Here is a 72,089-nt window from a genome sequence, read left to right on the forward strand (position 1 = left end):
TGAGAGACTGGAATGTGGCTGGTGCATTGGTCAGCCCAAATGGCATGACCAGGAACTCATAGTGGCCACAGTGAGTTTGAAAAGCAGTTTTATGGGTATCCTTAGGTTTGACCCTGATCTGGTGATAGCCAGAAGTGAGGTCCAGTTTGGATTTGTACCTTGAACCTGCCAGCTCGTTGATCAGCTCATCTACATTTGGGATGGGATACCTATCCTTAATGGTCATTTCATTCAGACGTCTGTAGTCTACATAGAAGCGCCAAGTTCCTTCCTTTTTCTTCACCAGTAACACTGGAGAAGCAAAAGGACTGTTGCTGTGTATAATTATCCCATGCTGCAGCATTTCTCTCACTTGCTTCTCAATTTCCCCTTTTTGAGAATGAGGATAACGATATGGTTTCATTTTGAAGGCTTGTGCTCCCTGTTTCAGTGGAATCTCATGGTCTATCTCTCTGGGAGGGGGCAACTCAACAGGAGTCTGAAAGACATCATGAAAATTTCCAAGGACCTCCTGAACCTCAGCAGGCACTTCAGACTCTTCTGACAGTTTGTCTTGACACATCCTTAGGGCCAAACACATCTTTTTTTTATATTCAATGAAGTTCCTCAGGTCACCTCCTCTGATAAGGTCCAAATCACAGTCTTCAGCCTGTTCTCTTAGCTGTATCGTTTCACCCTGACTATGCAGGGATATGGTTAACTGGTGGAAATCAAAAGTGATGGGGCTATAGTGAGTCATCCAGTCCACTCCCAAAATCATGTCCCAACCACTTAAATCCATTACTTTGAGATCAAAACAGAATTGGTGCTGGTTCATTCCCCATGTGACCTTGGGACAAATGGCTTTGCTAGTCACACATGCTCCATTCCCCACAATCACAGAGAACGGTTCCACTAGCTTATAAGGAATATCAAATGCAATCACCTTCTCACTGCTAATATAGCTATCTGAACTCCCTGTGTCAACAAGTATGAGCATCTCCTCCCCATCCCACTTTCCTACCAGTGTTATTGTTTTTCTTTTCATGGCATCTGATAATGCATGTAAGGACATCTCCATGACTTGTCCTGGATTTCCAGTGGACTCATCTTGCTCTCCTACCGCATCCTCAAACTCATTTTCCTTCTCTTCCTCAGTAACCAGAAGATTCAGGTGGCCAGGCTTGCACTGATGGCCTTGGCCAAACTTCTCTCCACACTTAAAACAAAGTCCATTGTTCCTCCTGTATTGTAATTCTTCTGGTGAAAGTCTCCTAGTTTCAGATCCTGCCGTGGATACAGGTTTGCCTCTGAATGGGGTGTTTCTAAAGGTGCTGGTGGAAGGCACCCTATATTGAGAGCTGTGGACCTGGTGTGGGGATGAATTTCTGGAAATTCCCAACCTATCCTCAAGGACAGTTTTACCCCCCTCCTTGAAGGTTCTGGTTTGAAGCCTCAGAGCCTCTTCCTGTAGTGCAGCTAGTTCAAATGCTTCTGATAGATTCGTAGGCTTCAACATTCTGATCATAGTTTTGATTTCATCCTTAAGTCCACTGATAAAACTGGATACAAAGTACTCCTCATCTAGATATGGATTCCTAATCATTATCATGGTCTTTAGCTCCTCAAACTTTTCCTGGTAATCTTCCACCTTGCCTGACTGCCTAAGTTTATTAAATTCCTCTACCACATCCCGGCCATTTCTATTATCAAACCTTCTATATAACAGTTCTTCAAACATTCTCCAAGTCAGATCTGGTTTTTCCAGCCTAATCCCCTGGAACCAGTTATCAGCCCTGCCTTCCAGATACATTTCTATCACTTCTACTTTTTGATTTTCAGGAATCTGGTAATTTAAACAGTATTTATTGCATTTCCTAATCCATTCTCTCGGATTCTCACCACTGAACATAGGCAAATCAATTCTGGGAGGGTTGGGTACCAGAATCTTACTTGTTTCTCTCCTCGCAGTTCTACTGTTGTCTGTCCCCAGCTGGAGTCTCTGATTTGGAGGTGGAGTTGGTAACAGAGGTGCTTGATCCATCCTCGGCCGCTCCTCATCAGAGATAGCTCTTTCCTTGCCTATTACAGCTCTCATGAAGCCGCTAAGTTCCTGCTTCATCTCAGCTACCAGATTCTCCATCCTTTTACTGTTATCTTCCAATCCAGAGCGAAATTCCATCTGCATTTGCTGTTGTTGAGCTTGCGATGCCTGCAGACCTTCAATTACTTCTTGAAGTCTGATTTCCTGCTTCTTGATTTGATCTTCCAAGGTTTTGAACCTAGTGCTCTCTGCCATGGATCCTGATTCGTTCCAAGGATTCAGCCTGCTCTGATACCACTTGTCAGGCCTCAGAATCCATATGTGACTGAAATTGAAGTTAATTCCTGAATTTGTGTAGAATTAAGGGGAGAAAGAAGAGATTTGAGACGGAATTGCACAGGAGAACAGAGAGAATTGAGAGAGGGAGAGAGTTAGAGAGAGAAAGTAACAAAAAGAAGGAAATTCTGTTATAAAATCTGATAACCTCCTCACCAATCATCGCATTACAAATAAGCAGAAGCAACCGAATAAGAATTCTGTTAACTAATTCTGTTATAAGCTAAACGACGTCGTCCTACTTATTACTAATTCTACTGGCTATTAAATGGAACGACAACGTTTGCTCCCTGGGGCAAAATCCCTCGATCAATTGGAACAATCAATTGCTGAATTTGGGAACCAATTGCTGAGTTCTGACAGGTAATCTGGGATGGAACAGGGAATAGGAGCTCTCCCACCCGGTGCAAATTGAGTTTGGTTCAATGAGAATTCATTTCGATTTGATTCGACAATTAGTTAATTATAGACAAGATTTAGTTATTTTTTCCTCAAGCAGCAGTATTTAATTATCCATAATCTAAGAGAGGGAAGGAGAGTCCAACGAGATTATATTAGAGATTAAAGGAAAAAGACTCGTATATATGAAAGATGTATACCTTAATGTACGAAGTTGATAATGTAGGATGACTCATCTTCTAATTTGGGATAAGTAACTTTTAAAGTAGTGTTTGGATAGTAAAATTATTTCAAAAAATATTTTGCTTGTATTATAAACATATTTTTGAACCCACTTTTTTATATTTTTAATTAATTTTTTATCTCACATATATCACATCACAAAAATGCTACAGTAATTATTCCAAATAATACTCTATCCAAACTATCGAATAAAATTTGTTCGTCTTTCAGCCTGTTTACTACTCATCAGTGCACAAGGCAGGCGTGGCAGATCTGACGCACAGAATTCCACGCCTTCTCAATTCGTCCCTAATTAAATGAAATAAATGTAAAAAGGAAAGAAAGTTCTAGTCATCGCTCGCTCATTCAGCTGAGCACAAAGCCCACAAAAACACACACACAAGAATAAACAAAAATACACACATAGAAACACACGGTAGGAGATCGGAGACAAGATGACGGAGGCGGTGGTGAGGGGCAAACCCGGAATGGCAAGCGTGAAGGATATGCCGCTTGTCCAGGACGGCCCACCACCGGGTGGGTTTGCCCCGGTTAGATACGCTCGACGGATCCCCAATTCAGGGCCCAGCGCCATGGCCATTTTCCTAGCCGCTTTTGGTGTTTTTTCCTATGGCATGTACCAAGTCGGTAAAGGCAACAAGATCCGTCGGTAAGGCTAATAATGTTCTTAAATAAAGTTTTGGTCTTTAATTGATTTGGGTTCTTCTTGTCTTCTAATATTCAGAGGCTTTGTTATGATTTTTCTTTAATAGATGAATAATTGTGGTATTTTGGACTGTAAGAGAGTAGAAATGTGGAAATTACGTGTGTGTCTTTTGCATGATTCAGAATTTGTTATCAAGTTTAGGGCTTCAATTAGTTTGGGTGTCAGTTCTTTCTCTCTATTGCCCATTATTTGTTGGTTCTAGTATGAATTCTTGGATATATAGGATTATATTATTGGAGTTTTGGGCAGAAATAAAGTAGAAATTTGCAACTTTTTTTTGGGAGTGTATGGAGACTGAATTTTGTGATCATGGACTCAATAAGCCTGGAAATGTTGGAAATGACCTGTAGGCTGCTGGTAACATTATAAGCGTTATTGGTTCTACTCATCCTTATTTTACACGTGTCTTATGTTGATGATATGCATAAGTATTAAATGTGTTTCATAACTTTTGTTAGTTAATATTAGTGAGCTGGTGATTGAAATTTTGCTTAAATTGGACTGGCTACAGAATGTAAATCTTATTGCAAATTCAACGCTTTCTGGTTTGACGTGCATTCATATGCATAGATACTGAATAGGTTATCCTACTTGAAGTATTTGTAAAATTCGCCGTGGTGCGATTCACTACCAAGGTAATGGGAAAGGTCCTAAGCCCATCAAAAGAAGTTTAGGTGCATAAGAATCCTGCCACACATGATTGCCCTCTTGATTACTAGAAGAAGAACCTACTAACACCCATCTTCTTCTTCTTTCTTTTTCTTCTTCTTCTTTTTTTAATTTTTAACAAGGAGTTAGGATGTCGATCTTTTCTTATCAGTTGAAGCTGGATGCTGTAAAAGAGAAGTGTGTTTCTAAGATTTGTGCTGGAGGAGGAAGTTGGTTTTTGAGTCTATCTACTGTTGTACATAGTATTTCCTTCCACAAGGTATACGTAATTAATAGTTGTTGTTGCTGTAAAGTGAGAACAGTAAAAAACTTTGATGATTCCACACATGCTTATTAGTGGAGAATATTTCTAATTCACATCCCTTATCAGAAGACATCAAACACAACAGAAATCAATGTCGTTTTTGTGTAGTTATTTTAGATATTTAACATTTCCCGCATTTGCTGCACTTAGAATAGGGAATACATGATCTCCAGTTGTACCCAGGCTTTATCTGCAAACTACTGAACAGTTAATGTTTCTGATGCTTGAAGTTATTAATGTAAAAGCTCTGGTGATGGTGGTTCTCTTTGTAGGGCTTCTGGGAAATGGCTGGGCTTTGTTGTGTAGGTCTTAGGGTTAGTCTACTCAGAGCCAAATATTGTAATTTTTATTCTGGCTTGCTTTTCCTTAACAAGCTTGAAATCATGTTAGGGTTCAGCTTGATTGTTATTCATGCCAAGCTCAGTTCAAGCTTAACTAGCTTAGTTTACTTTCATGTAAATTTCAAGTTTTATGCTTGAGCTGATTCAAGCCGAGCTTATAGAGTCAGCAAACAGTAAAACCTGCTTAAGCTTGCTTTGACTGGTAGATGAGCAATGTCAAACAAGCTCTTATTGAACCAAACTGCATTTAGTATCTTTCAATCCAAGTAAATGAGCTAAAGAGGGTTGGGGAGGGGGGGTGGACCCATTTTTTAAGAATGCAAAAGGTTTAGAAGAAAAAGAAGTGGAAGAGAGAAGAAGAGGAAATTTTGAGAATTGTGGTGCAGTGGGATCAATGCTCCAATTTAGGTCGCTTTAACCACGATACAGTTCAACACATCGGTAGAAACTTTATTGAGACTGTAGCTACTTCTACAATATTTTATCCAATACTTGAAGCTTAGAGTTGTTTGGTTCGAAGAATGTGGTCCACAATTTCATCCTTCATATGATGTGGTCTATATGATGTGCAGACGATGTTGGACTATTGCTAAGAGCAACTTATTGTTTGTGAATGTTTATGTAGAAGATCTGTTACTTTGGGAATATAAAGTGCAATAGTCTCAGTTGTACTCCAAGCATTATATACCTGTTTATGTTTAGCAAGAGATGCTGGCAATATTCTCCTCATTCCTGGTGATTTAAAACATTGGGTCCGCTTTGGGGTGTTTTAATAAAAGTTTTTGAAGTGATGTTTTAGGAGTTTTTTAATGTGTTTTTGGGGTTTGGTTTTTAGTATGATAGGAAATTTATTTTTATGCCCCTCTACCCACCACCTTCCCCTCTTTCCCTTCCCTCCTCGTCCTTCCACTGCCATCTCCCTCCATCCACCACCTCCTCCCTTCTCCCTCTGCCTCTCCCTCTCCCTTTCTGCCAGCTACCCTCCCCCATCTCCCTTGTCCTCTCTCGTTCCCACACTCCCCTCTTCCCCCACCCCAACCACCCTCCAAATCAGGTTTGAAATAGATCCGAAGGGGGATGGGGATGATTGGAGGGAGTGGGAAGGAGGAGGGAAGAAGGATAGAGGGGAAAATAAGGGGGAAGAGAGATGAGGGAGGGTCAGGGTGGTGTGCAGGGAGGAGGGGTGGCAGGGGTTTGCGGAGGGATGGTGGTCAGGGGAGGGTTGGGGGGAGGGGTGTTGTAGATGTTCTTTTTCTTTTTCTTTTTGTTTTTTGGTGTTTTTTGAGTGTTTCAGGGAGGATCACTGTAGATGTGTGTTTTGGCAAAATTTTATTTTGCTAAAACAGGCCATCCAAACAGGGCCAACAATTCAAAAGTGTGTATAACTGGCTAGACAGCCTAGAATGTTTGGAATGAAAAATGAAAGAATTATGTTAGCTTGATCTATATTGATATCTGCTGGCTACTTGCCTTACCTATATCCTTGTAACAAATTTAGAATTGAATGGAATAGGATCTCAAGACATATCTTTGCATAAATGTTCTCTCTGACCAGTAAAATAAAAAATCTAAATCTCTCAGACTCAATAGATAGCCAACTAGAAGTAGATGAGAGAGAGAAAATTTCTTGAACTCAATAGATAGTCTTGGAAAGCAGTAAAGAAATGTGGTCAACTGCCATATCAGGCTGTTTTACAATAGACTTGTAGAGATGTATGTAGAACTTCCTGGAAGAATAAAGGAACGTTTGAGCTGTGTTGCTGATACTACCAATAAATTGACACGAGATAGATAGCAGAGGTGGTTTTGGATGTTTGTCTATAGTAATGTTTTGGTTGACTTCTTTTTAAAGACTGAAAGCAGAAGTTGATTTCTGTATCACCATTTTGTAGCTGGTTTTCTTCCCAAATTTTCACTGCTGTTGCTACTTTTTGGGTATATTTGGATTTAAGGAATCAATAGTAGAAGAAAGGAGAAGACTAGGAGATTTAAGATCTTGTGTTGGAATCTGTTTGAAAGAACCAAATGAAATGCAAAGAAAGGGAGGCATAGTTTAATCCTTTACATCTTAAGTTGTGTTTTTGTCAGAAATGGCATATCACTCATACAAGTATTTGATGAATATTTTATCGAGTACATTCCTGATTCCTTTTTTTGTCCTTCCATTTTATTCTTTCCTTTCTGTTTCCTAAAGTCATGCAAACTAGTTTGTAGAAACCACTCTTCTTCCTTTTACTTTCAATCTTTTTCCCTGTTGAGCGGGATGGTATCATTTACTTTAGCACTAGTCTTTAGCGTTGGAGTTTTACTCGTAAGCGAATTTATTTTTCATCCATGTAAATAATCAGTAGTAAAACTCATGATTTTTACCTTCTCTGCCCACAAAAAAGGAGTTACAGATGAATGTTGATTTTGAGAACCAAAGCTGGTTTTACTGAATTCCGCTTGAAGTAATACAAAACACATTAATGTTATGTGCATTATGTGCTGACAGTTCTTGCACTATGTAGGGCACTGAAGGAAGAAAAGTATGCTGCACGCAGTGCTATCTTACCTCTGCTGCAAGCTGAAGAAGATGAAAGGTGAGTAACTTCTGTTGAGGTTTTCTCCCAGAACACACTGAATGTGCCCCTCTTGAAGTTATTGCATTTAACTTGATGACTTCCCCATTAATTAATTTATGTACTTGCTTCTCTTATCAGATTTGTCGAAGAATGGAAGAAATATCTTGAGGAAGAGGCTAGAATAATGAAGGATGTTCCTGGATGGAAAGTAGGTGAGAATGTCTACAACTCAGGGAGATGGATGCCTCCAGCTACTGGCGAGCTCCGGCCTGATGTCTGGTGAGATTGCGGCCTACCAAGGCATTTAACAGCTAGAGCAGTGTTCCATTTCATGGGAACTTTACATTCCAGTTGCCTGTCTTGTCAAAAATAAAGATGCATCTGGGAATCGTTGTTTACATGTATTCACATTCACGAGACAGTCCTGTTGTCAAAATGTTTTGATACTCTTTCCATACAATTGAATGAATGCGTTGTGCACAATCATGGCCAGTTTTTGTTTTTGTGCAAAGGGTTTGATATAGTAATTCCTACAGTCGAAGTACCTAGTTTTGCATGTTGTTGCAGAATGCACTAGAACGTTGGTTGTCAACTGATTCAATGCATTATGCTGACCCTTGGATGACTTGAGATTCATGCTACAAGTATGCCATAGATGTCAAGTGCATTAAGTATTAAAAAATCGATTCACTGAGAAGGAAAGAATAATTTTCCAGAAAGTTGTAACTTATTCAAAAGCTCATACAATAGCCTATGTCCAGTATGAACCCACGTTATTCTTCTCCAAAACCTTTTTTGAGTAATTTGGATATGGTGACTGACCAAAATTTAAGCTTACATATGCATATATCAAATTATCAATAGTAGAAATATGCAGATGGGTAAGCGTTATAAAAAAAACTATACATCTCTTATTTTGCAGTGTCCGCGTGGTTTTTCTTCCAATAATAACACATTGCAAAATTGATTCATCCTGCTAATTCGCCTGTACCATGCATTGTCTATATCGTATTGACTCTGCCTCTCTACTTTTTTTTTTTTTTTTTTTTTTTTTTTTGCCATGAGCAGATGCAATTATCGACAAAATTGAGTGAAAGTGGAGAAAATTTCGTTAATTGTTTTGTTTAAACTTTCTTGTATTTCAAACTTCATTAATATCAACTTGCCTTAAAGTAAATTATTTGATATTGTGTTACAGTAGTTGATGTGCTTTCCTATAAACTAGTTAACGATTCTGATCTAAGTACGTCAAGTTTTATGGAGCATTTTCAAGTTCTCTTATTAAATGAGTTCAGTCTATGATTTTAAGTGTCCAAAGTTTTAAGAAGCTTTTTTTTTTTTTTTAATATCGTGGGCATTAGGTTGTTTGTGTTGTTGCTTATATGCCCAATACTATGTATTTCTGTTTGTTTCTCTGATTAAAGAGTTTTTGAGTTTATCACCTTTTGCAGATTAATTTCTGAAACAGGCATATATATATCTCACTTGTTAAAAGCACCTATTAACCTTAAAAAGACTCCTCTAGGGCTGCAAACGAATCGAGCCGCTCGCGAGCGGCTCGAGTCAAGCTCGAGCTCGAGCTCAGAATATTAAGCTCGGCTCGCGAGTTTAGGTATATATATATATTTTTTTTATTTTTATTTAATAATAAAATTAAGTATATTATATATTTATTTTTTATTTTTTATTTTCATAGTAAAATTACGTATATATCCTTAATATTTTATTATTTATTAAGAAAAAAATATTATTTTATTTATTTTTTTTAAAATAAATATTTATTTTTTATTTTTTTTCGAGCTCGAGCTCGGCTCGACTTGATTCGAGTCGAGCTCGAGCTCGAAATTTGCCAACCCGTCGAGCTCGAACTTGGTAAAATTTAGTCTCAACTCGGCTCAATTAGTTCAAAGCTCGACTCGACTCGACTCGTTTGCAGCCCTAGAGTTCTCCAGGAAAAACAACAACAGTTTTGATTTCAAGATAATCTGTTTTTCGATTCAATGAAGACACCAGGATAACCTAGTTTGTGCAATGGATCTTCTGTCTTATTTCTTATATTACTCTCTTTCTACTTTTTATTATATTGCTGTTTCTCCTTCATAAATAACATTTTTTAATTTTTTTTAATTTTCTTAATGTCCAATAACTATTAATTGAGCAATACACAAAATTCAACAAACTCAAAAAATCAAAATGCATAGTAAATGAGATTTTTTTTTATGAATTTCTATTGTATTTTTAATTTTCTATTATATATTAATTTTTTGACACTATGGTATTTATTTTTTATTCAATTAATAGTTATTGGATGTAAAAGAAATAAAAAGGAACTAAAATATGATATTTATGAAGAAGAAACAGCAATATAATAAAAAGTGAAATAGAAAATGAGATAGGAGATCGCCGGGTAGTTCATCACATGTTAGTTGCTAAAGCCCACATGGCTTTTTAGATATTAAATGGCCGCAAGGTATCTAGAAACGTTAGGGACCATATTTAGTTTTATTGAAGTTTTGGGGATCACATTGGTCAAAATGGTAAACATGGGAGCCTTGAGTTATTCCCATTTAAATTTCAAAAATCATTTTGATACACTACTAAATTTTAGTCATGTATTTAGTCGAGAACATTTTGATCTAGTAGTCGAGTCTGATCAATTTTCCCCGGTACTAAACATTTGTTTCAAAACAGACATCCCTCCTTATTTCTTAAAATCCGAACCAAGCTCCCAATCTTCTCTTACAGAAAAAAAAAAATAAAACAAAAAAGAAATTTTTAGAAAATATATGTTTTGAAAAAATATCTAACATGCTTTTCAAACATTGTATTATCTTACACTGCATTCTTTTTTCTTTTTTTTTTTTTAATAAAGTGATATACTATTATAGCACAGCTTTACTGTGCTTTTCCAAAAAAATATCAACGATGAAAATCTTTCTTAGATGAACATGTGAAAATTAAATACAAGTATGAAACCAATACTCAACCAGTTAACCTTAAAAACAACAAAAAGTCTCATATTCCCCAGCTCGATCTGCAAATCTGCACAAACACAAATGCCAGAGCTGCAGACTTGCAAACTGTGGAAGATGGAATCCCATATTTTCCTTTCCCAAGTAACCCTTTCAAGAATGACCAAAAACATAAGACCACCCATATGCTGCATACCAATTCTCCTATTCCCCACTCTATTTTACCTCCATTCCCTTGCATGAAATCCAAGAATCCAATACCCAAAGCAGTCAAATTCACCATCAAAATGGTTGTGCCAGGCACAAAAACTGGTGAATTATCAAATGTGAACCTTCCTAGCTTCTCTTCACTCTCGTCAGTGCTGGAACTTTGTTCCTTCTTTGTAACTTCAAATACTGTCACAGACAACCTCAAGATCTTGAATATGGCACTAAGGAACCCACATAACCATGCAGTCATGGCAATTATTCTAGCCATTCTGTGGTTATTCCACCATGATTTTATTGATTGATTTGTTTGAATGTATTCTGACACACAATACGTGTTAAAGACCACAAAAATGGAGATTGGTATTAGTATGGCTGGTTCGTTCACCTGCATGTTCAAAAAATTACAAATAGGTTATTAATCAAGAATTTGGGTCCCAAAAAAAAATGGCAAATAGGCCTAACAATTGCATAGCATCTATTTTTAGTCCCTCATATGAAAATGATGCATTAAGATCCCTACACATTGAAAGCTTAAAAATTTGTCCCGAATCACTTTTCCAGCCACATTTGTCCATAAAAGTGTCATGTTCATACCACATGCTAATGAATTGATGGGTAAAAGTCGAAGTAGACAACTTTTATCAAGAAAAATGCCACTTCATACCATATAGCTCTTTCTATCATATATATTAGTTAGGAATCAAATACAACTAAATAGTTGAAAGGCTTGAATATAAAAGAAATGAAAGACTTGAGGGGCTTATTTCCACATTTTAAAATCAGAGTTAAGAACTCCATGCTTTATTATCCCTTTCCTTCCATCCTTTTGAGTATATCTTGTTAGAAACTTAAAAAGAAATGTGTTTATGTTGGTTATATAAAGTTACAATTTGCTAATAAGTATACTTACATAGATAATGGCTATTGAATGAACTCGTCATCCACCCTTGTGCATATCTTGGGGAAAAAAAGACAAATATATATATATATATATATATATGTATATATATATATTTCGGTTACCAAAGATTGAACCTTACAAAGGAGAACGAGAAAAAGGAAAATAAATAGAAAGAATATTTTGCAAAACAAACATGGGCCTTTACCTTTGGTAGGAAATTTGTGTTGGTGAAAATGCAACAAGCAGGCAGAGCAGCATAACATATTTCGAAAATGGACCTTGGGCCCCAAAGAAGGAAAAAGAGATAGTTCAAACATTGCCTAAACTCCAACTTTCCGAAGAGAGTTCCAAAGAATGGGCTTTTAGGAGCGAATAGTACTTCAAGAAGTCCAGTAGACCATCTCTTTTGCTGGATCAGTGTATTAGGCCCACATGATGGAGCACTCCCAAGAAAGCCATTTGGGTTGGTCCTCAACCACATTGTTCTCCAACCTCTCCAATGGATATTAAGCCCAGTAAGTACATCTTCTGTTGTAGATCCATATATCCAACCAATCTGAAAATGTATAGAAGAGGACAACGGTTCATCCATTTGGGATTTGTATCAAATTTGACTGTAATTTATTATAAAATTTGAAGAAAATTTGTGTATTTAGGGTTTGGAAAAAATAAAAAAATTCTTTTTTCTTTTTCTTTCTTTTTTTTCCTCTTTCTTCTCCATCTCCACACCAAATCTGCTCTTCCTTCTCTCTCATTTTCGGTGCCATCATCGTCAGTTGCCACTTTTCTCCATCTCTCTCCCCTTCCCTCTTTCCTCTCCTCCTCCCTCCTTCTTTTCTCCCTCTCTTTTTCTCTCATCTCTTCTCCCCCATTCTCCTTCTTTCCATCTTCCCCTGCAACCCCTTCTCCTGTCCTCTTTCTCACCCGGGCGCAAGGGTGGGTGAGGAGGAGGGCAAGGTAGGGGTGAGCAAAAAAACCCGTCAATCCGAATATCCGAGTGATCAAATCTAACCAGCACCAAAATTTAGGATATTCGATCCGATTTCTATCAACAAAGTAGATGAGGGTCGAATATCCATAATATTCAGATACGGATACGGATACAAGTCATAAAAATAAAAACCCGCGAGTACCCAAACCGGGGTATATTATATAAATATTAAAAAATAGAGGGGCAATTTTATAATTTTCTTAAGTTATTAACCCTAAAGCCTAAATGAATCCAACGATTTCACTTTGCTAAACTGGGAATGATGTCGCTGAAGTTTTTCTACGTCATGTCGAGATAAACCAGTTTGGTGAGACTAGCCAAGTTGTCACCTGGAATTCTACCTTGTATATGATTGGAAGAGACGTCGAGCAACATCAAGGTAGTCAAGTGAAAGAGGGGAGTGAGGACAGCGGAGAGAACCACAACCGGCTGATCAGTAGATAGCATAGGGACAAGGGAATCGAGAAGCAATGCAACCACCATGGGTGCTGCTGAGAAGGAGGAGGACGAGGAACTGGATTTACAGGTGACTCTGTCCTAGAGGCAACAATCAGACGTTGAATTCCGTGATTCGAAGCCAAATGTGAAAGCAAAGGTGGATGAGGAGTTATTGGCTCTGTTTTCAAACTCGGACCGGACCGGCCGGTCGAACCGGGAACCGGCCAGGTAGCCGGTCCGAGTCAACTTAGAAAACCGGAAATTTTAAAACTCGGTCAAAGCCGGTCAAAATCCGGTTTGACCGGGTTTGACCGGAAAAAACCGGTTTTTCCGGTTCAACAGTAATTTTTTTTTAAAAAAATTCAAACTTTATAATATTATGTTTTGGCCCCCTAAATTGTTAAAACTTATTCGTATACCTCAAATATTTGATACTTTATAAATATTGTCCTACAATTTGATGTTATTTTTCAATTAAATTCATAATTTTAATTCTAAACTTGTTAATATTTATTAAATAATATAAATTGCTACTTGATTGTTCTAATTTCTTTGTATTTTCTTGTTAAATATATTTGAAACATCAAATATATATGAATATACCTTTATTAATATCAATATATTATTAGATATGATATATATAATATTTTAATTTTTAAATAATTTTTATTTATGACGTCATCCGGTTCGACCCCTATCGACCCCCGATCGAACCCATTGACCCCTGACCCCTGACCTTGGCCGAGTCGCTATCCGGTCCGGTTCTGAAAACATAGGTTATTGGTGGTGTGAGTGATGTTGAGCAAGGAGAAGGGATTGCTTTTGATGATCAGGACGAGCGGAGGATGACAAAATGAAGAGGCTCAAGAATCCCAGTAGCAACCATAGCGTGGCCATTGCAGTCTCTCTCCGAATGGAATCAGAATTTGGTGCATTCCAAGTTTCCCCCACCACAGAAAATAGGGGTGGGTACCCTATGACTCACCTTTTTTTTGGGGGTACTCGGAGACAAGCGTAACACATTAGGGTCAAAAAAATAGTGATCCGATTAGTTACGATCGAGTCAACCACTTGTCGTTTGGGATAGGAACTCGACTCCTGCCCACTCCTAGAGCAAGGAGGCTTGGTGAAGAGTGAGGCGAGAGAAGGGATGGTAGGGGAAGAAGAGAAAGAGGAAGATGGGGGAGAGCAGAGGATGAGGAGAGAGGGAGAAAGGAGAAACGGAAGGAGGGAGGAGGAAATGGAGGGAGAGAAAAAAATTGGCAAGGAAAGATGTGGTGGTGGCAGAGGTGCCGGCTGGTGGAAGTGCCAATAGAGGATGGTGGGCTTAGAGGAGGGAGGGAAGGAGGGAGAGAAAAAGAAAAAAGGAAAAATTATAAGTGTTTTGAGATATTCTGAATGTGTATTAAAAAATTTGGAGTGTTTTAAGAGGTTTCTTATAGACAAAGTTATTAACAATAAGGTTCTTCCATCTAGTGCTAGATAACAATAATAAGTTTCTTCCATTCGGTGGACACAAAGCGAGTTATTTGCCAGTAGAGTATGACTATTTTTGGAATAGTGCTTGTAATTCAAGATTAGGTGATAATTTCAGAGTTCGAATGGTGGGTATATATATATATATATATATATATATATATATATATATATATATATATATATATATATATATATATATATATATTTTTTTTTTTTCCTCGCACGTGTGCGCACTTATCTTGTATCCTTAATGTTCCAAATTTCAAAAACCTAAAGAATATTGTTGTTTCATTCCTTTATGAACTTTGGATTAAGTATGGCCTCAAAGGTTAATTTTTTTGGAAAGGTAAAATTAAACCAGAAAACTTTCTAAATGTAAGGAGAACTAAAAAATGTAAATGTGCATGTTATGGACGTATGTGTGTATGAATAGTCAAAAATAAAAATAAAAACCCATTAAGTTTTACCATCTTAATATTTCGTTTATAGGGTGAAAATGAATGAAAAGGATGAACTACAAATTGTAAATTTTGTTTATAGAGTAAAAGCAAATGAAAAGGATGAAAGTGCAAATTGTAGGTAAAATGTTCTCACCTCTTTGCCCCATGCAGTACCGTATTCATAACCACAGCTAGCAACTTGGCATGCCTCATCAATGGATTTGGAGATAGATTCAGGACATTCTGCAGTTCTGCTTGATGAAGATAAAGCCTGAGCTACAAATTTGTTGAATTTTGTGGATTTTCCAAAAGCTTTCTCTAAATCTCCAGTGTTCATCTTTCCTGAGAATAATAGTGCAATGGAATGTCAGAAGTCCTTTGTGTGTCATATTCGATAAAGTGACAAAATGTCTGGAAAAAAGTGTCAGATTCGATGAAGTGACACCGAATAAAGTGACAAAGTGTCTGGAAAAAAGTGTCATATTCGATAAAGTGACAAAGTGTCTGGAAAAAAAAAAAAGACAAAGTGACTTTTTGCGTGTAATAAAGGATTTTCAAGCAGGAGCGTGGGGCTTACAAATTAAATTCTATTCAGTTCAAATTGATTCATATAATTCTTATTATATTTGAAATAAATTCATATAATTTTGATGTAATCGTCTGTATGAGTTGACAAATTCAAATTTATACTAAAATTATACAAATTTATATATATATATATATAAGTTTTACAAATTACATGAACTGGTTTGAATTAAACAGAACTCAACTTGTGATCCCGTAATCCTTTCAAGTGACTCTCAAAAATTGAATATTACTACTCTGTTCAGCACAATAAGGTCATGGCTTTCTGTGAGGTAATTAAAAGTTCTATTCATGGTTTGAGACGAAAGAAGGAAGTAGTAATTCCTTTTCCAACATTGGCCTTCTCAGATGAATTTTTTGTTATTGTTTCTATGTTTCTTTAACACTCCTGAGACGTATATAGATATTTTTCTGTGCATGTAGGAGTATTTATTGTACAAAATAATCAACAAAAATGCTTTCCAAGGTGAAATAGATTATCCTTCCAATTGATGATAGCTTTCATACCATGGCCTGATTTGTCCTCTGGTGACGAACCATATATGACTTTTCTTCTATGAAAGCATCCTGTCCCTCCGTATAAGGGGCCTTGATGCCCGGCCAATCCTCTCCCCAAGTACTGATCAAACAACATCAAACAAAATGGAGTAATTTTCAAATGGCATGTCGCAGACAAAGTGAAGCAAATTACAAAGGGCATTTGTCAAACTCATTTCCTGATATTTTCTTGTAGACTAAAGCATTGCAACCAAAAAAAAAAAAATTGCTCTCAACTCCCTTGAAGTTTGTCAACTTTGTAACGATTTCTCTTTGTCATTTGAAACGCTTTTGCTTTGCGAGTTTGTAAAACATCACTGATCATTTGTAATTCTAAATCTACATATAGGAATTAAAAGGTAGAACCAATATGTCTTCAAATTTTTATTATAAGCAGAAGAGGGAATAAGACACTTAAATCAAATTAACCTGCCTTATAGCAATTTATATTGTTAACAATTCACCCCTGTATATGTATTTTTTTGTAGGGAGCTAGCTTTTCACTTTCATTTTCTACGACATTTGTAGGAGTGAAACTTCATAAGAACAAATAAGTTATTCTTTTGTTATCAAATTCATTTTTCTAAAATTCAACATTGGAGAAGATTTATAACATCATAATACTTGAGGGCAAAAAATGTTTAAGTATGATTTCAAAAAAACCAAAAGGAAGAAGTATTAAAACTTTGCTGGTGGAAGGAATGATGAGATTTACTTACTTTAATCATCACAACCATTTGGTTTCCGAAAGGGTCATCCTTCAATCCATCATAGAACTGTTGGGGAAACTGCACAAATCCGCAGTCCGTTTCATCCTTGACACCAAGAAGAAGACACATTGCATGCAGGACAACTTGGGGATTATTGGCAAACATGTCACAGTCTACATTCAGCATGAAAGGAGCATTTGTCATCACACCGGAGACTCTTGCCTATTGAAAATTTCCAAAGTAATTTATCAATATTTATGCACATTAATTTTGGTAAAAATAAAATAAAATAGAAAATTGATTACTACTCTAGTAAAATTTTGGTTTTACCAGAACATTCATTGCTCCTGCTTTGAAATGGTGAGCATGATTTGGGCGCTTTTCTCTGGAGATGTAGACAATAGGAGGCAGCCCATCTGGAAGACCTTCCTTGTTCTCCGATATTACCTACATTGCATATTGGATAATTTCGATGATTTAGAGTAATACATATCACATCTATTGTACAAGTAAACTTATTTTCACTTGAAAGTTTCCTAGTGCACCATATAGTTACTAGGTTGGCCACTAAATTTCATCTTAAATGCCTTTTGAGCCCCTAAAGTTTACAATTAACACGAATTCTTCAAATCTTTTTGGAATGGAACTTCCGGTCTAAAACCTTGTTCAACTATAGGCAAAGTAGAAATTGGAAGGATACAAGCTGCAATTGTCTATTGTCTGATAAAGTTTTGGGCTAAAGTTCTATTGGAATGAAGTTTCCACAGGTGTAACACTTTAAGAAAATCAAAATACTAGAATGACACCTGGTGATACAGCTAAGCTAAGAGACTAAATCAGTAAATCTCAAAGTCCCTATTCATTCAAATAGGATACCAAATTGGTATTTAACTTGGCAACTTGGCATAGGTTAAATTCCATTCACAAACTTTAGTTACAAATATATGCTTGAAATTTACATTCACGTGTGAATTGTTTTTGCAAGGGTTTAGGACGCCAGGAAAATAATATAGGAGATAATATGTACAGAAAAGCAACCTTGATGATGGTTGGATGGCTTCTCCTGTCAATGTCGACAAAAGCTGCAAAATCTCCGGTAAGTTCACATGGCACAGATTTCTGAGCAGCTTCCTCAATCTTTTGGCAGAGCCGTCTGTATTCGTCCTACATGGTAGAGTCAAAGAAGTAAGTTGTCTTTACTCCATAATTTATGTGATTCATCAACCCTTTCTTTAAGAGATTGTTTCCCTTTTTGCCATTTTTTCCGTTCTTTTTTTTTTTTTTTTTGGCATCTTGCATTTTGTGCCTTTCTTAATTTTAGTTATACTTTCTTCGTTTGCACGATGGAAATGTTACTTTTACTTATAATTGTCAAAATCGCGATGCGAATTGTAGGATCGTACGATCTTACGATCCAAATAATCAAAATCGATCCGAATCGTATATAGAGTCGCAAATCATATTAATCTATGCAAGATCGCGTAGGATCGTAGTAGAATCGGTAGGATTGTATAGGATCGTAGGATCGTACGATCCTATAATTTTTTATAATTTTGTGAAATACAAGGCTCCATTTTACAAGTAAATGAAAATATGATCCTACCAAAAGCTCCTAATTACAATTAAAGACTGCAATTCTTTGATAAATTACAAATATACCACAAATTTCTACGATCCGATTCTGTAAAATTAAAATCGATCCTCCGTAGGATCGTGATTTTACAAACCTTGCTTTTACTATCGGACAAATTTACACAGCCACATCTTTTGACTTTTCTGTACTTTTTTTCTCTTCTAAAATTCCCGCAAAGTGGAAGACATTTAACCCTTTTTTGTTCTTCTCTTTAGTCTTACTCTCCTCCATCAACATAATTTATCTCTTAAATTCACCAACTAGGCCTAGTGTTTTGCATTGAAAACTAACATATGGTACAAAAAGTGAATTTGCCTTATATCTTTTACTCAGAATTTAATCGGTAAAATATTCAGGAAATGATTCGGATTAAACTATATATTGAGAAACTATAAATCTCACGCTCTCTCGTGATCAAGACACGCTAGAAATTACTCAACTCTAAAAGCTTATGAAAGGAAAACACTCAAGCTTCAGCGAGAAAGAAATAGGGACATTTTGTGACTTGACTTCAAGTTCTTAACTGCCATTTTCAAAAGCCAAGAAGGACCAGCTAATTTTCCTGATGTTTTTTTTTTTTCCTGAACTTATCTAGGAGCAATGGTCTAGAATGACTAACCATTTCACCCAATCTAATTAAAAAGGATACCAACTTAAAAGTACCTTCATTATGTTCCAATCTTCTTGGAATTCTGATGAACTATTTCCGGTGAACAAACTCTGGTCGGAGAAATACCGAAAAGGAGCTCTAACAGGAACATTATACTTCTTACAAAATGGAATCCAAAGCTTAGCAAACTCGGATGCTTCCACAAGACAAAAGTAAGTAAGAGGTGAAGCTGCATCATCAGACAAATAACATGCTAATTTGTTGGCTGGATAATCCACAGATAAGAGTGATATTACTGTGTTAACAGTAATAATCGGTGGCTCCAAAACAGGATCTGCTGTTGTTACAAACATGTCCAACGGGGGCAGCTCCAAATTCCTGTTATCCCACCAAAAACATAGAAAAAAACACATATAAGCAAAAGAAAACGAATCACAAATCGAGAAATACTATGCATATATGTATTTGAGGGCTTAGCTAGGCACCGTTGCAGAAGGCGTTCGGGGTAGGTTTTGATGGCAATAGGGTTCCATTTGATGTTGACGACAACAATCCAAATAAAAGTGAACCATGATTCACACAAAAGAGCTACAAGCCATATGAATCCATGGTTTTTCAGATGGAGAAGGCGATAGCCAAGAAGGGAAAAGCAAAGAAAAAGAATTGTAAGTTCAATTAATCTTGGAATGATCTTTGTTAGATGTTTTCGTTCATAGAGAGGAAGAGCTTCTGTTTTGGACATTGCAAGGATAATGGCGGAGAGTTCTAAGATGGCCTTAGCAGATGGTGATGGAGTTTGTTTTCACCACTACGTTTTAGTTGTGTTGATAGGCCATATATTATTTATAGTTGTTTTTCACACTAGCATTTGCTAACCTTTTTCCAAAGAAGCAACCCGTAAACCGCTAAAGTTAGCTAGATAGCTCAATTCGTAAGGATTCAAAATAATATTTGAGGTTTTTGACGTGAATGTAATTTTATTGTTTCTTTCACAAATGTTAAAGAAAACACACACACACCACTCGCTCAAACGACGCAGAAGGCATCGTTCAAATTGGTCCCAAGAACAATCTAAGGGGGACTCGCAGAGAAATCCATCCAGCCAATTGACGTGAATGTAATTTTATTGAGATGATTTAGTTTGAGGTGTGCTCAAATGGAAGAGAAATCATGATATAACACATTAACGATGTCAATTTCCATTTTGAAGTATTTGTTAGAGTTACATTACTGCTTAAGCATTATATTGTACAAATACGGTATACTAGTCAAGTATAAGACGTCAGTCATTAGCCCCGACTGACGGGTGTTTTGCATAATGAACACCTTCATGTCCAAATCCTGGTCTTGGTAGCTAGTTCAACATTTTTCCCACAATATGTGAGACGTCGTACGCAGCATATGTGTGTTGTAATATTGATTGGATAATCTCTATTTACATTGGTCCTACCATTATGGGTTCAAGTTGCAATCTTGTACCCTTGTATTTCTATTTTAAATAGTTCTTGTTTAGAAAAAAATAGTTTGGCTAACGAGTGCTCAATCTCATTGAGAAATTGTTATGAGGGTCTTCAATGTTAATTTTTTTTTTAAAAATGTAGTTAATTTAGAAAAGTATTTAAATGTGGGAGAGCATTAACTGTTATTGTATATAGGAGTGTATACGAGTCGAGTTGAGTTCGAGTAGTGTTATACTCGAACTCGACTCGAACACTATTGGCACCTTACTCGACTTGAGCTCGAGCTCAATCGAGCTCAATAATTAAAAATCAAACTCGACTTAGTAAAATGGTAAAAAAACTCGAACTCAACTCAATATGGCTCGAGTAAAAAATGAGTCATATCGAACTCGAGTATTCGATGCTGCTTTCAAGCATAGATGCCCGATCAGACCCCATTTTTGAGCATTCAAGCTCGAAACCTGGAGAATGAAATTGAATTATATTTACTTTAAAGAATTCTATTAAGTATGCAAATCATCGTGTAAATTATTTCAAAGCATAAATCCTTAGTGGTAATTTCATATTTTAAAAAATATATTATTTAAATTAAAAAGTACTCAACGAGTAGCTCGTCGAACTCGAGTACTATATATTCAGACTTGACTCGAAATTTGATTTGCATCCCTGCTCGAGCTACTCGACCTCGGGTTCGAACTCGATTTACTTGCGAGCAGCTTGGCTCGCAATCAGCCCTAATTGTGTGTATTCACATGTTAAGTAAAGTATAACCACCTCCCACTTATTAAAACAAGTATAAAAAAGAGTAAAGCTAATTTGGATATGTTAATGAATGTCTACTAAACATCCATTAGAAAAATCCAAAAAAAAAAAAAGAGAAATGAACAAAATTTATTCTGAACAATTCAAGTGCATGGTTATGCTCCAAGAACTGATGTTTAACAGATATCATACCATAAACAGAATTATTCACAGACGACAAATTACCATAAATTAGTGGGCGACAATAAGAGTCATATCATACCATAAATTATTCACAGACGACAAATTACACCAATCATATGAAAATGACATGAATAGAATCTCGTTCTAGCTCAAAGATGTATAAAGTCTAAGTAAATTGATCGTGACAACTGGAATTTTTATTGAAGTACATAATGACCGAATGCAATACAATCTACGTGGCGAGTGCTCGAGATACACATCACGAAGTTGGAGAATTCAATACAGTGTACACATTGGGAGAATCAAATCCTAATTGTATGATTCTGTCACTTTCATTTCTGCTCCATACAAATGAAGGAGAAATATAATCATTAATTAGTCAATAGGCCTATAATCAAGTGAATGCTCAGGTACTCTCCTACCATTAATAAATAGGAAAATTTGCCAAATTGGTCCCTAACATTGTCAAAAAAACCTTTTTAGTCCCTAATATTTAATATCAGCCAGAATTATCTCTAACATTTAAATTATGATCCATTTTTGTCCTAATACTCGTATTTGCTCATTTCTCTGATTGAAAATAGCATGTCTCTCTCACGTGGGCATATTTTCAAGAGCAAAACTGGAAAACAGACTTCATTTCCAGTTGAGTAAACCTATCTTTCTTTTATATTTTCCCATTTATGTCCTAATTGCCTCTGAAAGAACGAGCTTGAAGAGCAAAAACGCAATTGGAATTGGATGGCTATGTAATGGAGAAAGAATAGCAAGAAAATGTGAAGAAGAAACTAACATATTGAAGAGTAAAATATATTCGAACAACGAGCAATGTCTTTATGGAAAGGAGCCCATCATTATGATTTCTTGGAAACCTACAAATTCGGGGAGAAGATTCTATGGTTGTCCAAATATGAAGTAAGCTTTCTAAACATTTCAGGTTAGTTTGGGTTTGGGGTGTGGGGTTAAAATTTGGTCTTGATATATGATGTTCTCTGTGTATTTTAGGTAACTCGTGCTTGTGGCTACTTCAAGTGATATGACCCGCCAATGTGTAGTAGATCTGTGTCAATAATATCTTGTCTATTAAGAACAATTAACTGGCTAGAAGATGATCAAGAATGGAGAATCCGAAGAGAGAAACCGCTTTGGATTGGTTTGGTTGCCTCTTGGATGTGCACTTTGCTGCTGTTAATGAGCTAGAGTTGAATTAAATTTGGAAGATAGTTGTTAGTGGGTCTAATATGTTAATAAGTTGTTAATGAAGTGTATTTTCCTATTTTGCCCTTAAAAATATGTCCACATGAGAGAGACATACTATTTTCAGTCAGAGAAATGAGCAAATACGAGCATTATGACTAAAATGGATTCTAATTTAAATGTTACGAACAATTCTGGCTGATTTTAAATGTTAGGAACTAAAAAAGTTTTTTTGGCAAATGTTAGGGACCAATTTGACAAATTTCCCTAATAAATATTCAAACTCAGTAACAGGCTTGAAATAGTGATCAAATGCACTTTCATAGTGAGAATATCAAACGCTTGGCATGCATTAGTATAATCAGCAAAAGGGACATAGAATGCAGAAGTTAGCAAAGGAATCGGATGCATCAAAGAGAAACAGAGAGTGAAGGCAAGGTTGTTAATATTTGCGATGTATGATAATACTTCGACGACCATAAGATATATCTATATACTCCAAACATTCATGTGTATCACGAATGAACAATCTTGACAATGGTACTACATAATCAAAATCCTACAATCTCAATAGTCAATCAAAAAACTTGACGGATTAGCAATACAATGATCTTATTTTGAAACACTTAATTGACTTATATAGTTCTTATGTTCACTTTTTAAATCGAACGATATCACTTTACTCGAGCAATTTAAAAAGTGAGGAAAACAATTTTCCAAAAATTTGGTTTTCATGTCAATGATCTCTATATTTGTATTGTCGATTTGCATCTATCCAGAAAAGTTGTGCTTCCTGGTAAATAAGATTTTACCGCTTGTGAAAACTTAAATTAAAATCAGAAAAAACTCACAAGATCAAATTGATAGTTCCTTTCCCTGATAGATTGACCCATAAGACATACAAAATATGTGATATTTTGAACATGTCTGACTAATGTTGTTTATTTTTCAAAGTCTCTAATGACTTAAAAGAACATAATCAAGAAGTTAAAACATTTTTGACTAATATTCACAACAATTGTACAGGAGCATGAGTACCTTTTTTGGTTTTCAAAGAAAAAATTACCTATTTGATGTACCAATCAACCACCATAGTCCACCTCAAATTAAACCTTTCCATCGCAGCCAGAAATACAAAACATTTACGGTACGTTTGTTTCAGTGTAAAAATTTTTTCCCGAGGAAAATATTTTCAGTGAAAATCATTTTCATGGAAAAAAAATTTTTCCCCTTCATTTTGAGGTGTTTTGTGTACTTATGGAAGATGTTCCTCAAAGCCAAAACCCATGAGAATCTTCCCCTCAAAGATTCGTCAGTTTACTTCTGCCAATGACCAAACGTCATCCACACCTATATCGATTTACGAACCCAATCCAAATGCATCAAATTCCCAAAAATGTGACCATACTCCATGACCAGGAAATCCATAGCAACTCAAACCCATTACAGATCATACTAATTACCTAATCTCCATGTCAATAGAAATTGCATCAAGAATGAGATCCGTAGCATTGATAGAACCATCAATGATTTGTCCTTGTCGTTTGGGGCTGCAATGACTTTGTCTTTGTCGTTTGGGGCTGTTTTCAATTTTCACACAGCTCGCTGCAGTGGAAAACCAGGGTCGCTTTTAGAGTGGAAGGCAGCCAGAATATTAACAAGACAATTCAGCATCCCCATCTTTCTTTGTGTGTTTGCGGCCCAATTCAGATAAGGTAACCGGCATGGAGTGAACAGAAAATGCAAGGCCTTTGTGGTGGATGGAATCTGGAAATCCCCACTGATGAAGCCGCCAACTACAATTCTCCGAATAATAGCGGTAAATGAAAATTAAAAATTTCAAGATTCAGCAAGGGGTAAGAGCAGAGGGGTGAAATTGCGGAAGTCAAGTAAAGTCACCAACTACCAAATTTTTATCCAAAATTACTTGGATTGATATAATTAAACTTCAGTATTAGATAGACTTAAGTGATAATTAAAAAAAATATTATTTATAATGGATAAGTATCACCCTCTAGTTTGCAGAAAGAAGGAATACAAGATTGTCAAAATGGGCAATTGACTTAAAGGGATAATTTTTTTTTTTTTAAAAAGACAACTAATTTAGAATAAAAAAAGAGAAGAGAGACCTTTTTAAAATAAAAAAAAATCAGGATATACCTTAAGGGGATAAATTTTAGTTAACCAAAAAAAAATGTATCACCTCGAGATTTACCTTGTAACACTGTTAAACCTTGCAACATTAATTTATCTTAACCCTTACTATAATTGGATCATTTAATAATCAAAACTTGAGTAGGATAATACATTGAAGATGTAGTTCTAAAAGTTTAGTATAATGCATACCTAGTAAAACCCATACAAAAGCAATATCTTATGGTTTGGATGTATGAAAATTAGTGAATCAGTCTTTTCTCCGTTCAAATATTTTGGGTAAATTGAATGCCAACATATTCTCAACAAAATACAAAAGTTAACTAGAACCGAGATTGGTGTTTTAACCAAATTTCAATATCGATAAAATCTGACAAAAGATTCATATTAAATTTTGATTTGAATTCGATTCAACTTTGATTTGGTGACTATGAAATCAAATTGTTATTCTAATAAAACAATGAAATGGTTAACATACAAAGATAATATAAAGTAATGAAATGGTTAACAATGAAATAGCCAAATTTATTGTTCAATCAACTCACGTTTACTCATATTCATATTTTTCTTTTCAAATTTGAAATTATTCTCCAAGAATTTCATGCATTAGGCTGATTGCAAACATTTTTCATGATTACTTGACTGCCAATTTTTCAAATCTTGTCAATCTAACGTCCGTAACTTTTGTGACTCAGTTGCTTAAACACTAATTTGGTTCAATGTAAAAAATTCAATTCCACACTACACAAACCCCTCTCTCCCTAGAAAAATGATTATGATATCTATCTTAGTTTAGGATATGTGGATTATGTTTATGACAATTCATCTATGCCAATCGACCAACTTAATCAATTTCAATTCCAATTTAGAATTTGCAAAATAGAATTCTCGATTTCAATTTTAATTAAGACTATTTCAATTATGTATTTACTACTCTAAACTAAAGTTTACACTTGTAATGAGTACTTCCTTCTCGCCAATTATAGGTGCTGAACGATGGTAATCATACTAACCAACCAATGGATTAAAATGAAGAGGACGACATTGACATAAACAGGGATATCGAGTATCCCGCTTGGCCAAGGCATGCAATAGTATTTGATGTTTGTGTTTTAAATAATGTGTTGGGTCTCACTTTTTTACTTTATCGTCAAGTGCATTTGTTCGGATGTGTATGTTAATTTGAATACGAGATTATAATTGACATTTATCTAGATATCGTTGCTTGCTTGTTTCAATAGATTTGCTATCATTTGATAATCCATATCACAATAAAATCTTTAAATTTAACGCTTACTTTTAAGAGTAAATTTTGATTTTTACTATAATTTGGTTATCCTTAGCATTAGATACTGTTAATATTTAAAAAGCCTCAAATTTTGACACTACTTTACTAGTCAAATTTGTGATTTATAGTCTGTCATATCTAGTACAACTAGTTGCGGAGTTAAGACTTAAGTTGATAACCATCTAGTTATTTCAATAGTTGAAACGTTCAATCTTTGAAACATTTATATTATGTGATTTATGTTTATGATTATTTTATCTACAATCTCAATTCTAGTTTCTTGGAGTACGATGTTAATTATGTTTGTGATTACTCATCTATAAATTCAATATCGATTTGAAAGTCATCATGTTACATATAAGATTACTTATCTAATTTCTAAATTTAAATTAAAATCTACTAGGTCAATTATGTCACGATTCTAGTTTCTTGAAACACTATGTTAATTATGTTTCTAATAATTCGTCTATAATTTTGATTCTAGTTGTAAAGCCATCTATGCAATATATAAAGTTAGAGGGGTCGCAGTTTGTATAAACTTTTTTATGTCATTTTTTAAACTTTCTATTTTATCCTTAAAGAAAAACTAATTTTTGCTTTGACTACTTAATCAAATTTTGCCAGTATAACTACTTGTAACTACTCTAAATATTGTAAGTACTAAATTACAATAACCTTATAAACCAAAATTCTTTAATAAATTTATAATAAATGTAATTATGTAACAAATAAATTTTATATAAAATTAATTTCATCTAATTCCTTATACTATATAAAAATGAGTTGTGGTCAAAGGGGAGTTTGAATTTCAACCACATGGATAGGAATTTTTTTTGGGAATGGGGAGTGTTGTGTAGTTTTCTTAAACTTTTGATATATCGAAATGCTCTTATTTTGGTACATTTAAAGTTTTGATTTATGGAGACATCTGGATATTTTTGAAATATGGAATTATTTTGCAACTATTTTTACATCCTTATAGTATATAAAAATGAGTTGTGGTCAAGGGAGGTTTGACTTTTAACCGCATGGATAGAGGTTTTTTTGGAAACGTAGAATATTGTGTAGTTTTTTCAAAACTTTTGGTACAACTGAGGGCAACATATGTTTAGGTATATTTACCGAAATACACTCATTTTGGTACATTTAAACCTTTGATTTATGGAGACATTTGAGTATTTCTGAAATATGAAATTATTTTGTAGCCATTTTTTGCATCGAGTACAACTCAATAAGTTTATGTGCTAGTATAATTACTGAAATGGTGTTATAAACACATTTAATTGAAGGGTGATTTTTGTTGTGCAATTAACACAAAGACATGTTAACACGTTGTCATAACTAACCGTTAGAAGGTATTACCTTGTCTGAAACAACTTATGTCTCTTTTTGGACGATTTTCAACTGATATCTATGGAGTCTTTTGAAAATGATAAAATTGTAAAAGAATTGATAAAACAATGTGTCCAAGTGTGTGCTGCAATTAGAATGTATTATTATTAATTTTATCATATTTAATGACTATTTATTTTCAAAATATACTATTATTTATTTAATGAAAAATCCTCTTTAATCACATGTATCAAATACCCGCGCAATAGTCCCCCTAATATTTATGTATATAATTATTCATCAACGTCAACTAACACTTAAACCGTCGTAACTCTTTTGTCAAGTAAGCATTTATAATTAGGATTGGAGTGCACTTCGTTTGTACGTATCCCAAGGATTATTGCATTTGACCAATATTTCCAACTCTTCCCGCTCTTTGCAACTTGCTTCCCGCGAATTAAGCACGGGGAACTATGCCCTAATTAATGACAATTTTTGGGTGCATGCCAGTGCCCATAAGTTGTTGAGAAGCATACATATTTATTATTTTCTGAATAGCTTTTCTTTACCCTGCCCCACAGTGATGTCTTGTCCAAAATTCTTTTGCTCTTCCCACCATGCATATGTGAGTCGGTGCTGAGCTTGCATGGGGCCGTACTACAATAATGCAGTAAAAACTAGTATTGGTCCTAAGGCTGTCGCTGTGTGATGGGATTAGTTGATAAAAAATTATTATTTATTTACATTATAAACATATTTTTAATATATTTTTTATTTTTTAATCACATTTTCAAATAATATTTCAACTAATCTCTTATCCAAGCACATAAATAGTATTCATCCTCCGAGGAGTTTGTCTAACAAAGAGGTTAGCTTGCGAAAAAGAATTTACACTCTTAAACAAAATTTATGTAATACCCTATGTTAATTAGACCGTTTCCTTTTTACCAAAATGTTGTTCTCAATTATAGGGCCTGTTTGGAACCTGAATTTTTTGAGAGTTTGTCTAAAACTTTACTGTAGTGCACTGTAGAAGTTTTTGAAAAAATTTTGTAGAAGTTTTTGAAAGGTGAAAAATTTTTTTGTAGAAGTTTTTGTAAGGTAAAAATTTTTGTAGATATTTTTGTAAGGTGAAATTTTTTTCCCTTTTCTTTTTTTCTTTCTCTTTCTTTTTCTTTCTTTCCTTTTTCTTTTTTTTCCTCTCTTTCTTCTTCCTTCCCCCTCCCGCCACCCCTCTCCTCCCTTTCCCCTTCTCCTCTCCTCTGCACGCCAACCCCTCTCCCCGCTGCCCATTCCCTCGCTGCTCCGCCACCCCCTCCCCCTCTTCCCCCTCCCCTCTGCACGCCACCCCTTCCCCCGCTGCCCCGCCTTCCCCTCCCCTCTGCACGCAACCCCTTCCCCCGCTGTCCCGCCACCTCCTCTGCCCTGCCACCCCCTCCCCCACTGCCCCTTCCCCCCTCTCCCCTCTCCCTCCCCTTGTTTCTTGGAGCGCCAACCACCACCTCCGGCGCCTCTTCGACCAGAAACGCAGGTGCACCAGAGCGCCAGCGCCGCCGACCTCCTCCGCACGCGCATCAGCCAGCCCAGCTCCTGGTCGCCTTCTCCACCGCGCACTCCAGTCGTATGTGCGTGCAGTCGTTCGACCTCCATGCCCTTGATTGGCTCTGTTCTTTTTTTTTTTTTGCTTTTCTCCTCTCCCCCCCTCTGAGACTGAGACACCTCCTCCTCCTCCCCATATTCCACTTCCACTTCTAATTCCAGTTCCTCCCGCCGCTGCAATTCCTTCCATGCCCGCCATGGAAATAACGGATCCCCCCAACCCTAACTCCACTTTGGGTGATTTGTAAAAAAAAAAAAAAACAATAAATAAAGAGAGACATTCGGCCCAATCCCGGCATAAACGATAGTGTTACTCCTCTTTCTGTAGTGGAGAGGGGGTGAGGGTGAGGGACAGAAAAAAATTTTTTTGAGGTGACCGGCGCTGGTACAGGTGGTGGAGATGGTGGCTGGCATGGTAGGTTGGATGAGGGAAGAAAAAGAAGAAAATTTTTGGAAAATTTTTTGTTTATTAGATTTTTGAAATGTGTAGAGAAAAAACTTTAAGAAGTTTTTTGGGGTTCCTGTAACAAGAGTTGTTAAAAAATTAGTAGGTAAAAAACTTGATCAAAAAACCCACTTCCAAACAGGCCCATAGTTTTCAAAAGAAACCGCACAAGATTATAAATTAATTGTGAGAAGTTTTTTTTTTTATTATTTAATGTAAGTGAAAGGTTTTGACTGTATCACCCAATCCAATCCTCCCATGAGAAGTTGTGCCTCAAAACCTTAACAAACTTTTGAGTTCAATCTAATTTTTGAAACTTAGGATCGTTGCTGGCATATATAATTAACCCCATATAACTATGCGTTGCATGTCCTTCAAATGCAGTCACAAAAACCTTCTGAGGACAATGGTAATGCTTTTTGGAGTAGTCTGATAGGAAAATACTTGAGCAATAATTATGCTACTCAACACCTGGAATTTTGTAAGGCAAAAAAACAAAAGTTATTTCATTTATTCAAGACCCGAGGTTAAAAATGTTATTCAAAATTTTGGCAAAAACATCTGTGTTGCTCATATGGAAAACAATTGTTTACATCTGAATTAACAGGAGCAAAGCCAGGGTCAAGTTTATTTATAAGATACGCATGTATAGAGATTCACCCTTAAAGTAATATATAAACAAACCCATAATCTCCTACTGCACTGATCGACTCAAAGTCAAAGGTAATGTACCATTTTTTTTTGGTTGTCAATCATCACTTATTTACCTCACAACTCTTTGAACTCAAGACTGCTGCCAGCCTCACCTCCCTTGGCCACTGTAGGTTTGTTTCCTGCGTCCATTTTTTCAAGACCCACTGCCTTTTCATCGTTCTTAGGGGTTAAGGGTTGGGTAGTTAAATTTTCGAGTTTGCCTCAAGAGTTGCCGGCTTTCGAAGTTAAATTGAAATTAGATTTAATTAAATAATTTCTTATTTCTGTAAAAAAAAAAAAGAAAAAAGAGTAGTAGAATATATTTTTCCGCTTGTATACAGCTTATTATTATTATGGAGTAGTACTCTGCATTTTTAATTTCTCTCTGGTGGAATTATTATGTTCCGCGTGGTGTGGGGTGCATCGATTGGCCCAAGTACTTGCTGCATGTGTTGCCTTTTGGACGGACTCCGGATCTTTTCTTTGCTGTTTCCATCAGAGTTGGTCTGAAGCGCTACAGCCGAGCATTCCATCAGAGTTGCTGCCCTCTCAGCAGCCAGCACCTCGAGGCTTTCTTTCCAGCTACGTGGTATAGCTCAGTAAAACTGGGGCGCAATCTCAAACCATGAACTGAACTTAACAATTTAAAATCTGTTTTGATCTTAGACATTAATCAAGTTGAAATGCTGCTAGTTTCACCCATCAGTATGGCGCTTATCTCAAGTACAAAGATTGGGGATTCACCGACAACTTGAAGTTGAAGGGGAATTACACTACATATTTTTGTCCTTATTTTGCTTCTATAGAGTAGCGACTGTGACCACACGCGCATCGCTGTCGGTAGACGCTACCATGCGCCGCTGTGTGTGGACCAAAAATTTATTGATATCATTTCCCATTTGTAGATGCTTCAGCAGCTAAAATAAGCAACCGCAGCTAATTAGGTAGCAATATTGTCATACTCGTTTGAATAAAAAACAAAAAAGAAAGTTTGGACTTCTTAATTTGTTTTGCGATGGGGGAATTTGGCCCGTGATCTTGCTTGGATAGCAATTTTTCAAATAAAAATTATTGTTATGTTTTTCGTGAACATATTTTTCAATCACCCTTTTATTTTATATATATCAAATTACAAAAATCTAGAAAAATGCTATTCAAACAAGATCAAAGTTTAAGAGAAATAGGACGAACCATGCAAAAAAAAGCCATAAAATAGATAGATATTATGTTTTGACTATTATGGCCCTAACCCGTTAATCAGTGATGTATTCATATACCCATCCAAGTGGAAGAATTCATTTTACGTCAAAATAACTTACATAATAATTATGCTTGTTAAGAGTCAATTCACTTCTACTGTCATAGATGGTAAACAAGTTATATTCCACCCCAAAAAATTCTACAAGCATGCTACCCAAAATTTTATTCTCCTATTTCTTATTTCTTATTTTTCTTTGCAATTTCCTACTTTTATCTTGCATTTGTAATTGCCTATATAAACTAAGGGTTTGGCTTCAATTACCACACATATTTTAAAGATTATATCCAATTCGTTGTCGCCAACCATTACTTCTCTAGTTGTCACCGAACCTTGATTAATGAGTTGAAAGCCTTCTGTAATTCATCCAATTGCAGCTACTCGTTAAAGAACTCATACACAATTGAAATTCCGTGTGCAACTAGTAAAGAGCACCATAATCCATTCCACTCTAGATAAGAATTTTAAGATGAGTACATTGTAAATATTTAATATCACAACTGATGTAATCGAGAAATTTTCAGCTCTCGGTAAATGGTTTTTCCTATGTAGTGCCCTAAGAGCACAAAATAAGTACACAAAAAAAGGTGATTCTGCTATTGTAGTGTCAGAATTATCACCCACCCCTTAATTACAATACTTTCATAGAGAAAATATACCCTTTTGCAATAAATAAAAAAGAACAAAAATCAGGTCCATTTTTTTACAATGTGCCCTGAAGGCGCCAATTTTTTAGATGAAAGACTTAGTTCCCAACTCAGGAATACTCAATTCAATGACATAAACTACAAATCATGTCCCCTCGCTTCAAGTTTGGAGATTTTACTTGTGGAGAAAAGCAACAACAATTTTGAATTTCTCTCCGGTATTGAATTTTTGTGTCTAATTTATACAGTCCCATGAGTTGTACTAGCCTGTCTAGCCTAAGAAAATGACTAAATATGTGGCAATGGTCTAGCTATGAGCTACCAAATTACAATCTTTACCGGTTAAATGCTAAATTGAAATTAGCAATAGAAGTTGAACTACAAAATTGGATTAGACGTTAAATTATTTTTAGGTTCAAGCAAATTAATTTTTAGAAATTTCTTGAAGTAAATATCATCAAGTTTGTTTAGTAAAAGAAAAAAAAAAAGGAATCTTTAGCTCAAAAAAAAAAAAAGAATGTCAGAAAAAATAACTTAGTGATTTTCAGGCATGTTCATTTGCCAAGCCCGATAGGATTTTGTCTTTCATCATTGGCTTAATAACCTCAATCCAGTCTTTTTTTTTTTTTTTTGTCGAACACGATAGATTCTAATATACACCTACTCCTACTCTATACTAGGAAGAAGGAGGTGATACAAAGAGGCCAAGGAGGGAATCCGAGCAGATTGAACTACCACCAGTCCAAATAAGTACAAGCAAAACTTTTCAGGAAATTCTGAATTGTTTAGAATGCAAACCAAGAGATTCGCTCTCTTGACCTACATTCAAATAGAGGTTTAAAAGTCTTTTGATGATCAACTACTCTCGGGGTAGTTGGTTAACCTCAACCCAATCTCATTGGTTCATACAACTTTTTTTTAGTACGAATCCAAAACTTTCATACTTGGACATTACGTCTAACTTTCATCGTTTACTAGTTTTTTAGGCCTCGCGCTACGCGCGAGGTTGCCCTAACTTGTGTTAATTTAATTTAATTTTATGGAGTAGGTTAAACGATGATAATTGGTAATATGATTGCATTTGATAATTAGAAAGTCATTTTGTATAGAAGGTATAGATGTATCAGTGTATGTATATATCAACCGTTATATGTAGTTGTTTTTAAACTGGTTTTTTTTCCCCTGGTTGAAATATTTATTTTAAGTTAAACGTTCCTTTGTTGGAACAGAAGGGAAATCGTAGTGAAGAACAAATTCAGTTTATCATGAAAATTCTTGCTTCTCAAGGTAAAACAAAGCAAGAAAGCTAAAGTGGGAAAACAAAAATGTTGGGCTTGAATATAAAGTATGGAGTAGAGGTGTTGAAATGGATGACTTGGGTGGGTTTGGGTTGGATAAAATGGGTAATGGGTATAAGTGAATTAACTCATTTATACCCATTTAATTAGATAGGTATAAATGGGTAAGTCAAAAAATGAATTGGGTAACTCAATTACCCATTTACAACTTATTTATTTTAACTTTTGGTAAACTCATTTAAATTTATTTTTGCAAAACAAGTTATCAATTTATACCACTCTTTGTACCCATTATTGGTTTTAAATATTTATTTATAATGTTCAATAAATTTAATTATCAATTTTTTTTCATTTATACTCTATGTTACAAAATTATCTATTATTTAATAATTGAATAATAAGAATATAAAAATTTGAACTAAGTACTATAAAAATTAATATAAAAATTTAATTCAAAAATTTTGAACTTATACCATCTATTCATGGACCGGTATAGGTAAATTTAATTAGGTGGGTTGATTTGTCACCTCTAGTATCGAGCCATTATAACAATTGGTTTGAGTTTTATTAATATTGTCAACAAAATGGCTACGAAAAATGAGTACGAATTTGGGTTGGATAAAATGGGTAATGGGTATAAGTAAATTAACTCATTTATACCCATTTAATTAGATAGATATAAATGGGTACACAATTCATTTTTTGACTTACCCATTTATATCTATCTAATTAAATGGGTATAAATGAATTAATTTACTTATACCTATTACCCATTTTATCCAACCCAAATTCGTACTCATTTTTCGTAGCCATTTTGTTGACAATATTAATAAAACTCAAACCAATTGTTATAATGGCTCGATACTAGAGGTGACAAATCAACCCACCTAATTAAATTTACCTATACCAGTCCATGAATACAGAAGAACCGAGCAACAATCAAGTATACTCAATGCAAATCCTAAAGCCACCAATATGTTGACACTTCTTTTGTTGAAGAAAAGAAGCAGTTCTTTCTCTTGTCGCCCACACCACTGAATGACAAAAGCCAGAAAATTTTCAACAAAGCCAAAGCCATGCAGACAGCAGCAAAGCCACGCGGACAGACAGCATCGAAGTTCCAAAGTCTCTTGTCGCCCACACCACTGAATGACAAAAGCCACCACCACTGCATCACAACAGACCAAACTGCCCCTCAAGCTCACAGAAATCACGGTATAACCTGCCCATTTTCACTGTAGCAACTCTAACTCGCACCTTTAGTATAGTAAAGATTTGTTTTTGAAAACGGTCATTTTCAAGGTCACTGATAAGTCTAGCACATAAATGCACATATCAAACGCACACCAATCACAAATATCAAACAATGATAAGTCTCGCACATTGACACATATATCAAGCGCACATGACTTTTGACCAAAAAAAAGTTTGAAGTGATATTCAATCTCAAGAGGAGGTTGGTAGTCAAATTGGTTTGCTATTCTTTCCTTATTACTTACTATCTTGTGAATCTTAATTGTTTATCTCTTCTACTCTCAAGTATTCTTGCTTTCTCACTATTTGATTCATTGAGTGGTCACCTAGAAAAGAGTATAAATTTCATATTGAACAAAAAAGTATCTCATAACCTGATTAGATTTTAAATAACCTAATTCACCCCCTCTTAAGTTGTCTTTGATCCTTACATTACTGATTAAGTGAATGCTATTATCTGGATTAGTTATGGCTTAATTTTCTTATGTATGTGAAACCTACCCTCGTAGTGAATCAACTATACTTGTAATTATGTTATACCTACTCTCGTGGTTATGAAATTAACTACAAGCTCATTTTTTTTTTTATGAAATTACATGAAACAAGTCACTAAAGTTACATAGGTACACCTCTACTCTCGTGAGTGAATTTCCTAAGTTTATCACTTTCTTGAACTAGTGTTAAATTCCAATTTTTATTGCAAACTTAACACCTTTAGATTATCTTAATTAATGGTCGGTTAATCATGATTAAATAAGCAAAAGTGATAAATAACTTGCTCAAAATAACCAAGTAAACATCACTAGCAAGATATAGAAAATTCATCCATACTCTAGGCATAAACTTTAACTAAACATGAAAACAAAATCCAAAACTTACATATTAACCATATTTAAGAATCCAATACAAAGATAAAGAGTTGGAGAAGAGATAACCCTTGTCACATGAGTTTCAATCTCTCATTCTTCATCTTTATCTTCATTCTAATCTAGCCAATATATAAGTATGGATAAACTAGCCTAACTAACTATACTATACAGTAGCAATAGTTACTCAACATTATTCAATAGTATTGTGAACCATACTGTTTTATTGATAGCGAAACATCCAGCTCACAGCACATACATTTTTATAGTTATTACACGGAGAAAGAAACTCTTGACCTGATAACCTATAGGACCCAGGGTCAAGTTTATTTTTAAGATACTGATATACATATAGACATGCATATATATATATGTATGTATATATGTATAGATATATCAGTTATTAATGAAGAGCAAAACCAGGGCTGTCATCACGTATGTCTTGTTTAATGTAGAGGTTCACCCTAAAAGTAATATAATCTCCTATTGCGCTGACCGGCTCAAAGGGAGCATACCCTGTTGCATACCGGAATTGTTTGGTTCCTCCTAAAATTGCAAGTTCATTGACAGCCATAGACTGTATGAAAATTCCTTTCATTTCCACAGTGCTACCACTGTACTCTCCATTAGTGAACAGAAAAGTTAGCACAAGCTCTACGTTGGTGTTATCAAGGGATGCTACTGCAGCAATGCCTTGCGAACGGCCAACTAGTGCGGATTTGAACGAAATGCTTTGGGTCAATATATTATCAACGACAAAAATAGTTCCAAATTGGTTAACGCCCCAGGTTTCGTTGGGAAGACCTGCAACTGGGAAAATGCTCTGGCCATCTCCACTTCGAAATTCATGGGCGTAAATCATCAAATTTGTGAACACTTTCTTTGATTGTCCCAAGCTTGCTAGTAAAAGCAGGCTCAGAATTTGGAGGGATGCTATGGCTAAACTCTTTGCCATTGTTTTGCTAGAGAAACAAAGGAGGAGAAGAAAGAAGGAAACAAGACGGGGTGGTGTGAAGTATAAAGCTGATGAGCAGGACTATTTATAGGAGATTGTCCAAAAAAATCAAAAGAAATGAAAACTGTATGTCAGGTAACCGCTTTTCAATTTCAGTATTATTGTGCTGGATAGAACTCCAAACCTAGGCTGGTGGCCACCGCCTTAGTGGGTGGGGTGGGAGGCAAGGTTTCAAACCTTGCATCTCACAAAAAAATGTCATATCTAAGTGGTTTGTTTCTAAAAAATTCAAACGGGTGTGCTGTGCACCCGTCTGATCCGGTAGTGGTTCAGTCCCCTCCGAATTACCCCTGAATCTCCTTAAGTCCACCCCCTCCCCCTTAGTGTAGGATATAATAGGTTTATCATCCCCGAAAAAAAGTGCTGGATAGAACTCCATGTGCCATAATTGTACGGAGAGTGTAAAGTCCAAAAATTAATATGTGCACGTGACATGTAGTTGACAGATGAATTTGGGTTTTTTTTTCTCGAAGGAAAGGAAGATGGGTTTATGGGGTCAAGTATCTTCATTAAAAACTTGGTATGCGACTAAATATTGTCATTTATCAATGAAACCTTTTTAGTTTTATAACAATCAAGGTTGAACTCCAAAATTAGACGTCTTGTGTTCATCTCTATTTAGTTGCGAGTTTATTTGACTAGATCTTAATGTTTAGGGAAAATGGCCAATCTAGTCCCTAAACTTTTTTACACTGTCAATTTGATCCTTACTTAATTTTTTGGCCAATTTAATTGCTATACTTACTTATCGGTTCCAATTGAGGAGCGCCGCGGCGGCGCCACCTTGTAATTTCGATCAAGCTTCTAATTGAACACTTAAATAGGGGTATTTCAGGTACTTCACCTTGTAATTTCCATCAAGTTTCCATTGTTGGCATAAACCCTCCTCTCACCACTGGAATAACTACTACTCCTCTTCCCACTCTCGCTCCCAGCAAGTGAGCTGCCATCCCTCGAGTACCTCCCGCAACAATAGGCTATTAGGAAGGAAGTGATCACCAATACAACCACAGCAGTTGACATGATTATCGCAACTAGTGCTCGGCTACTAAGAGGAACATATGGGTTGTGGGCTCACCGCGGCTAACGGTGAAGGAAGGATGGGGAATGGGATTAGAAGGGAAAGAAATTGAACTGGTGAATGACGAGGGAAGGAATCTGGGCGATGAAGAAGAAGAAATTTGCCTAAAAAGACTCCGAGGGTTGGTAGTGAAATAGTGGACTTGACGACTTGCATATAAGAGCTGCTGCTACCGCCGAGGAGGAGGAGAAGCATGTTTATGGTCGGAATGATCAGCTCTTGGAAACTTGGTGTTGCTGTTGGAGCAAAAATGATGGTGCGGATGTGGCTGGGTGGTGTGGAGAGGAGATTTGTCCACTTCCAACGAACAGCGAAATGCTGATACAAAAATGTCTAGTAGGAGTGGGAGGTAGGGTTTAGAAGTGAAGGCTGATTGCGGCGGTGGCAAAGGTGAGAGAGAAAATGGGAGGAGGAGGAAGAGGTTTGCATTTCACTTGTCAAATCTCAAAACAGCTAAAATCTTTGGAATCAAATCAAAAGTGGAGACTGGAGAGGAGGGCCGCTTATGGTTGCCCTCAAGTGTTGCTGCTTACGCATACAAATAGTACTATTATTACTAATTCCTCTACTCTACTAATTCAATGCAAATTACTACTCGTACATGATTGTCTCTGTGGCGAATTTAGGAATGGTCCCAGACAGGGCATTGTTCTAGAGGCTTATGGTCAGGATGCGGGAGAAATTCGAGAATTGGGAAAGAATGGGCCCCTGAGGTTGTTGTTGGAGAGGTCGAGGCGGAGGAGGCGACGTAGGGAGGAGAGGTCCGGTGGAATTTTGCCGGAGATGTCGTTGCTGGAGAGATAGAGGAGCTTGAGGTTGAGGCAGCGGGTGAGAGGGCTGAGGGTGCCGTTAAGGCAGTTGTCGTGGAAGTTGAGGAGGCGGAGCTGGTCAAGGGAAGAGAGGGAGTCAATGGGGCCTCGGAATTACCATCAGAAGTACCCGAAATACCCCTGCTTAAGTATTCAATTAGAAGCTTGATTGAAATTACAAGGTGGCGCCGCCAAGGCGTTCCTCAATTGGAACCGATAAGTAAGTATAGAGATTAAATTGGCTAAAAAAATTAAGTAGGGATCAAATTGACAGTATAAAAAAGTTTAGGGACTAAATTAGCCATTTTCCCTAATGTTTATCTAGAAATTTTAGTTGTAACGTTGTTTAGATTTAATCCGAGTGTACCAATCATACCTTTATAGATAATGTGTAGTCATGTTAAGAAGAAAATAAACGGTACGAATGTTAAATGCGTCCATATTCATTATTAGATTATTTATAAAAAGGGATAATTTCAGAAACCTCAAGGCAATTTCGGACAATTCCTTTCACATTTTGAAAATTACACATACCTCTTCTAAAACATAGATTTGGGTTTCACCTTGATGATTTAAGACCGAAAAAGTATATGAATGCCCAAAATTGTCCTCATCTAATTTTCAAAATATGAATAATCATTAAAAATTTTTAAAAGTCAAGAATACACTTCTATACTACAAGATTATGAGTTTTATTACTTAGCCAATGTCCTGATATTTTCTATCCCATGATTTTCTACATCCACCTAAATTTTCAAATTCTTATCACTTCTTCTTTTTACGAACAAACTCTTCATTTTAGATGCCAAAATCTACCATCATAATTCTCACTGTCATAATCTTTAACTCTCTATAGGTTTCTTTCATACATTGCCTACCAAATCGTCAGTTATAAAACTCACAATCCTTACCTTTTCCCTACTCAAACGGCCAAGCCCCTCAATTACCAAAATTCTTCCTTTTTTGAGTGATAAAAGGTTATAATTTAATAGCCATGGTTGCAATAGTTTGGTCATAATATCTGGCCTAGTCAAGAAGAATTGTTTTCCTTTTTTTTTTTGTTATCTTTTTTAATCAATGGCTTGTCTTTGGAAAAATTATGAAAGTTATTATAGTCATTGTCTATCATCAAGGGAAGTAAGTGTAATATTGAAAACCTTATGAAAGCTCAATGAAACTGTTAGAAACCTCAGGGAGGTTTCTGAAATTATCCCTTCTAAAAAACTACTTGCGTCTATTTGATCGTCTTGTGGGGTAGTTGAGAAAGTTTGAACGTTATTGCTGTTTTAGTATTCAGCATCGTCCATTTTTGACTAGTTTTGGCATCAATCTTCGAAGCCTCTTCAAAATGGTATAGCGGTTTCTACCATTTCTTTGGTATTAGACTGACACAATGGTACATGGTATTCTGACTCACATCAAGTCAATAGGAACCAAAGGACAATTGACAAGGCTGACTTCACCTTGAAAATGAAGCACAAAATAAGAGAGTAGAACTAAAAGATTACCTACCGGTAAGCTGATAAAGAGGTGGGCTGAGAATTGCATCACATGATAGGCAGGTCATGAATGTGAATGTTTAGTTATATATTAAAATGATAATATTTCAATAAAAAAAATTTGGTCTCCAAAATTTATAATTTTAAGCACATTTAGAACAATTGATGGAACTTAACATTGATTAACAGTCAAAATCATTTTAGCAATAAAATCCTATTTCAATTTTTCCTATACTATAGCCTCTTAATTTTTGTTCTGTATATCATATGTGTATTATTATTCAATTTTAACTTAGTTAACGAAGATATACTTTTTAGCTTAAATGATAACGTTGTGCCTATATTATTCTATATAGAGTACATAGTGGTTAACGACACTATGTTATCTAATTTGAATTATTTATCTATAGAACCAAAAAAGTAAAACAATCAAAATATATTTCATAAAAAAAAAAACTATAGTAGGTCAACTACATATAACCAAGAGACATTTAAATTACTTTGAACTCGTGCTAAATTGCTCCTGTAGTGGGGGCACAATTTATTTATTTTTCTCTGTTTTATGTCTATTAAATCCAAAGTTTCAATGGAAAGTTTTAAAATAGTTACTTTGCTCTTTGTTTACTTTAATATTTTACCACAACCCTCCCCCCGATTACCTTAAGAATTTTATTGAATGATTCAAACAATTATACAAAATATTAATTTCATCTTAAATTCAATTGATAGTCTATTAAAATTGAAAACAAGAAAACAAATCTGATTTGCTTATAGTTCATATTCTTTATAGTTTGAATGGATATCTAATTGAGCGTTTAAATATCAATACAAGTAACAAAAAAAAAAAGAATTCATTATCAATTAATTCTCCATAATGCAAAAGCATGCATACATATATAATGCTACATTTGGGACCAGTCATGCAACAGTAAAAGTCTATGAGAAACAAGTAGGATGAATACACAAAATAAAAGAATAAAAGAAAGAAGTTTCCTGAACCTTTGCACATTTTCAACATAATTTCAATCTAATTTGCATTTCTTTTCCTTTGAAACCGTTAATATCACTATTTAAAATCTAAGATACCATGATGATCCAAATTTGAAACATTGCTATAAAAAATGCAAAGTCAAAACTATTCAGTAGTGGCAACTTGACTTTGATCTTTAATCATCATTTTTTTCGTCAATTTACTAAATATGCTTAAGATTTGAAACACTGGGACCAAATTTATTTTGATCCAAGCATTAATGATCAGTCCTACACACATGCAGAGTATTATAAACAAGAATCGTATTTCTTCCAAATTTTGGATATATGTTATGTATTGATTTAAATTACAACTTTTAAACTTATCTTCTTCATAATGGTTGGTTAGTGATAATTTAGTTTTAATATTATTGTGATATCATTTTCTAATAAAGTGGAGGTGATTTGTCACTTAATCATAAATTTTTATCTCCTTTTGCCTAAAAATATGTTCAAGTTCGGGAGTACCAATAGTAAAAAGTTTTTATGTTATTTGAAAGAAAATTATTCATTCATTAGTAAATTCAAGCATGTCATCTTGTATTATATTATCCATGAAAATATATGGAATACTTTTAATGTGAAGATTGTTTGTTGTCCTACTTTTAGAATAGACAATAAGCAGTTATATTTTTGTATTTACACCTATTAAAAACATTTCTTAACTATATCACTACATAATTTAATTAATACGAATATTTGATTTCAAGCATGTATACATTAGTACAAATAGCATTAGTATTACTAGTGATAAAGGGCGCACTCAATCTATGTACAATTTAAACAATCACTTTTTATATGGAAGAAATTAGTATAAAATTTTAATAAACAAAAAACTTTGATCTTTTAAAAGTTTTTTTTAATATTATTTTAATGAACTTGGTAATTATAATGTTTGCGGTTGGTTATTGGCGAAAGTTAGTTGTGGTATTGGTTGACAATACATAAGCAACATGTTAATCAGATGATAAAAGTATAATTAAGCGATGGATTAATCTTTCTTATACTGACAGTATATACACTATCAACGTTTAGATGAATTACAAATATGCAAAATTTGAATTTAAAATTCAACTTTTACATATATGTCATAGATTCAATGGTGATAGTGTATACACTGTCACTGTATATAAGATTTGCTCGTAAGTGATTGCGATGATAATGCTGAAAATTTAAAAGTGACAAATATGGTCTAATTAAATTTCACCTATACGCACTGCAGTTATTATGTCATCAATTCATTCTCATTAATTTGGTCTAATACCATTACAAATGCATTTTTAAAACATTTCTTTATGTTCTACCGGCAAATATAAAAAACAATCATGCAACAACATATTACTTCTGCTACAAATATTCCATCTCAACTAATTAATTAACCATTCGTTTACTCCTTTACAATTATTAATTCCTATGATTGGTTTAATTAATTGCACATATTAATTTACGATCATTTTCCTCCTACCCATGATTGGTTTAAGGGTTACTCACATTTAATCCTCTTAAGATATATCCCATTCCTCAATTTATCCCAAAACTTTTAATTTTACTCATTTAACCCCCTACAGGACAAAATTGCCCTTGCATTATTTTGATTTTTTATTTACCTTGTTTTCCTTTATTTTATTTTGATCTGTACCCCTTATGAAAGTTAGTTGTGCTATTGGATGACAATACATAGACAATATGTTAATCAAATGATAAAAAGTATAATTAAGGTGATTATGATGATAATGTTGAAAATTTAAAAGTGACAAGTATGGTCTAATTAAATTTCACCTATTTGCACTCCGGTTATTATGTCATCAATTCATTCTCATTAATTTGGACTAATACCATTACAAATGCATTTTTTAAACATTTCTTTATGTTCTACCTGCAAATATAATAAAAGAATCATATTAATTACTTCTCATATAATAAAACAACATATTACTTATCCTACAAATATTCCATCTCAACCAATTAATTAACCATTCATTTACTCATTTACAATTATTAATTCCTATGATTGGTTTAATTAATTGTATATATTATTCCAAATTTCTTCCAAAATATTTAAATTATCTACTCTTTTGTCAATTTATGTAATTAAATGAATCAAAATTTATCTAATTCTGTACATACATATATTATTTATTTTTTCTTATTTCTTTCAGTTATGTATCCAACTTTGCATTTTCTTCATTATGTCTATTGTATATAAATTAGAAAACAATAATAATGTCTTGGGTCTTTTCACGTGGGTTAACGTGGGTGAACCCATGTGACTGACAAATTGTCTTGGGCCATTTCAATGTGGAACCCACCATCACAACACTCATTAAGTTCCGGTAGCCTTAACCCACACCAAAAACAACCTTGAATTTTGCTTTTCCTAACGTGTCTGGCTCCTGCCACATCCGTACCACATCAAACCACTCTACCAATGCATTGGCTATACCAATCCTTAGAATTTTCGCATCAATCTTTGGTACATGTGCTTGGCTGCATCAGAAAAAGCTTAAGTATTGCCTAAAATGTCATTTATATTGTCTTAGCTTTTGATACTTGGCTTCTCAGCTCGTAAACTAAATGGACAACTTTTTTTTTTAGGCAACAAAATGGACAACTTAGTCATACTGAACAAGACAAATATGTTTGGATCAAATAAATTGTTATATCCTGGCAATTTTACGATTAATTTCTCGCCAGATAAAAAAATGAGGAAGCATATTAAGCTTACACCAGAAAACACAAACAATGGAGAGAAATTAATTTCTGGTATGCGTATTTAATCTCTAGTATGTGACTTTTCCAACCAAACCAACCCAAACAAAGACAAGTTATAGGGATAAAGACAAGTTTTAAGTTTTAACAATGACAAGTCTCGTGCATAAATGCACACATCAAACACGTACCAAACACACAAACAGTGGCGTACAAATGATTCCTGTGGTACGATTTGTTTATTTGGTTAATTGCAATTTGCACTTCTAAACTAATGCGGGTAGCAGTTTGAACCATAAGTATCGATTGCAGCATTGAAGACCCTACACTATTGACTTATAGTACATTTTACCAATTCATTTATACTCAACAAACTTTTTATGGCTATTTTTGAATAAAAAGGCTTTAGTTCCAGTCAACGAAAAAGAGAATTTCACAACAAATGCAGATTTGAGCTGCTTATGTTCTTGTTTTAATAAATTGTAAGAAATTTTATTTATTCATAACTAACTAGAATAGTATGTCATGAGGCTGAGGAAATCTTGGTCTATTGACTAAGGTTGAGACTGCAAGAATAAAAGTTTTGGATTCAAATTTTTCTTCTTCCTCTCCATTTCTTAAATTCCACCCTTTCTCTGTTTCGGAAAAAAAAAATGAATAGTGCAAGGTAATAAAGTACTAAATTCGATAGTTTAAGATGCTAAATGCAAATAGATCATAATTGAGGGGAACATATCGCAATTAATGCTATAACTTTTGAAATAAGAAGAGAATTATTGGAAAAAATATTTAATTATAGGAGGATAAAGTATAATTCATCCTTTTTTAATTTGATTCCTTCACCATCATTCTATTTAAGTCTCCAGAGGCAATGAGTAGCATTTCATTGCGTGACTGCAACGGGGTATAATCTCCTATTGGGTGACTGGTCTCCAGAGGAAGCTGACATATGTAAATATATCATTTATTAATGAAGAGCAATACCAGGGTAGTCATCAGGTATGTCCTGTCTAATGTAGAGATTGACCTTTACAGTAAGATGATCTCCTACTTGGCTGACCACCTCAAAGGTAGCATACCCTGTTGCATACCGGAATTGTTTGGTTCCCCCTAAAATTGCAAGTTCATTGACACCCATAGACTGTATGAAAATTCCTTTCATTTCCACAGTGCTACCACTGTACTTTCCATTAGTGAACAGAAAAGTTATCACAAGCTCTACGTTGGTGTTATCAAGGGATGCTACTGCAGCAATGCCTTGCGAACGGCCGACTAGCGCGGATTTGAACGAAACGCTTTGGGTCAAGGTATTATCAACGACAAAAACAGTTCCAAATTGGTTAAAGCCCCAGGTTGCGTTGGGAAGACCTGCAACTGGGAAAACGCTCTGGCCATCTCCACTTCGAAATTCATGGTCGTACACCGTCAAATTTGTGAACACTGTCTTTGATTGTCCCAAGCTTGCTAGTAAAAGCAGGCTCAGAATTTGGAGGGATGCTATGGCTAAACTCTTTGCCATTGTTTTGCTACAGAAACAAAGGAGGAGGAGAAAGAAGGAAACAAATTGGGGTGGTGTGAAGTATAAAGACGATGAGGAGGACTATTTATAGGACCACAGTTGAGGGGAACGCAACGATTTCCGTTTTCCAAAAAAATTCAAAAAAGTGAAAAACTTTGTTACGTAACCGCTTTTCAATTTCAATATTATTGTGTTAAATAGAGCTCCACGTGCCTAAAATTGTACGGAGAGTGTAAAGTCCAAAAATTAATATGTGCACGTGATACGAAGTTGACAGATGAAGGTCGGTTTTTTGTTTTTCTCGAAGGAAAGGAAGATGGGGTTATGGGACTCGGACCCATAGTTATTAAACCCGGCCCGGAAAGGAACCCGGCGAAAAAGGTGGGTGAACGGGTTACTGGTTCAACTAGTGGGTGAGTGGTTCAACCGGTGGGTCACGAAATATATTTAAATATTATGTTTCATAATTTTTTGATATGGTTAAAACTATAATAAATTATGTCATAGTAAATGCTTTATTAGTCTAATTTATTATAGAATCATTAATTCTTATAAGAATTAACAAAACCTAAATGCAATTAGTAATCCATCAAATTTCAAGAATAAAATTTTATCTAAGTATAATTATCTAGTTTATTTATGAATTTTAAATGCAAAGAATTATTAGGAACGATATTTGCCTTTAGAATGAATTATGTGATATGTTATTTTTTAAATTCATTTCATAATTTATAGAGTCTGGGGAGTAATAAAATTTATTAAAAGATTCCAAATAAATTATGTTTTGGAAAATTAAATAAGAATAAGTCTAATATATAATATAAAAAAAAAAGACTAAATGACAAACAAGTGAGTTGTTGGTGTAGCGGTTGTTGCATTTTCTTCAATACAAGAGGTCGTTGGTTTGAAGCTTCACTCCAGCATCTTCCAAACATTTTTAACATGCAAACCCGGTTTCCTATAAAATCGGACGGTTGACCGGTCGAACCGGCGGATCGGGCCGGGTTTAATAACTATGCTCGGACCGGCCAACAAATCGGAGAGGCGGCCGGTTCGCGGTCTGATCAGTCGGTTCATCGGTTTACTATTTTTTTTTTTGTAATTTTAGTGTTAAATACTTCACACTTCACAGGTCTTCATTCTACACTTGAACTTGATGGCTAATATACAATTTAACATGGTTATTAATAACTTAAGTTCCTAAAATGCATTTACCAATATAACTAAATTTAAGTTGACATAATAACAAATTTCTTAAAAGTTATACATAAAACCTGGAATGATAAACATCATTAAAATATCATAATTCACCACATGTTTTCATAAATTCATTACAAACATAAATAGATACAATCCAAATGTTTACCAATTATCACAAATAAAAACACAAAAATAAATAAAATAAATATTGAAATTCTTTTGCAATCCTTAAAAAAGTCCATAAAAGAGTCCAACTCATATTCAAGACAAACCATTTGAATAACAAACTTCCATCAGTGACATGATAAGCAACAACACCACTTTCATAATTTCATCAACTTAACCTGAAAATGTTAAAATTTTATTATAAAAATATAAATCTAATTGCTCAAACTCAAAAAAAAAAATTTTGAAAATTAGGGGGAACGGATGAAAATTGGGAAAATTAAGGGAAACAGATGAAAATAACATGCCTTATTGTAGAATGGACTTCACACGGATGCAAATTATTACCATTAGCATTTAAATAGCCAGACGACATACTCCCGAATTCGCATGATGACCAGTTTCATTTGTCGCCAGAAAGGTTCAAGAATATTTTAATTCCTGTTTGGATCTTCATTATTCCATGATCCTATATCATTAATTATTTTAAATTCAATGATCAATAGCTTCGATTATGTGCCAACTACCATATTATGAATAATCATTAAAATTTTTTAAAAGTCAAGAATACATTTTTATACTACAAAATTATGAGTTCTATTACTTAACCAATGTCCTGATATTTTCTATCCCATGATTTTCTACATCACCCAAATTTTCAAACTCTTATCACTTCTTTTTTTACGAACAAACTCTTCATTTTAGATGCTAAAATCCACCATCATAATTCTTACTTTCATTGTCTTTACCTCTCTATAGGTTTCTTTCATACATTGCCTACCAAATCGTCAGTTATAAAACTCACAATCCTTACCTTTTCCCTACTCAAACGGCCAAGCCTCCCAATTACCAAAATTCTTCCTTTTTTGAGTGATAAAAGGTTATAATTTAATGGTCATGGTTGCAACAGTTTGGTCATAATATTTGGCCTGGTCAAGAAGAATTGTTTTCCTTTTTTTGTTATCTTTTTTTATCAATGGCTTGTCGTTGGAAAAATTATGAAAGTTATTATAGTCAAGTGTAAAATTGAAAACCTTATGAAAGCTCAATGAAACTATTGGGAACCTCAGGGAGGTTTCTGAAATTATCCCTTCTAAAAAATTGCTTGCGTCTATTTGATCGTCTTGCTGGTAGTTGAGAAAGTTTGTACGTTATCGCTGTTTTAGTATTCAGCATCGTCCATTTTTGACTAGTTTTCGCATCAATCTTCAGTACATGTACTTGGTTGCATCAGAAAAAGCTTAAGTATTGCCTAAAATGTCATGTATATTGTCTTAGCTTTTGATACTTGGCTTCTCAGCTCGTAAACTAAATGGACAACCTTTTTTTTAGGCAACAAAATGGACAACTTAGTCATACTGAACAAGACAAATATGTGTGGATCAAATAAATTGTTATATCCTAGCAATTTTAGGATTAATTTCTCGCCAGATAAAAAAATGAGGAAGCATATTAAGCTTACACCAGGAAACACAAACAATGGAGAGAAATTAATTTCTGGTATGCGTATTTAATCTCTAGTATGTGACTTTTCTAACCAAACCAACCCAAACAAAGACCAAGTTATAGGGATAAAGACGAGTTTTAAGTTTTAACAATGGCAAGTCTCGTGCATAAATGCACACATCAAACACGGACCAAACACACAAACAGTGGCGTACAAATGATTCCTGTGGTACAATTTGTTTATTTGGTTAATTGCAATTTGCACTTCTAAACTAATGCTGGTAGCAGTTTGAAGTATCGATTGCAGCATTCAAGCCCTTACACTATTGATTTATAGTACATTTTACCAATTCATTTATACTCAACAAACTTTTTATGGCTATTTTTGAATAAAAAGGCTTTAGTTCCAGTCAATGAAAAAGAGAATTTCACGAACAAATGCAGATTTGAGCTGCTTATGTTCTTGTTTTAATAAATGGTAAGAAATTTTATTTATTCGTAACTAACTTGAATAGAGTGTCACGAGACTGAGGAAATCTTGGTCTATTGACTAAGGTTGAGACTGCAAGAATAAAAGTTTTGGATTCAAAATTTTCTTCTTCCTCTTTATTTCTTAAATTCCATCCTTTTTCTGTTTGGGAAAAAAAATGAATAGTGCAAGGTAATAAAGTACTAAATTCGATAGTTTAAGACGCTAAATGCAAATAGATAATTGAGGGGAACATATCGCAATTAATGCTATAACTTTTGAAATAAGAAGAGAATTATGTGAAAAGATATTTAATTATAGGAGGATAAAGTAAAATTCATCCTTTTTTTAATTTGATTCCTTCACCATCATCATTCCCATCCTTTTTTTATTTTGATCATCCTTTTTTTTCATTTTGATTCCTTCACCATCATCCTTCTCAATGATTAATGGACTTCTCCGGTTGCCTCTGGAGACATTGAAATGCTGTGTAACTTCTATGCAATCCGGGGAGGATTCTTGATGGCTACAGGCAACCACTCACGCAGAAAACAATTGCTGACTCAACAATTTCAATCTATTTAATTCGCACCCCCCAAATATCTAGCACTTTGGTACTATTTTAAATCTCTACTTCATACTTTCATAAAGTCTTAATGTCTCAAATTGACTACTCTTACAAAAGAATTAGACAAAACAAAATGTCTAACAAGAAATGCTTATGAGACATAGCATGATTAGAACAAAGTTCACTTGTATTGATGACTTTTATAACTTTTAAGAGAATCGTAGTTTTGGTCCCCATTTTTTAGCCCTTGTGCCAAATTGGTCTTGACTGCTTCAAGCAAAACAAATCTAATCCGAAACTTTTGTGACTTTAGGTAGATTTAAAACAACTAACCATGACTAACAGTCAAATATCAAATTATTATTAGTCAACAACTTTGACTTAGCACTTTTGACCCATAATATTTTGATTTTAAATCATTATATTTTTCTTAAATTTTAAATAGTGATATTGAGGGTTTTAGCATGAATTGAAATGCAAAACTAGAATAAAATAGTAGTATTAAATGGGTAATAAGAATGCTAGTTAAACTTTTCTTTTTCTTCTTTTTATTTTATTCAATCATATTTGCAGTATATCATATGTTTCTTTTCTTTTGCATGGTTAGTTTCAAACTTGGTATGATATGTGTATATTATTGTTCTTACTATTAATAATTAATTGACAATGATTTTTATTATTTTTATTTCTAATGGTAATTAGAAAGCTTAATTAAATATCCCTTAAAATGTAAGAAATATATACTATTTGTATGCTAAGTTGATATTTTTGTTTTGTTGTTTTGGTATTTTAATAGGTTATTAATTGAGTTTGAAATAAATTTGGCATTTTATACATATTATATGAACTATTAAATGATTATCAAGGTACATAAATATTAAAATAAATGTTTTAAAACTACAATATTGGAATGTTAGATTTTAATTAGCAAGAAAGACATAAAAAATAAAAGGTAGTTTTGTTAAGAATTCCTAAAATTACTTCACATTGATACTTGCCTTCACTTAGATTATAAAAACTAGTGAAGGTAAGTATCAACATGAAGTAGTCTAGGAATTTTTTAAAAAAAATTATCTTTTGTTTTTTATTATCTTTCCTGCCAATTAAAATTTAACATTCCAATATTGTAGATTTAAAATATTTATTTTAATATCTATGTGCCTCAGTTATCATTGAATAGTTCATATAACATGAAAAAAATGCCATTTTCATCTCAAATTCAATTAATAACCTATTAAAGTGCAAAGAAAAAAAGGATTAGCTTAGTTTGCAAAAAGAAATATATGACATATTATTAGCATGAATAAGTTCAACAAAAAAAATATAGAAGAAAAAATGTTTCATTAGAATACGTATGATCCATTTAATACGTCTATTTCATTCTAATTTGCATCTTAGTTTATGCTAAAACCCTCAATGTCACTATTTAAAATTTAGGGAAGTATAATGGTTCAAAATGAAAAAATTGAGGACCAAAAGTGCAAAGTCAAAGTTGAAAAGAAATTAGATTTAAAGATGGTAAGTTATTATTTTATTGGATATTCTGAAAGATCCATGAGTTATAAATTTTATGATCTCATGACTACATTGATTTTTGAGAAGAAAAATGTTCGATTCTTTGAAGATATCGAGTTTATGGGAAGATATACAGTTAGAGATCTTGTCTTTGAAATTTGAATTATCTCAAGTTTAAAGCATTTATCAAGTAATAGAAATTAGGAAACACAAATATTCGTACTTAAGGGAGCACTTTTAAGATTGGTTACTTATTCACCCGTTTGGTAGCATGCTAAGAGAATATTTTCTGAAATGTTTGATGCTTTTGTTTTGTAGAATTTAGTTCACTTTTGGCCACATTGAGTTTTCTAATTGCTCTCAACTAGGTTTATCATGCTACTGGAAACTTGCTTTTGACGTTGGTTGATTTTCATAATTGTTAGTTAGAAATACTAAAGTTGTCTGCTATTATCCAACTATATATAGGTAAAAAAGAAACATTTTGATAATTGTTAGCTCAAAAATTAAACAAAGACTACATATAAAAATAGATAGGTACAAACAATTCATTGGGCTTGTTTGGATTGTGAATTATTTGAGATATTTTTACTGTAGCACTTTTTGTGATGTGATGTATGTGAAATAAAAAGATAATTGAAAAGATAAAAAAGTACGTTGGAAATTGTAATGATGATGTAAGCAGATATAATTTGATAAATAATTCACAATCCAAACAAAGCCATTATATTTTTCCAAAATTATGATTGCAATTGAAAGCTTTTTGGTGGGGGGGGGGGGGGGGGCACTGGCAACCTCAACCAGCACATATGTATATATATCATTTATTAATGGAGAGCAATACCAGGGTAGTCATCAGGTATGTCCTGTCTAATGTAGAGATTCGCCCTAAAAGTAATATAATCTCCTATTACGCTGACCGGCTCCAAGGTAGCATACCCTGTTGCACACCGGAATTGTTTGGTTCCTCCTAAAATTGCAAGTTCATTGATGCCCATAGACTGTACGAAAATTCCTTTCATTTCCACAGTGCTACCACTGTACTTTCCATTAGTGAACAGAAAAGTTATCACAAGCTCTATGTTGGTGCTATCAAGGGATGCTACTGCAGCAATGCCTTGCGAACGACCCACTAGTGCGGATTTGAACGAAACGCTTTGGGTCAAGGTATTATCAACGACAAAAACAGTTCCAAATTGGTTAAAGCCCCAGGTTGCGTTGGGAAGACCTGCAACTGGGAAAACGCTCTGGCCATCTCCACTTCGAAATTCATGGTCGTACACCGTCAAATTTGTGAACACTGTCTTTGATTGTCCCAAGCTTGCTAGTAAAAGCAGGCTCAGAATTTGGAGGGATGCTATGGCTAAACTCTTTGCCATTGTTTTGCTACAGAAACAAAGGAGGAGGAGAAAGAAGGAAACAAATTGGGGCGGAGTGAAGTATAAAGACGATGAGGAGGACTATTTATACGACCACAGTTGACGGGAACGCAACGATTTCCTTTTTCCAAAAAAATCAAAAAAAGAGAAAAGGTATGTCTTTTTTTCCGGATTCCGGACACAGAAATAAACACACACGCTTAATTAGATTAAGCACGAAAGTTAATGGATAAATCAGCCCAATAAATAAGCAATTTAAAGGGGACTCACATAGCAATCCGATCCAGCCAATTGGTGACGGAGAAAAAGTATGTCACGTAACTGCTTTTTCAATCTCTATATTATTGTGTTGGATAGAACTCCACGAGCCTAAAATTGTACGGTGTGTAAAGTCATAAAAAAAAATTAATATCTGCACATGATATGAAGTTTACAGAGGAAGATGGTTTTTTTTTTTTTTTTTTTTGGAAGGAAGGAAGATGAGGTTATGGGGTGTCAAATATCTTCATTAAAAACTTCGTACGCAACTACCAATAAGGCCTTGGTTTAATTTTATAACAATCAAGGTTGAACTCCAAAAATTAGACGTCTTGTTTCATCTCAGGGAGGTTTCTGAAATTATCCCTTCTGGAAAATGACTTGCGTCTATTTGATCGTCTTGTGGGGTAGTTGAGAAAGTTTGTACGTTATGGCTGTGTTAGTATTCAGCATCGTCCATTTTTGACTAGTTTTGGCATCAATCTTCGGTACATGTGTCCTTCCACAAAAAAAAAAAAATTCTTCAGTACTCGGGTGCATCAGAAAAACCTTAAGTCTTAGCTTTTGACACTTGGCTTCTCAACTGGTAAACGAAATGGACAAATTTTTTTCAGGCAACAAAATGGACAACTTTGTCAAACTGAACAAGACAAATATGTTTGGATCAAATAGATTGTTATATCCTGGCAATTTTACAATTAATTTCTCACCAGATAAAGAAAATGAGGAAGCATATTTAAGTTCACACCAGGAAACACAAACAATGGAGAGAAATTAATTTCTGGTATGCGTATTTAATCTCTAGTAGGTGACTTTTCCAATCAAACCAATCCAAACAAAGACCAAGTTATAGGGACAAAGACGAGTTTTAAGTTTCAACAATGATAAGTCTCGTGCATAGACGCACACATCAGACGCGTACCAAACACACAAACAGTGGCGTGCAAAAGATTCCTGTAGTTCAATTTGTTTATTTGGTTAATTGCAATTTGGGGATAAAGTATTCCTGGCGTACAAAAGATTTTCCGCGTACAAAATATTAAATTATAGGCACCCTTTTTCATTTTGATTCCTTCACCATCATCCTTCTCGATGATCAATGGACTTCTCCTGTTGCCTATGGAGACGTTGAAATGCTGTGAACTTCTATGCAATCCGGGGAGGATTTTTGATGGCTACAGGCAACCGCTCTGACAGAAAACAATTGCTGACTCAACAATTTCTATCTACTAGGTGGCTTTGCCCTGCTCTTCGTGCAAGGCTGCCCGTGGTTTGGGGACAGTGGTTTTTTTTTTTTTTTTTTGGATATGTGTTTTTTGGTAATAGAAAAAATGTGTTTTATCAAATATTTATTAATGGAAAATATTTATTATGCAATTGTCCGCTACAGTATGCTTGTTAATAGAAATTACTGAGGAAAAAAGCACACGAAGGAGAAATAAAATAGAGGGAAAAAATGAAAAACTAAAGATGATGATATAGTATAAAAGAGATATTATCATTGTTATAAGAAATAGATAAATAATGGATAAAATAGTAGTGATGAATATGTGTGGAGAACATTAAAAATGAAGGGATCTTTTAAATTTTTTCATAAAATATGAAATATAGAGAAATCTAAATACAAAGGGGTTTGGAGTGGAATTGGTCATAAATATTTGACTAAATTTAAATAAGAGAAGGAAAAAAAATCTGAAATGCAAATAAATGTGGAGTAAAATATATAAATATTTTTTTAAATCATGCAATCTGCATTCAACTGGAGTTAGTATATCCAATTATAAATGATTTAATTTTTTTTTGAGGAATTGAGAGGTATAATTAACACTAAATTGTTTAACTAAATCAAAGGAAAAAAGGAAAATTTTTTAAATTTAGAGAAATTTGGAGTAAAATCTATGAGATGATTTTTTTTAATCAAGTCATGTTTATTCAATTGGAGTTCAACATATCTAATAGAAAATATATTATTAGTATTATTATACTGTTGAAATTAAGTAATAAACAAATAATGTACAGAAACAATAATAGTAGATTTGTCTAGAAAGTATTGAATAAGTGTCTAATCAACCACTGGCAACACTTTTGCTGTGGTATAGAATGAAGAGGAAGAGGTGGAGGTGGGGAGGAAAGTGATGGCTAAAGTGACGAGGGGGCATTCCTTGTCACTAGAGGGACATGGAGGCAGTAGAATAGTAGCTACAGTGAGGAGGAAATCAGCAGAACACTTGAGAACCATGGCTACAACATCTATTCAGGAACTTGAGGATTTTCATGGGAAGCTAGAGTATCGGCTTCGAAGGGCCTTGCTGCTGGATTCTTCTTGTCCATCATCTGCATTGATAGACTCTAAGGACAGCATACTCTTAAATAATCTAGATAAGAAGATCGGGCATCCTCATAGTTATCAGAAGAAGTGGTTGGCATTTCATTCTCAAACTAAGTCTCTTTGCTCTGTTAATGATAAGTCCGTATAATTCTTGATCTAGAATATTCATTGTGTTTCACGTCATGATACACCGCGATATTTACGACACTTATTTTCTCAAAACCATATTCGCTTGCTGGTCTTGATTAAATCCATGTCTAATGTGGATTTGATTGATGCCATTCATACCATGCTTCACTTTTATAGCTGTCGGTCTTGTATTGAAGGGAAAATATGGATTTTCTGGTGTGATGAGTTTAATATTTTTTTTCAAGAATTGGTAGACCAAATGGTGTCCATGTCGGTCTTGCCTTCGTTGGGATATTTCTTTTGCTTTTCTGCTATATATGCAAGATGTACTCAAGTGAGGAGGAGGAGTTTATGGATGGCTATGGAAGAGGTTGCTGCTCAAATCTCATCCCTATGGATTGTAGCAAGTGATTTTAACGTAATATCCAAGGCAAAAGAAAGGTCTGGGTGGCTTATACTTGGACTAATGGGATAATGTGGCAATGGTTGGATCGAATACTAGCAAATGCGGAGTGGATGGATTTTTCTGAAGTTACAAAAGTTTCTCATTTGTCGTGTGGGCGTTCTGACCACGCGCCTTTGTTGATTAAATGTGGAACTGTTGTTAGATTTTGACGTATTTGGAAACCCTACATCTACTTCTTTATTGCTGAATGTATATATATAGGAAAAAAAATCATAACAGCCATGTTCACATGACCTCAAAGCATAACCCACTACATCATAACCGCTCCTAAACATATGCAACTGATTTCCTAAAAACAAGCAACAAACAAAACATTCCTAAAGACTTGTTCTGCAGACTAAGGCACATGTGCACATCTCCAACAAATCTCCTCCTTGCCTTAGTATTTGCAAACACCTAACTTGATTCTTAATTCTTCAAATCTTGCTTTTGGAAGGGCTTTAGTCAACAAATCTGCAATCTGTTCCTTTGTATTGCACTAAATCAGCTTGATTTCACCAGCTCTCTGCTCTTCTCTTAAGTGATACAGCTTGATATTAAAGTGCTTTGTTTTCCCATGGAAAACCGGATCCTTTGAGATTGCAATAGCAGCTTGATTATCTACAAAAATCTCTGTTGGCTCAATCTGATTCATGTGCAAGTCTACAAGTAATTTTCTAATCCAAATTGCTTGGTTCACCGTGGCATTAGCTGCAATAAATTCTGCCTTTGCTGTACTTTGAGCGACCACATCTTGCTTTTTTGAACTCCATGAGAAAACACATGAACCAAAGCTAAAACAAAAACCAGTTGTGCTTCTCATGTCCTTAGTAGTACCTGCCCAATCACTGTCAGAAAAACCTTGGAGCCGGAAATCATGACAGCAAGAATACTTAATGTCATAATCTGTTGTACCTTGGACATATCTTAAAATACGTTTAGCAGCTGCAAAATGCACTTCACTGGCACAATTCATAAACCTTGACATTAAACTTACTGCAAACATTATATCCGGTCTTGTAGCTGTGAGATACATCAAACAGCCGATCAGACTCCTATATAGCACTTCATTAAATTTTTCTGCTCCATCTTCATTGCTAAACTTCTCCTTTTGATTCATTGGCGTGCTGATCCCTTTGCAGTCTTCCATATGAAATTTCTTAAGAATTTCCTTTGCGAACTTCTTTTGACATATGAATACTCCATCATGACCTTGTTTTACCTCCATTCCTAAGAAGTAGGTCAATAAATTGAGATCTGTCATCTCAAAAGCTTTTGAACATCTCAGTTTTAAATTCATTCACTAACTTCTCATTACTTCATGTAACAAGTAGATCATCAACATAAATAGATACTATAATTAAGTTAGCATTTGAAGATATAAAGTGGCTTCACTTGGACTATAATTAATTCTTCACATATAAAGTGGCTTCACTTGGACTTTTAACAAATCCAAGACTTTGAAGATAATTGTCAATTCTGCTATACCAGACCCTGGGAGCTTGCTTAAGGCCATATAAAGCCTTCCTTAATCTGTAAACTTTCTTCTCCTGTCCTTTAACATGAAATCCCTCTGTTTGTTCAACATAGATTTCTTCTTGAAGATAACCATTTAAAAAGGCTGACTTTACATCCAACTGGTAAAGCTTCCAACCTTTTTGTGCAGCCAAGGCCAACAACATCCTGATAGTGTCTAAGTGTGCAACAGGAGCGAAGGTTTCTGAAAAATCTACCCCAAAAACTTGACTATACCCCTTCACAACTAATCTGGCTTTATGTTTGCTCACAGTACCATCAGCATTGAATTTGCATCTGTAAACCCATTTCACTCCAATGATCATTCTGTTTTGAGGTTTGTCTACCAACTCTCAAGTGCCATTCTTCTCGATCATACGCAGCTCCTCTCTCATGGCATCAATCCATTTGTCATCTTTTTCTGCTTCCTGAAATTCTGCAGGTTCAAAAACCGCAACATTGCTTCTTTCATAGATATCAGATAGAGATCTTGTGCCACGAATTGGGACATTATCTATATTGTCATCAAGATGATGTGAATATACTGACACCTGCTTTTCTAATGATTCCTCCCAACTCCATTGTTTATCTTCCATAAATTTGACGTCTCAACTTACAATAATTCTCCCATTTTGTGGTTGGAAAATTCTGTAAGCTTTGGAAGTGCTGCTATAGCCAACAAAAATACCTGCTTCTGCCTTCTTATCAAGTTTGTCTCGTTTCACCTGTGACACATAAGAAAAAGAGAGACAACCAAAAATTTTCAGACTTTGTAAATCTGGTTTGTAACCGAACCAGGCCTCAAACGGTGTTTTTCCTTGTACAGCTCTAGTTGGTAGCCTGTTTAACAGGAAAACTGCTATACTTGCAGCTTCTGCCCAAAATTTCTTTGGTAACTCCTTTTCATATAGCATACACCTCGCCATCTCCATGATGCTTCGATTTTTTCTCTCACTCACACCGTTCTGTTGTGAAGTGTAAGGTGCTGTAAGTTGGTGTTCAACCTGTTTCCTCACAAAACTTGTCAAAGACTTTATTTTTGTACTCTTTCCCATTGTCCGACCTTATTATGCGCAACCTGCAATTACTTTGATTCTCCACAAAAGTTTTAAACTTCCAAAATATATTAGGAACCTCAGCTTTGGATTTGAGAAAATAAATCCAGCAAAATCTGGTATAATCGTCTATAAAGACAATATAGTATTTACTACCATTCAAAGATGGAGTTGCCTGAGGTCATCCAACATCAGTATGCACAAGTTGCAGCTTGTGTGATGCTCTCCAGGCTGATTGAGAAAATGGTTTTCTTACTTGCTTTCCATATTGACAAGCCACACAATCAGCTAGTTTATCCTCCAACAACGCTACAACCTTACAAAGTTATTTTTTTGCATAAATAGGAGTCCAGCATGATGGAAATGCCCAAGTCTTTTGTGCCAGAATTCTGCATTACTTACATGACTTGCAAGTGCTACGTGCTCATCCTCCATCAAATTTAAGGCGAAACTCTTAGCTCTCATCTTCACTTTAAACACATTTTTGCCCCCTTGCATCCTTGATCAAGTACCACTTGTCTTCAAAAATAACTTTGAAACCTTTTTCAACAAGCTGTCCAACACTAAGCAAGTTTTGATCAATGTCAGGCACATATAAAACATTGGTGATGTGCTTTAAACCTGTCAAGCTTTCAATAGCAACTGTCCCTTTCCCCTTGACTGAGATGAACTCACCATTTCCAATTTTTACTTTGAAAATGAGAGTCTTATCAATCTCTGTAAAAAGAGCTTGATCATTGGTCATGTGGTTGGTGCAGCCACTATCTATCAACCGGGAATCACTTGAGCTGTTGTTAGTGGCAAAGCACGTAGCCACGAAGAGTTGTTCTTCCTCTTGTTGTTTTGTGGACACTCCTGCTGTTTCAAGCTGTTGCGATTTGCAGACCCTCTCCATGTGCTCCATATTGCCACACTTTCTGCATTTGATATCAGGCCTCCACCAGCACCTTTTTGGCATATGGTTCGATTTCTTGCAATATGGGCAAGGTGAACTTGCATCAATTTTGTTGGCATTGTTGGACTTGCTGCTCTTTTTTTTCTCCGTAATTTTCTTGTCTTTGCCTCCTCTAGAACTTTCTGATCTGGCTTTGAATGCACCCTCTACAATTTCTTCTTTCCTTATCATTCTTCTTTGCTCCAGAGCCTGCAAAGCATTCACCAACTCCGCCAAGGATATGCTTGACAGATCTTTAGACTCTTCTAAAGAAGAAATTTTAGACTCATATTTCTCCGGTAAAGTGACAAGAATTTTTTGGATGATTCTCTCATCAGAAAAGTCCTTAGCTAGCAGTTTTACCTTGTTAACAATGCCCAGTAGCTTATCGGAGTAGTCTTTGATCGTTTCTGACTCCTTCATCTTCACCATCTCGAACTCTCTGATTAAGTTGAGCACTTGCATGTTCTTGGTTCTTTCATTGCCCTGGTACTCCTTCTTGAGGTAGTCCCATATGTCTTTGGCTGATTCTAAGTTCATGATCCTGGTAAATATGGTGCTTGAAACGGCAGAGAAAAGACATGCTTTAGCCTTTGACTTCCTTGTTTTTCTCTCATTATGATTCTTCATTTGTGTCACCGTGGGATTTGCTGGCAGCGGTGGTACATCATAATCTTCTTCTACAGCTTCCCAAAGATCCAATGCCTCAAGGTGGACTGTCATCCTAACAGCCCATGCTTGATAATTTTGGCCATCAAAGACTGGTGGATCAAAATGATTGAAGTATGATTGAGTATCAGCCTCTATTCTGAAAGTTTTTGTTTGTATCACTCGATCTTACAGGTCCCTCAAGATGAAAACTCTGATGCCAATTTGTTGTTAGATTTTGATGTATTTGGGAAGTCTACATCTACTTCTTTATTGCTGAATGTATATATAGGAAAAAAAATTATAACAACCATGTTCACATGACCTCAAAGCATAACCCACTACATCATAACCGCTCCTAAACATATGCAACTGATTTCCTAAAAACAAGCAACAAACAAAACATTCCTAAAGACTTGTTCTGCAGACTAAGGCACATGTGCACATCTGCAACAGGAACTATGAATTCTAGGAGGCCCTCTTTTCGATTTTTGAATATTTGGAGGAAGCATCCTAATTTTTTGGTAGTAGTTAATAACGCATGGGATTGACCAATTAAGGGAGTTTAGATGGTTAAATTTTTTAGGAACCTAAAGGCCACGAAGGCAAGGTTACGAGATTGGAACATGATTGTATTTGAAAATATTTTTAAACATGTAAAGGATGCTGAACTACTGCTAAAGCAAAGGGAACTGGAATTTGATGATGGTTGTGATGAGCCGTCGAAGGTGAGGTTGAGTGAAGCAAAGGCTCTTCTTTCTAGAGAACTAGCTTTACAATGTGAATGTTGGCTGCAAAAATCAACAATTAAGTGGCTACAGGTGGGCGGGTGATGTCAACACAAAGTATTTTCACACGGTGGTACTGGTAAAGCAAGGAAAGAACTCAAATTTCATAACTCGAAACAAGGAGAGGGACAGCCAGTGGATCCACGACCTTGATCAGATAAAATCATCAGCCACAATGTTTTTCTCTGCATTATTTACATTAGAAAGGGAAAGGAGAGCAGAGCCCCAACTATTTTTTGACCTATAGCAACTAGATGCTGTAGCCGATGAGGAGTTTCACAAGTTTTCCTCACTAGAGGAAGCAAGGGAGGTGATATTTTCTATAAGTTGTGACAGTGCACCGGGTCCTAATGGCTTTGGTGCAAGATTCTATTTGGAGGCTTGGGAGGTAATTTCAAATGATTTATTGGAAGCTGTTCATGATTATTTTAGAGATGCACAGCAACCTAAAGGCTTCACTAGTACACTTATTATATTGATTCCAAAGGTGCCTGGATGTCTTGTTGGCAAGAATTTAGACCATTAGCTTGTGTAACGTCTCTTCCAAAATTATTTTAAAGGTTTTAGTGAACCATGTTAATGAATTGCTCCCCAAGTTACTCTTCCCATGATAGATAAGTTTTGTGCCAGGGCATAGTATAACTGATAATATCTTGATCGCTCAGAAATTGACATTGGATTTGGATAAGAGGCTCCGGGATCCCAACTTGATGTTGAAAATTGACATGGAGAAGGGTTATGACAGAGTAGAATGGGCTTTCTTAATTTTTATGTTGCATTGATTTGGACTTCATGAGTAGAACATGGACTTACTTTTTCATACTTTAGCAAATACTTGGTTTTATGTGCTTGTTAACAGAGAACCTACAGATTTTTTTAAATCTAGTAGAGGGGCACACCAAGTCAATCCACTCCCCGACATTATTTTTGTTGGTTGCTGAATATTTCGGTCGAGGCATACAACAGATTTTTTCTCAAAATGCGAGGAGATATTTTGCTTCATTTTGGACATGAGTGCCTTATTTGGCTTTTGTTAATGACATGCTGGTTTTTGTGCGATGTTCTGAGGACTACTTGGAGGCTCTTAAGGAATTTTTCCAATAGTATTAGGCTTATTCTGGAAAAAGGTGAATGCATTGAAGAGTTCCTTCATTATTTCTAACAGAGCCATGGACAAACAAGTAGAGTTGGTGACGTCCATATTAGGTTTTTAGTAGCAATCCCTTCTGTTGAGTTATTTGGGAGTGCCTATTTCGAAAGAAAGGAATATGATCTATTTGTTTAATAGTCTTAATGCTGAAATGAGATCTCGGGTGCAACATTGGAGTTCTAAACTTTTATCGACCGGAGGGAGGGAAATTATTCTGCTACATCATGTTCTTTCTTCTATGCCTATGTATTTATTACAAGTCCTTCAACCTCCAAAAGTAGTATTGCTTAAACTAGGATGGTTGTGTAATATCATTTTTTGGTATAAAAGGAAAATTTGTCAAATTGGTCCCTAACATTTACCAAAAACACTTTTTTTGTCCTTAACATATAAAATTAGCCAAAATTGTCCCTAACATTTAAATTGTGATCCAATTTGGTCCTAATGCTCATTTTTGCTCATTTCTTCGGCTAAAAATAGCACGCCTGTCTCACGTGGTCATATTTTTAGGGGTAAAATCGAAAAATAACATTTCATTATCGATTGAAAGTAAAAGGATAGGGGGCCAATTTCCCCTTTTCACTAACCCATTGAAATTGAAGAAGGAAAACACAGTAGCAAGAAATTGGGAAGAAGAAGCTAACCTTTGAAGAGTAAAATGGATCTAAACGAGCGATGTCTTTGTGGAAAGGAGCCTATCATTGTGACTTCTTGGAAACCTGCAAATCCGGGGAGAAGATTATAGGGTTGTCCAAATTATGGAGTAAGCTTTCTTGAAATTTTAGGTTAGTTTGGGTTTGGGATGTAGGGTTAAAATTTGGTCTTGAAATCTGATGTTCTTCGTGCATTTTAGATAACGAGTACTTGTGGCTATTTCAAATGGTATGACCCGCTAATGTGTAGTAGATCTGTGTCAATAATACCTGGTCTATTAAAAACAATCAACCGCCTACAAGCTGATCAAGAATAGAGAATTCGAAGAGAGTAATTGCTTTGGACTACTTTGGTTGCCTCTTGGATATGCACTTTGTTGCTGTTAATAAGCTGGAATTAAACAAAAATTGGAAGATAGTTATTGGTAGGTCTAACATATTGTTTTAATTGTGTCTAACTTTATCGGAAGCTGTGAATCTGAAAGTATGTATCAGTATCCAAAATACAAGGAGGCTTTTTGTACCTGCTGCACTTTTGTGTCTGGTTATGTAATAGTAACTGTTGCACTTTTGTTAATTATTGTGTAATAGGAAAGGCTCATGTTTGTGCCATTTACAATTATGAATGCAAAGTTGCTTTTTGGTCAATTGATTGTCGGAAAGAAAAATTTGCTAATGTAAAAGAAAGCTGATGAATGGCCATGTCTCTTAACATTGAATTTGAAGACAAAAAGCTGCAAAATTTTGTAGTAAATATTTGAAGTATCCAAGACAGCAAAACAGCAAATGTTTGAAGCATCCAAGATGCTCTTTACAGCAATGCCAAAAACTAATAGCAAAACATTTACAGCAAAAACTAACAGCCAAGATGCTCTTTACAACAGTGCAAAAGTCTTGGCTTAAGTCGTAATACATGATCTATAATATCCCAAAAGCAAAATACAACATAAAAGTTGTAGCTAAAGCCATCAAAAGATATTTAAACAAGCCACCAGCACTTCAATTTTCCTTTTGCTTTCCACTGATATTCGAAGATTCACGTGCCTACCATCGAGAAAGCTTTGCAATAGTGGAAGTGCACCTGCCTTTGGTGTGACCATATTGGTGGCAGATAGAGCACTTATACTTCCCAATATTCTCCACCTTGACAATTTTAACGAAGGCTTGTTAGACAACATAAAGGTAAAATATGAGTATTTGTATCGCAAAAGATGTTTATGATACTCACTGGAATACTTGTAGCAACAGAATAGTTTGATGTAGATTGTTGACTTCCCAATGGTACATCTGCCATGAGATCCTCAGACATCTGAGTATTTGACTTGGGAACTGAAGGTGTAGGTCTAACAAATCCATGTGAATCAGTCTCAGCAGAGGCATTTTGTGTCTGGCTTGGACACTTCCTACTATTGTGACTAGTCTTGTTATATTTTCGACACTTATACACCATCTGCCCATTCTAGACGACTTTTGTTGCTGCTTATTTTGCTTTTTACCTGATGCTGGTTCATCTGACTCCTTTCATCTAGCCTTTCGTGGTCTACCAGGAAGTTTTATGTTCTCAGGAGCGGGCGGCATGTCAGAATTTTTTCACATTTGCTCAGCATTTATTGGGCTTATCATGGGTTCATATGCCCTCATGTAATCTTTTTTGGAGTAGCAATCATGTACAAACTTTTCGGGTTCCTCTCCAGTGTCACAAATTGTAGCAATGGCATGTGCACAAGGAATGTCATTAAGGTCCCACTTTCTACAATTACAACATCTACTAATAAGGTCCACAGTATACCTATCACCATACATGCACCTAATTTCAAATTTTCAGTCCTTGAAATGGCTAGGAATGCAGTCATTTGTAGCAAGCTTATTTTTCTCCAACTTTTTTAGAATTTTAGGACATATCTCCGCAGTGTATTTCTTTATCCATTCTCTCTTTTTTTCCATCCTAACCATTAAGTAAAATCTAATGATTTCCAACATGTCAAGAATTGGTTTCTGCCTAGCATCAAGGATTGTGGAGTTAAAACTTTCACACAGATTATTTAACAAAATATCACATTTCACACTTGTTCTAAAATGTGATCTTGTCCACTCCTTTGGATAAGTATGGTTTACCAACCAATTGTACGCACCTTCATCAAACTCTTTTAGTGACTCCATCAATCCAGCAAATCTGTCCCTATAAGAAGCTCGTGTTGTAACCCATATCCTTTCTTTAAGAGCTAGGCCTAGATGTTGTTTTTGAAATTATTATACATGTGCCGCGCACACATGCGATGCTCAATCCCTGGCAGTACCTCTTGAATAGCTTGACTAGCCCCTGTATAAATGAAATAAAAAATCAAACCTATATTACTGTTACTAAGTATTATCATAACAACAAGGTTAATAAAGTTAGTTATATATTACCTTTTGCTTGTCGGTTATAAATGTCCAATTGCTTTCATCAATAATTTCAAGGTCACCCTTTAGCTCTTCTACAAACCATTTCCAAGAGTTCTTATTTTCAGTTTCGACTACAGCATACACTATCGAAAATAGTTGATCATTTGGGTCAATACCAACGGCTCTGAGAAGAACTCCCTTATGACAGCCTCTTAAGTGACATCCATCAAGACCTACAACATATCTACAACCCTGCAGAAACCCTCTTTTACAACCATCTAGACACACATAGAATCTCTGAAACTCATCATCACCCTTATTATTCTCAGTTGTAGTCATAAACAGATTAGAGTCAGGATTTGACTTTTGAAGTTCTTCACAGTAGCTCCAAAGTTTGCTGTACTGGGACATGACATCACCATGTATCATCTCTTTAGCTTTTGCCCTTACCTTATACCCCACGTTAGGTGTGATACTAATTCCCAAGTCCTTGTGGACCTTTATCATAAAATCACCTACATTAAAATTTGGGTTCAGTCTAATATCCTCCAAATACTTATTGGCCAAATATGTCACACTTGCTAGGCCATGATAGGTTGTCCTACCACAGGTGTGAGTCAACAGCATGCTTTTGATTTGGAATGTCATTTTATCACTCCTAATTGAGCAATATATGTTCCACATACGTCTCTTGCCTCTGCATATGGCTTTGCATCTGTTTGAATCATTTTTCTTAAACCTGATTTTCCTTCCATACTTCACTCCATGTGATTTTGCAGCATTAATAAAGTCAGTTTTACACTTGAATAACAACCAAAGTTCAAACTTTGGGTCATCCATCTCTGTTGCAGGAATGAATACCCTACACTTTTTCTTGTCCACATCCTTACTCTCTCCTTCATCTCCAGAACTCTCATTGCTGTGCAGCCCATCATGTGATGAATTATCTGACTCCTCCATGCTGCACTCAGTATTTTCTTCATTAACAGCAACTTCCTGTACCTTTTCTTTACCCCTTTTTGTTGTATTGAACTATTTAGCAACATTAGCCCAATCTGCAGGTATTTCACTAATAGATTTTATTAGCTCTTCTTCATCACTTATAGCATATTCGGTATCATACAGACTCTGAGGATCACTTGAGACAATATCCTCTATGATCTGCTCCTTATTTTTTTTAATGACTTTTTAGCTTCAGCCTTTCTATTGGATGTCTTTCTTGACTTAGTTGCTGCTCTTCTTTCTTGTCTACCTTTGCGATGTCTTTCATTTCCATTACCATCAATATCTACAGCTTCAGCAGTCTCATATTCAGCAACATTAAAACTTTCATGTTCAGTAGCATGAGTTTCTGTAGCTCCTCCAGTCTCATGTTCAGCATGCTTACTTTTGCCAAGTCCTTGAGATGCACTTTGGCATGATCCACTCCTGCCACTAACACCACTTTCAGCAGCAACATCTTGATGGCCAACATCTTTTCTCCTCTACTGCATTTTTAATCTTTTTGCAGGTGAAGTTCTCTTCTTCGCAATCTGTTTCATTCTCTTACCAGTACGTGAAGGAATTCCTCCATCCATGTTAGCTTCTTGAAAACCACCATCAGTAGCAAAATTAGGTGTGGCCACATGTACAGAATCTTCTTGAACATTCTCTGGTGTGGCCACATGTACAGATTCTTCGCCAAAATGCTCTGGTGTGCCAACATGTACAAAGTCTTCATTATTCCTATTACTATCATTCCTTCTTTCTTTTTCATCACCAGCAAAATGAGGCAGATTATATATTTTTCGATGAATGAAGAACACATCAGCTAACCCATACATCATCCCTAATTTAGCCAATTCAGCAGAATCATCCTCCTGCAACATATTCACTAATCCATCTGCCATATTCCTACCAGGAATCAGGTAGTAGTAACCCACTGTATAATGCTCAAATCCAAGTTTGTTAGCTACTTCATCCAACTTACACAGAGCCCATTTTTCTGGATCATAACCATCAACAATGTCAACCGAACCCCCTATATAGTCTCTATTTCCTGTATCTCTAAGTTCACCTCCAAAGTGTAAACGAATAGAAAAACGCATCTCATTGGCCCCTGGCAGCCATTAAAACGACAATTACTTTGGGACCATGACAGAAGGGTGGAGCCTTTCATAATAAAAATTGGGGACCACAGCAAAACTAAGTAAAATAATGAGCAATCTTCAATTAATTAAAGTAAAATACAGTCCTAAGCAAGATTCGTCAACAATTTTTAACCACATTGGTAAAAAAAACTACTTACCGTAGTCCATTGTGAAGTTCCATTTTCTCGATTCGTTCTGCATCTTTTCGAGGATTTTCTTCAAGATTTTCTGGCCAAACCTTCGATCATTTCTCAATCACACCCTACAGCTTTGTCGTCGTCATCATCGTCACTAACATTGCCAAGTTATGCTTGTTAATTAAGGGATGCAATTTAGGGTTTCTTGAAACTGTAATTTGAGGGAGAAAGGTATGAAAAGGGGAAATTGGTCCCCTATCCTTTTACTTTCAACCGATAGTGAAATGTTATTTTTCGATTTTGCCCCTAAAAATATGATCACGTGAGACAGGCGTGCTATTTTTAGTCAGAAAAATGAGCAAAAATGAGCATTAGGACCAAATTGGATCACAATTTAAATGTTAGGGACAATTTTGGCTGATTTTATATGTTAAGGACTAACAGAGTGTTTTTGGTAAATGTTAGGGACCAATTTGGCAAATTTTTTCGGTATAAAAATATAGCTTCTCACTGTATACACTGGTTGGCATGGGATAAGCCTTGCTACCCTATTCAAGAAGGAGGTTTGGGGTTTCGCGGGTTTGATGATATGTATAAGTTATTCGCTTGCAATTTGTGATGGACGCTTCGTCTTAATAATTCGATTTGGGCAACTTTCATATATGCAAAATATGTGTGAGATGTTCATCCACGAGGGCTTTATGCTCTCTCTCTTCGTTAACATGGTGATGACTGCTAGCTGTTAGGGAAACAGCGAGCCAGATTCGGTGTCCATAGGATAGGGTTTTGTTGATGTTCCATTGGTGGATTTGTTGCACAAGGTGGAGCCTCCGCATATGCTTCTTGCTGAGTTTTATTCAGGGCAAGATTGGAATTTACAAAAGTTGGGTGAGTGGGTTCCCGAAAACATTGCAAAGGAGATCTATCAATTTCATTTGTATCTAGCAGAGAAGGATCGCTTGGTGTGGCTGCTTTCTGCCTTAGGAGACTTTACACTAAAGACAGCTTGGGAGTTGGTCCAACAAAGAAGAAATGTCTCAAAGGTAGATTATATGTGTTGGACTTCACTCCTGATTAAAGTGTCATTTTTAGCTTGGAGAGTCTTGCGTAGTGCGGTGCCACTAGACCTTGCCCTTCATCACTGGGAAGTGGTATTAGCATCAAGTTATCAATGCTGTAGGGTGGAGGAGGAGTCCATAGATCATGTCTTCCTACACAGGCTTGTGGCGAGATGGTATGGAATCATTTCACTAGGAAGTTCGGCATTCTTGATGTTATAAGTTCGTCCATGTCAACCATGCTTACTTCCTAGCTTCATTCTTCACTTGGGGCTTCGATAACTCATGTTCGCAGCATTGTACCTGTGGTTATTATTTGGTGTTTATGAAAAGCAAGGAATCAAGCTCGATTTCAGGGAGGTCTTGTTACTGCTTAGGTTGATGAATTTTTGCATCAACTTGGAAAAGCTAAGGGTTCCAAGTTAACTCATTTTCATGGTGACCTGGACTGTGACTGGTCTAGGTACATTCGACAAGTATCTATTACTCGGAGAGTGTTTTCAATTTGGTGGATGAAGCCATTATTTCCTAAAATGAAGCTTAACACAGATGCTAGTAAAGTTAATCAACAAGCTTCAGGTGGTAGACTTCTCCGGGATCATAGTAGGTCTCTCTTTTTTGCATTTTACAAAGAGTTTGGGAATGTAGACGTCTTGATGGCCGAAGCGTTAGCACTGCTTCATGGACTACATATCTGTTATGAACAAGGGCTCGCTCCTCTAGTGCTAGAGGTGGACTCAGAGGTTCTAGTTTGTTTGGTTGAGTCCCAGGCTGGAACTAAATGGCCTCTTTGTAATGTTCTTCACAAGATTAGGTCATTAATGACTTCCCCTAACTCTTCACCTCGACATATTTTTAGGGAAGCTGATTCAACTGCAGACAAGTTAGGAGGTTTGCAAGGCCAGGAGGGGAATTTTATCTGCACGGATATTCAAGAACTTCCATCTTTAGTTCAAGCTTTGTTGAGATTAGATATTGCAGAATTCCCTTTTTGTCGTATTCAATGTGTTAGGGACTAGTGTTAGCTTTAGCATTTTCTCAACAGCTCTTTGTGGGCTCTGGCCAAACTTGAAATTTGTATCTTCTATGCTTATTAATAAAAGGTTGGGTTGGCATCCCAACCCTATGTACGGGGATTGCCAATAATTAAAAAAAAAAAGAAGATGCTTGTCTATAAATGAATAAAAATTCATTGCGCAACTAATAAATATAGACAAGTTTTGTCAAAAAAAAAAAGGTGTCTAATTAGGGATGGCAATGGGGGCGGGTGCCCGCGGGTGCCCGTCCCGCGGGGGTAGAAATGGGGCGGGGGCGAGGGTGGGGGCGAAATATTTACCCCCGCCTTAAAACGGGGCGGGGGTTGGGGCAAGGTATACCCGCGCCATCCCCCGCCCCGTCCCCCGCATAAATAAATAAATAAATAAATAAATAAATATATATATATATATATATATAAGATGTTTGTCTAAAAGCCTTAATGAAAATGTAAATACGAGAGCTTAATGGAACAAGAATTCTTTCCATGGCCTATGATATCGTTTATAAGCAGTTCCAACAAACCATGGGTTTGTTTTTCCCTTAATTTTGCTGATTTTCTCTTTTATGTTTTCCATTGATCTTTGCCTTTTGTTATTTCTGGATTTTAACTATTCTTGGTATTTTTTATTAGTGTTTGGGAATTCTTCCTCTCTCCTATTAGTTCTCAAAAATGTTTGAACATATGAGGAGAGTTTTACTTTTCGTAAATTGATTTCTTTCCTCGGGGGGACCGTGGGGGACCACGGGGGAAACGGGGCGGGGACGGGGCGGGGGATGGGGGGCGGGGGACGGGGGATGGATCCCTCGCCCCATCCCCGCCCCATTGCCATTCCTATGTCTAATCAAGAGATCCTTTTATTTTTTTTCTTTTAATATAAATAGAAAATATGTGGAATAAAATTTATAAATTTGGAACAAAATTCATGGAATCATCTATTACACCATTCATTTATTAATATCAATACAAAGTAATCCATTCATCCTACTTTGATAGCCTGTTTTTTTTCCATCCTAAATTATAGTCTCACTCCAACTCACATAGATCTTATCTTAGAAAACACTTTAGCAAATTGGTTTCACCCAAAGCATAGGACCAATGATGTTAGCTACTAAAGAGCTCCTTATTAGCTCGTTTATGAGCCCTACCTAGGACCCACTTTTCAATTAAAAATAGGGAAAATGATCGGTTTCATCCTTCACATTTCACAAAAATATTCTTTTCATCCCTCACTTTTAAAATGAAGCAATTTCGTCCTTGACATTTAAAAACTAAAATTATTACATCCCTGAACCCAAATTTCAATCTGAATCAAACCACCAATCAAACTGATTACAAATTTTGGGGGTGTATTGGTAGATCACTTGATTAACTCAACTTGATATTCATGTAAAATTTAATGAACCTAAAAAGAAAAAAGAAAAAAGTATAATATAAAAAAGAAAGATTAATCTTTTCTACATTATCATTGTATACACTGACGGTTTTATGTACCGCCATATCATTTTAATTTAAATTTAAACACAAAATTTTATATTTATGATACATATCTAGATTCACAAGCGGATATACTAATGGTACATGAAAAGATTTATAAAAAAAACTCTACTTTTCCAAGACAAAGAACGGCCTTTTATATTATAATTTTTATTTTTTTGGTTTAATAAATGTCATGTGAATACGATGAAATTGACCGAATGATCTATCAATTCTATTTTCGAAATTTATTATTGGGTTATTAGATGGTTTGATTCAGATTGAAAATTAGGTTCAGGGATGTAATAGCTTTAATTTTTAAATGTCAGGGACGAATTTGCTTCATTTTAAAAGTGAGGGACGAAAACAATATTTTTGCGAAATGTGAGGGATGAAATAGGTCATATTCCCTTAAAAATATAATTAAAATTTAATTTATCTAAATGTACTTTATTATTAATGAGTATAATCTACTTTATTCATTAATTGGTTAGATTCATAGTTTGAATGGTACAATTTGTATAGTATTGTTATTGTAATTAATGTAAAGGTATAGTGATCAATTATATTTCTAATATTGGTTTAATGGTATTTTAAGAAAATAGTAGACTGGATTTACTCTTTTAATAAAGTTAAGCAACTTTTCTTAAACTATATGCAAATATATATATATACACACACACACACACTACCAAAATAGGACGGAGGGAGTAATTAGGACACAATTTATCAAGCAAAAAGCTTTTCAAAAAAGCAAGTAGTTAAAAATAAATTTAGCCTTGCATTCCCTATATGTAGCCATTTCCAACTGTTAAACGTTATTTTTCTAGTATCCAAAAGTCATTGAAACAATTGGTGCTGAGTGTATTTAACACAAAAAAATTAACATAATTATTTTTTTAGCAATGAAGGAATATATAAATGGTGCATAAAAATAGTAATAGTTAATGTATCCAAAGAGTACTAAATAAGTGTCCAATCAAGGAAGCTTCTATTTTTTTCGCTAATATTGAGGAATTTGGAGCAAAATGTATCTTGATTTTTTTTTTTAGATTATTAGATTATGTTCATTAATGGCAAGCATCTTTCACTAATGTAGAGAAATTTGGAACAAAATTTATCTTGGAATTTTTTGTTACACTATGTTTATTAATACAAAGTAATAGTTAGGAAAAAAGCCATTTAAGAAGGGGGAAAACTCAAAGAAACAGGCCGGAAATAATAAAGTTTGCTTTATACGTTGTTTGTTTAACCATCTATTGCTATTATTATTTTTTGGCTATTTAAAACATACATATGTAATTAAAGCTCACCATTAATTTTTACCAAGACATTATATGTTGTTTGTTTAATCATCTATTGCTATTATTACTTTTTGACTATTTAAAATATACACAAGTAATTAAAGCTTACCATACTTCATTTTCTTTTTCAGCAATATAGAAAAATTTTGAACACATTTGGTATTAAAATATTCAATTGAATTTGGAACAAAATTATACTAAAATTTTGTTTTTTCATGCAAGTAATTAAATGATGTATAAAAATAGTAGCAATGAATTCTTGCAAAAAGTGTTATATAAGTGGATACCAAAGGGACCCTTTATTTATTTATTTATTTTTTCTCAACAATGTAGATAAAGCTCACCATACCTCTTCTTCTTTTCCAGAATATAAAAGAATTTCAAACAAAATTGGTATTAAAATATTCAATTGAATTTGGACAAAATTATACTAAAATTTTTTATTGAATTTGTGGAAAAAGTGTTATATAAGTGGCCATTCAAGGGACCCTTTATTATTATTTTTTAGCAATGAGGGAATAAATAAATGGTGCATAAAAGTAGTAATAGTTAATATATCCAAAGAGCATTAAATAAGTGTCCAATCAAGGAAGCTTCTAATTTTTCATTAATATAGAGAATTTGGAGCAAAATGTATCTTGAAATTCTTTTTGTTAGATTATTAGATTATGTTTATTAATACAAAGTCATAGTTACGAAAAAAGCCATTTAAAGGCGAAAAAACTCAGAG

At 35.1% G+C, this 72,089-nt stretch overlaps 6 protein-coding genes across 7 annotated transcripts; 2 read left to right on the top strand and 4 right to left on the bottom strand.

The window, feature by feature from the left end:
• Positions 1-3,331: 3,331 nt before the first annotated feature.
• On the top strand, positions 3,332-8,068 carry LOC113691135 (NADH dehydrogenase [ubiquinone] 1 alpha subcomplex subunit 13-B). Its single transcript, XM_027209349.2, has 3 exons — positions 3,332-3,650; positions 7,532-7,603; positions 7,724-8,068. Exons 1-3 carry the CDS (start codon positions 3,436-3,438, stop codon positions 7,866-7,868), a joined length of 432 nt encoding a protein of 143 aa, XP_027065150.1. The 5' UTR covers positions 3,332-3,435; the 3' UTR covers positions 7,869-8,068.
• Positions 8,069-10,504: 2,436 nt separating this feature from the next.
• LOC113689855 (cellulose synthase-like protein H1) lies at positions 10,505-19,891 on the bottom strand. Of its 2 annotated transcripts, XM_027207648.2 has the most exons (9): positions 19,577-19,891; positions 19,145-19,469; positions 17,887-18,012; positions 17,179-17,295; positions 16,858-17,070; positions 16,109-16,220; positions 15,171-15,358; positions 11,874-12,224; positions 10,505-11,152 (listed from the first exon to the last, which is right to left on the bottom strand). In XM_027207648.2, the coding sequence occupies exons 1-9, from the start codon at positions 19,831-19,833 to the stop codon at positions 10,601-10,603; spliced, it is 2,241 nt and encodes a 746-aa protein (XP_027063449.1). In that variant the 5' UTR covers positions 19,834-19,891; the 3' UTR covers positions 10,505-10,600. The 2 variants fall into 2 exon arrangements, with proteins under 2 accessions (XP_027063449.1, XP_027063450.1); XM_027207649.2 differs by lacking the exon at positions 11,874-12,224.
• A 14,477-nt stretch (positions 19,892-34,368) lies between these two features.
• On the bottom strand, positions 34,369-36,482 carry LOC140007311 (dirigent protein 2-like). The gene is made up of 2 exons (XM_072050039.1): positions 36,024-36,482; positions 34,369-34,575 (listed from the first exon to the last, which is right to left on the bottom strand). Exons 1-2 carry the CDS (start codon positions 36,480-36,482, stop codon positions 34,369-34,371), a joined length of 666 nt encoding a protein of 221 aa, XP_071906140.1.
• An 8,154-nt stretch (positions 36,483-44,636) lies between these two features.
• On the bottom strand, positions 44,637-45,188 carry LOC140007312 (dirigent protein 22-like). The gene has a single exon (XM_072050040.1). It carries the CDS (start codon positions 45,186-45,188, stop codon positions 44,637-44,639), a length of 552 nt encoding a protein of 183 aa, XP_071906141.1.
• A 6,190-nt stretch (positions 45,189-51,378) lies between these two features.
• LOC113690027 (dirigent protein 11-like) lies at positions 51,379-51,930 on the bottom strand. Its single transcript, XM_027207853.2, has one exon. The coding sequence runs from the start codon at positions 51,928-51,930 to the stop codon at positions 51,379-51,381; it is 552 nt and encodes a 183-aa protein (XP_027063654.1).
• A 15,391-nt stretch (positions 51,931-67,321) lies between these two features.
• LOC140007313 (uncharacterized) lies at positions 67,322-68,562 on the top strand. The gene is made up of 2 exons (XM_072050041.1): positions 67,322-67,719; positions 68,007-68,562. The coding sequence occupies exons 1-2, from the start codon at positions 67,322-67,324 to the stop codon at positions 68,560-68,562; spliced, it is 954 nt and encodes a 317-aa protein (XP_071906142.1).
• The last annotated feature ends 3,527 nt before the right edge of the window (positions 68,563-72,089 follow it).

Source organism: Coffea arabica, chromosome 5c, assembly GCF_036785885.1.
Source record: "Coffea arabica cultivar ET-39 chromosome 5c, Coffea Arabica ET-39 HiFi, whole genome shotgun sequence".
Taxonomy (NCBI): Eukaryota; Viridiplantae; Streptophyta; class Magnoliopsida; order Gentianales; family Rubiaceae; genus Coffea; species Coffea arabica.

Bases quoted from the DNA above. Each gene is read 5' to 3' on its own strand.
- LOC113691135 (XM_027209349.2), top strand. From the start codon at position 3,436: ATGACGGAGGCGGTGGTGAGGGGCAAACCCGGAATGGCAAGCGTGAAG. The intron at 3,651-7,531 runs GTAAGGCTAATA...TGCACTATGTAG, and splicing joins AAAGGCAACAAGATCCGTCG to GGCACTGAAGGAAGAAAAGT. The intron at 7,604-7,723 runs GTGAGTAACTTC...TTCTCTTATCAG, and splicing joins CAAGCTGAAGAAGATGAAAG to ATTTGTCGAAGAATGGAAGA.
- LOC113689855 (XM_027207648.2), bottom strand. From the start codon at position 19,833: ATGTCCAAAACAGAAGCTCTTCCTCTCTATGAACGAAAACATCTAACA. The intron at 19,470-19,576 runs GTGCCTAGCTAA...GTGGGATAACAG, and splicing joins CCCGAACGCCTTCTGCAACG to GAATTTGGAGCTGCCCCCGT. The intron at 17,296-17,886 runs GTTGCTTTTCTG...TATGCAATGTAG, and splicing joins GCCATCCAACCATCATCAAG to GTAATATCGGAGAACAAGGA.
- LOC140007311 (XM_072050039.1), bottom strand. From the start codon at position 36,482: ATGGCAAAGAGTTTAGCCATAGCATCCCTCCAAATTCTGAGCCTGCTT. The intron at 34,576-36,023 runs GTCAGCGCAATA...GTTGTGATGCAG, and splicing joins GGTATGCTCCCTTTGAGCCG to TGGTGGTGGCTTTTGTCATT.
- LOC140007312 (XM_072050040.1), bottom strand. From the start codon at position 45,188: ATGGCAAAGAGTTTAGCCATAGCATCCCTCCAAATTCTGAGCCTGCTT.
- LOC113690027 (XM_027207853.2), bottom strand. From the start codon at position 51,930: ATGGCAAAGAGTTTAGCCATAGCATCCCTCCAAATTCTGAGCCTGCTT.
- LOC140007313 (XM_072050041.1), top strand. From the start codon at position 67,322: ATGCTTCTTGCTGAGTTTTATTCAGGGCAAGATTGGAATTTACAAAAG. The intron at 67,720-68,006 runs GTATGGAATCAT...TGACTGGTCTAG, and splicing joins CACAGGCTTGTGGCGAGATG to GTACATTCGACAAGTATCTA.